The 72,089-nt window shown below is 34.0% G+C and overlaps 5 protein-coding genes and 2 long non-coding RNA genes across 9 annotated transcripts; 6 read left to right on the top strand and 1 right to left on the bottom strand.

Annotated features, from left to right (window-relative positions):
- The first annotated feature begins 13,289 nt into the window (after positions 1-13,289).
- Positions 13,290-14,429, top strand: LOC144569655 (uncharacterized). The gene is made up of 2 exons (XR_013516119.1): positions 13,290-13,347; positions 14,210-14,429. It is a non-coding gene; the product is annotated as an uncharacterized LOC144569655 (long non-coding RNA).
- Positions 14,430-17,927: 3,498 nt separating this feature from the next.
- TIM50 (Haloacid dehalogenase-like hydrolase (HAD) superfamily protein) lies at positions 17,928-22,357 on the top strand. The gene is made up of 10 exons (XM_078319266.1): positions 17,928-18,392; positions 18,786-18,880; positions 19,094-19,130; positions 19,273-19,334; positions 19,447-19,560; positions 19,659-19,763; positions 19,842-19,940; positions 20,915-21,074; positions 21,438-21,540; positions 21,927-22,357. The coding sequence occupies exons 1-10, from the start codon at positions 18,101-18,103 to the stop codon at positions 21,970-21,972; spliced, it is 1,113 nt and encodes a 370-aa protein (XP_078175392.1). The 5' UTR covers positions 17,928-18,100; the 3' UTR covers positions 21,973-22,357.
- Positions 22,358-24,250: 1,893 nt separating this feature from the next.
- On the top strand, positions 24,251-26,082 carry LOC144569083 (uncharacterized). The gene is made up of 5 exons (XM_078319265.1): positions 24,251-24,382; positions 24,482-24,696; positions 24,806-24,855; positions 25,046-25,127; positions 25,752-26,082. Exons 2-5 carry the CDS (start codon positions 24,501-24,503, stop codon positions 25,796-25,798), a joined length of 375 nt encoding a protein of 124 aa, XP_078175391.1. The 5' UTR covers positions 24,251-24,382; positions 24,482-24,500; the 3' UTR covers positions 25,799-26,082.
- A 1,048-nt stretch (positions 26,083-27,130) lies between these two features.
- Positions 27,131-31,828, top strand: LOC144569471 (uncharacterized). Its single transcript, XR_013516065.1, has 4 exons — positions 27,131-27,302; positions 28,704-28,774; positions 29,108-29,185; positions 31,598-31,828. It is a non-coding gene; the product is annotated as an uncharacterized LOC144569471 (long non-coding RNA).
- Positions 31,829-33,894: 2,066 nt separating this feature from the next.
- Positions 33,895-39,929, bottom strand: LOC144569081 (EH domain-containing protein 1-like). Of its 2 annotated transcripts, XM_078319263.1 has the most exons (16): positions 39,701-39,929; positions 39,527-39,606; positions 38,756-38,824; positions 38,394-38,451; positions 38,250-38,302; positions 38,119-38,161; positions 37,976-38,043; positions 37,684-37,797; positions 37,230-37,332; positions 37,084-37,133; positions 36,750-36,878; positions 36,038-36,289; positions 35,416-35,495; positions 35,123-35,249; positions 34,604-34,747; positions 33,895-34,313 (listed from the first exon to the last, which is right to left on the bottom strand). In XM_078319263.1, exons 1-16 carry the CDS (start codon positions 39,777-39,779, stop codon positions 34,128-34,130), a joined length of 1,635 nt encoding a protein of 544 aa, XP_078175389.1. In that variant the 5' UTR covers positions 39,780-39,929; the 3' UTR covers positions 33,895-34,127. The 2 variants fall into 2 exon arrangements, with proteins under 2 accessions (XP_078175389.1, XP_078175390.1); XM_078319264.1 differs by lacking the exons at positions 38,119-38,161; positions 38,250-38,302 and having other exon boundaries at positions 39,701-39,897.
- A 4,666-nt stretch (positions 39,930-44,595) lies between these two features.
- On the top strand, positions 44,596-50,970 carry LPXB (lipid-A-disaccharide synthase B). Of its 2 annotated transcripts, XM_078320375.1 has the most exons (9): positions 44,596-44,901; positions 45,453-45,552; positions 45,794-45,899; positions 46,435-46,655; positions 46,810-46,918; positions 49,318-49,556; positions 49,930-50,156; positions 50,321-50,513; positions 50,841-50,970. In XM_078320375.1, the coding sequence occupies exons 1-8, from the start codon at positions 44,645-44,647 to the stop codon at positions 50,496-50,498; spliced, it is 1,437 nt and encodes a 478-aa protein (XP_078176501.1). In that variant the 5' UTR covers positions 44,596-44,644; the 3' UTR covers positions 50,499-50,513; positions 50,841-50,970. The 2 variants fall into 2 exon arrangements, with proteins under 2 accessions (XP_078176501.1, XP_078176500.1); XM_078320374.1 differs by lacking the exon at positions 50,841-50,970 and having other exon boundaries at positions 50,321-50,786.
- A 4,160-nt stretch (positions 50,971-55,130) lies between these two features.
- Positions 55,131-55,691, top strand: LOC144569802 (ethylene-responsive transcription factor 3-like). Its single transcript, XM_078320277.1, has one exon. The coding sequence runs from the start codon at positions 55,131-55,133 to the stop codon at positions 55,689-55,691; it is 561 nt and encodes a 186-aa protein (XP_078176403.1).
- Positions 55,692-72,089: the final 16,398 nt, after the last annotated feature.

The following is a 72,089-nucleotide window of genomic DNA, read 5'->3' as shown; positions in this document are numbered from 1 at the left end:
CCACTAAGACCATCAGAGTCCCAGAAGAGCCTCCTTGGCAATGATGTGGAGTGCCTCCTCGTCCTCGGAAAAGAGCATCCTGCATTTCATTCAAGGATTCTGCATTCAGGTGCTACGGCTTGCTTTTTGGTCTCCAGGAATAAGCACATCTATACCATTGACGATGAGTGTGGGAAGTGCGAACACTATCACTATGTGCTCTTGCAGGACCTACTGGTAGGTAGATCTCAGATACTATTTTTTGAACAAAGTACCTTTTTTTTTTTTTGAGGAAAAGCCCGTACCACCCCACATGGTCCCATGGACCACTCACTACATTAATTAAAAATTCTGCAAAATAAATAAATAAAGGAAGATCTTAATTTTGATTATTGCATTGATTAACTAATGCCAGTTTGTAAGCATGCAAATTAATTCTCACTATTTCATCTTATCGTTTCCTTAAATATAACATAAATGTTAAGCAGCTCCAATACTCATCCCCGTACGGGTCCGGTATGTATAAACATTATTGATACTTATTAGTTACCCAATTCTCTCTCATCCCCATCCTTCAACCTCACCCCCTCACTCTTCAACACCTTTTACAACCCGAATCGAGAAGGATCCGACTTTGTTTGTGGGTACCCACTTAGCCTCGGGGAAGGCATTCATACGGCAGTTTTTTCGCAGCCTCTGAGCTCAAGATCATATCATCTATAAAATGAACTCATCTGATTTATAAACTCAAGGTAAATAATTATTTACTAATCATAACCTTTAAAAAAATATTTTCACTTCCTTAAGTTTATGACTCTTGTCGTTTATAAAAAATTATTTTTTTAGCAAACTCTATTTTCCAAAAATCAAGCCTAGATCTTAATTTCTTGTTAAGCAAACTCATCTTATTTGGTCAACATGTTAGATTAAATTATCTTCATAAAATAAATCAAGTACCTTACACATGATTTATCAATGATCTAATAACATATCCTAATACATTCTCCAATTTCCATAGATTGAAGAAACACTCATGCTAAATTCTAGCTCAACATTCCCGACTCCAATGCTCCTACACGACTTGTCAAGCCTCAGGAAAGAAACACTAGGTACAATTGCTGCTGGAGTAGTAAAAGAAAATCACTCTGAATTCATAACTTTTTAGCTAATTATGATTTGAATTGTTTAATAGAACTGTGATTGATACATAGGTACATAATTTAAAGATGTAATGTGGGTTGTTTGTCATGAAATTACTCAAACAAAGTTATTTTAAATACTTTAGGCGAAAGGTTTCCTTCCAAAATTATATATATACTTTTTTTAAATCTCGGATGTAATTTTTTTTTTTTGTGTTTGGTACCAGATGCCTTTATTCTACCTGATATCTTAATAAATCGAGGCTTTACTTTTTTTTTAATTCTTTAATTAATTTATCAGGTATGTTGATGCTGTGATGACTGTGTCAAAGGGAACACTGTTCTGCGTGGGCCATGAACATCCTTTTTTTGATAGGGAGCTTAAAGACCATTTCACCCTCTTCATTTCTTGCAATTTATAGTAATGAACGACGCTATGAATCACTTGCTTGCCTTGAATACCTATAATTTTTAATTTTTTTTATATAATAAATGCTAATGGTTTGATATTTTTAATAATAATTTATTAAACTACGGGTAATATGTAGCCACCAGAACCCTTCTATGGGTGAAAACCGTCTCTTTCAGTTGGTCGTCCTCCCAAGGAGTACATTATTGTACAAAAATGCTATCTTGCTCTCGCCGAGCACGCAAAGGAGACGCTGGACACAATTGATCCTACTTTACTAAACTTGCCGATCGATGCGGTGGTTACATGGATCAAGGTGTGGCACACACGCGCGCGCACTTGTCTTTGGGCGGCTATGGGAAGTCTCACTGATGGCTTTGGCCATGTGAATTTGGGTAAATGAGGGGATTCATGGGGAAGACTTATCTTTGTTTTGCTATATATATAGTATATATATGAGGTGGGCTACGGTGAGTTGTGAAGTAAAACGCGTTTCTACTTCACGCTGTATTTTTATTTTGAAAGTCCAAACGATCGATCCGAACCGTTAGATGTTTAATCCATATTGAAATGTGCTTGGAGACCAAATTTTATATTTTTTAGAATTTGTTTACTATTTATTAAGCATTTTTGAAAATTGCTGTTTTGCTGTGAACAGTAAAAACAGTAAAATTTTCTGGACCATCAGATCAGCGACTTTCAAAATTGCTTAATAAATAGTAAAAAAATTCCAAAAAATGTAAAATTTGGTCTCCAAGCACATTTCAATATGGAGAACAAGATGAACGGTTCGGATCGACGTTTTGAACTTGAAAATCGCAAAATATGAGCGTGAAGTAAAATAGTCACTTTACTTCGCAACTCACCGTAGCCTAGCTCGTATATATATACTGATTATAAGTAGTCATATCTTTGTTATATTGAACTTGAGTAAAGCTAGCGTGTGACATGCTCACCAAAAAAGTTTGGTGAGCATAACTCCAAAAGTATATCGGATCGACGTCAAATGCCAAATCCAAACCGTTGAAATCCATGTACTTCATGAGTGATACATATATATGCAAAATTTTGAAAGTTTCGAGTTTATTTGCTACACGGTCAAGTGGTCAAAGAAATAATAAAAATTGAATATATAAAATAACTTATAATAAAATGTTCATTTCTTTGACCACTTGACCGTGTAGCAAATAAACTCGAAACTTTCAAAATTTTGCATGTATATGCATCACTCATGAAGTACATGGATTTCAACAGTTTGGATTTGACATTTGATGTCGATCCGATATACTTTTGGAGTTATGCTCACCAAATTTTCTTGGTGGGCATGTCACACGCTAGCTTTACTCATTGAACTTTGCCCTACTTCCAATATTGTCATGCATGAAGGCAATTAACTAGGTATCTTTGATTTGTTGCGGTCATGTTGAACAAAGTAATGTTCAGTTAAATTTTGCTCTTGTCATAGTTGGGTGTTGTACATACGAGGGTTTTTTATATGAATATAACTTTAATCGTTGTTAACAGAGGCGAATACACACACATCAAATGGGGTCAATTCATCCATTCATTTTCAAAAAATAATTATTATGCATACTACTTTTATATATTTTATAGTTAAATGTTAAAGGTACTTAAAAAATGATCTTCATAGATTTTCTGAAAAATTTACATAGTTAACCTCATTCATTTTTCAAGAAAATAAATAAATTATTAAATGTGTACAGATTGAGGACTTATAATATTTTATATTATTTTTTTCCCAAAAGATGAGAAGCTTCACATGTCTCTCTCCAATCCAACACTCTTCATCTCTGAATTCGTATCCTCTGCGTTAACTCAAAAGGAAATTTTTTGAGTTAATGAATCTAAACTATCCGATTTGTTTTAAGATTCATGCGAATTAGATCCACACTAATATTAAAGACTTCTATGTTTTAGGCAGGACCGGATGAGCTCCGTTTACCATAAGACGGCCTATATGTATTAACTCAAAAGATGCTCTTTTGAGTTAATGCAGACGATGCGGACTCCTTCATCTCCCCATCTCCCACCACATATTACCCCCAAAATCAAAATGTCTAATTTCAATTCCCTTGCTTTAATGATTTTTTTTAAGAAGCAATCTCTCATCTTTGAAGGGCACCGAAAGATAGATATTTTCTCCATTCTCCAACTCGAACTTTCATTTAGAGTGGTTAGGATTCAAATTGCAATTAGAATTTATATCACGGTAAGAATTTCTAAGAAATAACATATTGCTTTTGCACATTGTACCAAATCAAGAAGTATTCTAGTTCAGAAATAAAAAATTTTAGCACTAAATAACTTTACCTATTGAATAAAAATTCAAATATTGATTTTTAACAAGCAAATAAAATTTAACACTCATGTCCCCAAATTGGTCCTGAATTTGCAATAACATATGTAATCCAAGTATTGCTTTCGTTTGTATAAATTGTTATAATATTATTTTATTTTTCTGGTAAGAAAAAATTTCATTGCTATTATTTTTGTACCAGTAAGATTTAAAAGTAATTATATGAACTCCATTTCTTGTTGCTAATGATCTGATTAATATTAAAAGGTCAAAGACACATTTGTTTTATTTTTTGAGCATATAAACTAATTAGCAAAAAAATGAACTTGCCTCTGGCTCAAACACACATTTGTATAAATTGGGACACTTCGGGCTATCAAAACTTTTATACTTTAAGTATGCAAATGTTGACTTTTTTTAATATTTACTTCATTAAAAAAATTATGTTATTGATTTTTTTTTTATGTTTTTGACCTCCATTAGTCAAAATTCTGCCTCCGCCCCCTGATTGTTAACTTTGATTTCGGATATATATGTACTGATAATTTAGTTACATGATTAACATGGATTGCTCAAGTGGCATATATTTTGTCTTATCAATTTTTCATACTAAATTTTCACAAAAAGAAAGAAAAGCATTGTTTAGTGTTTATTAAAAAAATTAATAATGAATGAAACTTTAGTCGATGTTATATAACTTTGCTTTTAGATCTCTAGGATTGAAATTTGTCATGACTACTACATTAATTTAGTAACTTAGTTGACATTGAGGAAACTCAGCATGCATTGCTCAAGTGAAATATTTCGTCTTATCAACTTAATTTTCTTCCCGCCGAATTTTTCCCAAAAAAAAATAAGAAAATGATTGTTCGGTGTACACATTTTGTAAATGAAAAATATGGAGATGGGTGCTAACTTGCTATGCTTTGCACAGACAGGTGCGCAACAACGCTTAGCTACTTGTTGGAGATGATGATCGTTTCTCAAACTTAAATTTGTTCCCTGATCTGCTCTCCCCGTATCAAATCTGCTACCAAACAAGCACAAAGCACACCTTCGACCGAAAGAAACCAAAAGACATGTCTGCTACGCACACAGAGAATATTCTTTGACCTCATGATTCTAGATGTGTATCCCCGTTGTCGAAGCGGGTCAATTAGCCACATAAAACCCTAATCAGTGATCCGCCATACGGACAAGACGAACAAATTATATGAAAAATCTTAATTCTTTGCCACCTTTAGCGCCCCTCCTTTCTCCGAAGGCTCCTTAGTCCTTCCCATTATATAACTCTCTTCCTCTTGATTCGCTTTCTAGTCTCTTCTCTCTTTAAAGCTACAAGCTAAATTCTAATTAGATTCAGAATAGTTTTCCAACCTCGAACCCTTCAATGGCTATCCACGAAAGAATCACATCTCTGCGGCCAGAGCTACGTTTCCGCCTCTTCACCGGAGCAGCGATCGCCGGAGCACTGCTCTCTGTCCTCACAGCAGGGCCCACTTTCTCTAACGTGATCTCCTACTTCTGGCCGCTGCTTGTCTCCACGGCTTGCTTCCTTGTTTCTGTGGCGTTGGTAATGTGGCTCTCGCCGTTGCCAACCTCCAGCGAGTCGGCAGCTGGAGAGGAGATACTGGAGTTCGTCACCAGGCGGCCCCCAGGCATCACACCTGAGCAGGAGCTCTAGAACAAGATGGGTTTGTTATAGCTTTCCTGTTGCTACCAGTGTAACTGGTACAGGGACAATTGATGCTGTCACATTGGACCTGAAATGGGAGATATGTAGTAGTCATGCCTACTCCCGGAGCACAAGCACAATTGGGTATAAAACGAGTTGGACTGATTGTTTGTTAATTGTTATTGGGGTTGTAGTGCTGGTATTCTGGGAGCAGCCAGCCAGCAATTACTCTGTTATTAGTCAGATTTCAAAGCATTTCGTTTCCTAATTTCTTCATTTCGTTCTTTTGTTCTCATTTCTCAATAATATAGCCATTGCTAGCTCTCCGAGATGATTTATGTTTATTAATATTTAATAAGAATAAATATCGGAACCACCAATCTGGAATTCTGGACCACTAGTTGATAGAAATAGAACATTTAGAAAAAAACACGCCATGCAGCATGCTTCCACAGCACGAACGCATCTTTGCGGCAACATGCCCCATGATAGCACGAATCCGAATCCTTCAGTACCTGAGTCCGCATCTTTTGAGTTAACGCATTTTGATTATCTGATTTTAAAAAGAGTTAACGCAGCCACAACCTATATAATTCAGAAAGCTCTTTAATATTAGTGTAGATCTAATCTGTATAGATCTTACTTACTGCAGATTATATGGTTCAGATATATTAACTCAATAGATTATTTTTTGAGTTAATGCAGAGGATACGAATTCTCAGTACCTGACTCAAGCAAATTGAAACGGACGGTTCACTTAAAACGGTGCCTATTCGGAATGGCGCAGAGGCAGTATTATATGTGCTTTGAGATTCGTGCTAAATTAAAATAACGATTCTGAGCCGTCCGTTTCCAATTTGCTTGAATCAGATACCTGGGGTGATGCGAATTCGGGCTGGCACATCTCAGACATGCCGTGCTAGTATGCTACCTGGATGGGTGGTGTTAAAATATAGACTGATACCACACACGCATGACGTACTGAAAAAACTATGAACATAACACATAACATGCGCGCAAAAACATGTATGATGTAATATGCTATCCGTTTCGGGAAGCACATCTCCTGCCCCCAGAGTCACTGCGAGGTGGGCCCGGTTACTGTTAAAGTGATTTTGAATTTAGAGCTATATGGGGACCCACTCTACAGTGACTCTGGGGGCAGACGATTCGGTTCCTCCGTTTCGTGTGCCCATTTACATGTTGATATATACAACACGAAACATCGTTATTGCATGATTAAGGCGTCACATTGCAAACAAATTATAATATTTGTTGTGATATAAAAATATAAATTCAGAATATTTGATAAATAAAATAAGTTTCAGTATTTTAAAATTATTAAAAAAATACATATTTGTAATTTCAAACAAATTAAAAATCATTAATTATCAATTTGTTAATTTAACTTTTAACTTTATTTTTTCGGTAATTAAATAACAAGTTTATGCACAAAACATCATTATGAAATAATAATTAATAAGTATTTAATGTTATGATTTAATTATTTTATTTACTTACATATTAATAATTATTAATAAAAATAATTGTATTGATATCAAGTATTTTAGAAGAACAAAATAGAATTTTTCATCACTGTCCTCACAGTACAATTTAACACACATAAGCACAATCTCATAACTTTTTTCGCATATCAATGAGTGCGGGTTCACGTAAATTAAATTGTGGGTTTGCAAACCTAAAAAATCTCATTCTGCACAATCTTGTGGCAAACCAAACTGACTACCTGTTCAGATGCTTAGGAATTTATGAAATTTTAGGGCATGTTTGGACGAATCACTGTTCACATGGGAAAAAAAAAATCAGTTCAACTGATTTTTTTTTTTCACGGGAACAGTGTTTTTCAGTTCAATTCCCGATTTTCCGTGTCCATGTCCATTCCCATTTGTCGGCCGAACAAGCCCTAAATGGAATTGGATTAAATTTTCCATTATTTCTCCAAATCTATTCAGATGATCTAGTTCTTAGTGGGCCTATTCGGCAGGTAGAGAATAGAGGAATTGAGCAGAATTTATATCCTATCCCTGCCGAACATGATCTCAATGAATTGGAATAGAGAAGCAAGAATAGGCCACTTTTTTACTTTTCTCAATTCCAGGGGTGAGTTGGAATTGAGAATTGAGCCGGAATAGAAAATAAAAAAAAATACTACTTTTATCTTCATTTTGATGATGTGGTAGCCCCATTCTAATTTAAGACTCCCAACACTTCTTCTCTCCCACCCTTCTTCGTGCACAATTCCAGAGGAAAGATTAACTTTTTTCTTCATTAACTCCAACTAAAATTAATGACAATCTATTGGGAGATTTGAGAAATTAAAACTACAAGATTGATAAACTCAAAATGCTCTTTCAAATGAGATCCCTTTTGATGTTTTTGCTCTTCCATCTTGCTTCCCCTTTTGCTTTTTATTAGTTTGGTTATTCATCTATAGCCATATTTCTCCATTATTTATGTCAATCGCGGGTTCGAGGAGGCTATCGGGTATCAGGTTGAAGAGGTTCTTGAAAGAAATTGACCAGTCTATGTTTTTACTCTAGTTTAAGACGGTTGATGAGCTAAGTTGAAATAAAAATATTCTGATGGCGTGTCTGAAAAATGAGAAATGAGGTTTGTTTTCCTCATTGCCCAATCAATTTTGTTAGGTTTATGATTTACTAATTATTTATTTGGTTGATTTTCGGACATGTATCAACGGAAGAAGACATCAAAGCCTATCTACTTAAATGGATGCATGAAGAAGGGTTTTATGGAATATCTTTGCAATATCTCTCTCCAGTTCAAGATATTCAGATGACCTATCGAGATCCTCTAGTACCATGGTACAATCGTTGATCACATAATAGTAGCATGAAGAAATTATAATTTTAGTGTTTTTTAAGGACTCTAGAGGTTTTTTAGAATTTTTAGAAGAGTGGGGTTGTAATAACAAAAATGAAGGTTCCAAATTGGTACAGTACATGATACCAGAATCAAGTTTTTTTCCAAGGTGCAGTTTATTTCTTGTAAATTTATATATTTTTTTTCAAATATGTTAGTACCAAATTTTTTTTACTGTATTATCATTTTTATTTTATCATTTTATTATCGCAATTTGTATTTAACATTTTATTGAATATGTAATTCATTCATGTGTTAATATTCATCACTTTATGTTGCATTCCTCAAAATTCAACAAGGTTATAAAAATCATTTGTACTAATTTTATATTTTAGTGAAAAGTTACTTTTGTTATTTCAAATATTAAGTTTGCCGGACACAATTGGAATAGAGAGAAAGAGTGATAAATTCTCAATTTCACAATTTCTCTGTTCCTCCACTATTCTACCTGTTGCTGAACAGGAATTTTTTCGCTCTAAATAACTATTTTACTCCTTTACTCTGTCTCTTCCTTATTTGTCTCAGTTAATATAAATGTTAATGAACGAAATAGTAGTGAATATTGAGAAGAATGATTGTAACAATTTTTTGATTAAATGTAGGCCGAGTACATTACTATATATAGTACACATGTACTCTAATTTATTATTGCCACTAGCTATTATATACATATATGGTTGAGAACTTGAGATGCATAGTTTGATAATTATAGATATATATTACATTTATCTGTCTTATTAAATAAAAACAATACTGATAGCGGAACGTCACATTTTTTAATTTGTCTTCTATACTTGAAAATACTTTCCTTTTATTATTATTTTTTTTTTGTTAACTTTTGTATTATTTGTGACATAAGATAGAGAGTATGTGAAGAGTAAAATAGATTCAGAGAGAGAAGTTTCTTTCAATAGTTGAGCTGAAAATAATACCCTTTTTTCATATGGGCTTCCCAACCTTTTCCATTTAAGTATTATTTTTTGGAAACAAAAATTCGGTCTAGCTCAATTGTTTTTCGTCTTCTCTCTCATCCCCTCTCTCCCTTTTTAATAACTCTCTCTCCACCAAAGATTTAAATAACATTTATCGTATCATAGCGGATTGATTAAAAAAACAACGCTATATCCAAAAAGCGCCGCTATAGTGCTGATAGCGCCATAGCTTTTATGGTCTAAAAACGCTATAGCGCACTATTTATAACTTTGCTCTCCACAAAGGAGAAATGAGATGTAATTTACTATACATTATTAACGTTTTTTTTAGTAATTCTCTCCCTATCATTTCCTCACATCTTCTTGCGAGACAAATAATAGTTCATGTTCAAATATGACCTTTTTTTTACGAATTACATCTCATTTTTTTTTCAAATTATTAAAATTTAAATATATGAAATTTTTTTACTACACATTATTAGTTGAATTATTTTACAATGTTTTTATTTTAAATAGATGACAAAATTTAAATAGAAATATATATTTTTAAAATAAATTAAAATTTTCCACAACTAATTTCAATATATAACCAAATACTCATTTCATCACATTCTTATAATTAATTTTGTGCATATTCATACTCAGAGATTTTCATTTTGTACACAAATATATTTTCATGACCGTCTGTAACATTATGCAAAATATAATTTTGAAAATTAATAACAGAAAGTATTATATGAAATGTTATGAGATATAATATATAGGAATTAGAATATTATAAAAATAATAGTTCGAGAATTTGAAACATTCAGAGTTTCATGAAATTTAAAATGACAAATTTAAGAGATTTTTAAGTGCACCAATCTTTCAATTGGAATAGATATGTATTATGCATAATAAATAATGGAAAATTAATAGTTGATAATATTTATAATGTTATTTTTAAGTTTGGCAAATGCTTCTGTGCATACAAGGACCTATTTGTAAAATGAACATATTTTTATTTTCAAAGTTCAAACAGTCGATCCGAACCGTTCAACCTGTTCTCCATATTAATATGTGCTTGGAGACCAAATTTTACATTTTTCTGAATTTTTTTACTATTTATTAAGATGGGTACAAAATTCAATGGTCTGAATTTTGATATTTTTTGTACTCATCTTAATAAATAGTAAAAAAATTCAGAAAAATGTAAAATTTGGTTTCCAAGCACATATTAATATGGAGAACAAGATGAACGGTTCGGATCGACTGTTTGAACTTTGAAAATAAAAATATGTTCATTTTACAAATAGGTCCTTGTATGCACAGAAGCATCACTCTTTAAGTTTTTGGACTGATTTATAAAACTTGACAAGTTTAAGGTCAAATTATGAAGATGCAAACTTTAAATAAAAAAAAATAAAAATAAAAGAGTGACCAAATGGCACAAGGCCACGAGGCCTATGCTGGGTGAAACACCCACCTACTTAATTACTCTTTAGGCCCTGTTCGGTAGGTCATTTTTCTGTAGAAATTAGATGGGGAATGGGTAAGTAGGATTAGAATCCCTTGAGGGTGTTCGGTTGGCTCAATTATTTCCCTTCTGTTCCCATTATTTTTCCCCAGCTCTTCTCTACACAGTTCAAAATTATGGGAAATAAATTATTCAGTTGGACTGCATTTTTTATTTCTCACTCTCTCTCACTCTACTGCTCTGACTCTCTCTCCTCTCTCACTTTTCGTTAATGTTGATCATGAGTTTCGACTATATAAAGAGTTCTCTTTATATTATCTTTTTCTTTGTGGGACTAAACAACTTGTCTGGATTCGGATATCACAATTCCCCTTAAAATAACGGATTTGACCTATAAAAAGAAATAATTAAATGTAAAGTCAGAACAAGCTATAATTATCTGATAATTCAAAACGATAAAAAGAAATAAAATGATCGATCAAAAATTAAGGCATGCTTTTTAGGTAACTTAAAGTCGCAACAAGCTATAATTATCTCGGTTAATTTACTATTCAGTAAAACCATATATTGTTAATGAGCTAGGCTACGGTGAGTTGCGAAGTAAAGCGACTATTTTACTTCACGCTCATATTTTGCAATTTTAAAGTTCAAAATATCGATCCGAACCGTTCATCTTGTTCTTCATATTGAAATGTGCTTGGAGACCAAATTTTATATTTTTTTGAAATTTTTTTACTATTTATTAAGCAATTTTGAAAGTCGCTGATCTGATGGTCCAGAAAATTTTACTGTTTTTTACTGTTCACAGCAAAACAGCAATTTTAAAAAATGCTTAATAAATAGTACAAAAATTCCAAAAAATGTAAAATTTGGTCTCCAAGCACATTTCAATATGGATTAAATATCTAACGGTTCAGATCGGTAATTTGGACTTTCAAAATAAAAATACGGCGTGAAGTAGAAATGCGTTTTACTTCGCAACTCACCGTAGACTACCTCATTGTTAATTATATTAATATATTATTATTATTATTTTTACAAAGTACATCAAATTTTTTACAATTCATTAAAATTTAAAAATATGAGAAAATTTAAATAGAAAATATATTTTATAAATGTTTATTTTTTGTAAATGTTTATAAATATTTATTTTTTGTAAATGTTTTTAATTGTTGTTTTCTTATTTTTTAATTTATTTATAAATATTTTCTTATTTTATTTGTACTATTTTAGTAATATTTTATTATTAGAAATGGTTCATCTTTTTAATATTATAATTTAATCAATTTTATTTTATTTTATTATTAATAAAATATTCACCAAATGTTACATATTTAAAAAAAATTATGTTTACCATTGGTTAACATGAATACAAAAACAGAACGCTATACTATTCAAAAACGATAATTAAATAAAAAATTATTTATAACTAAATTAAACTAAACCAATTAAATAAATATACATATTTTAAAATAAATAAAACTTTCCCACAATTAATTCCATAATACAAACGAACACTCATTTTCTCATATTCCCATAATTAATCCCGTGCATTCCGTACCCGTGGGTTCCCACTTTTTCAAAAGTGAATTCCTATTCCCATTTCCATTCCCATTCCGTAATCCCGTGACATCCGAACACGCCCTAATTAAGAGTATTCCTTCTCTCTCCCGTAGAGAGCAAAAGAACAAGAAAGAGAAATAAAAACGTAACTGAGGGTCCACTTCTCTTATTCTTATTTGAATTAAGATTTTTGGTGATAAATTTCTTGAGCTTGATTGAGCATGATATATGCTGCTATTGAACTAAGCAAGAAAGCAAGTGATTAATGGCAACAAGAGAATCCATATTGGTATTCATCTTTTATCTCGTTCTTTTCTTAATCTGATTTAAAGATTTGGAATTGTTAAACAACTTGAGTGAGTAGCTATAATTTATGTAGTGATTGAAATAGAAATAAAACTTGTTTAATATTTGAAAGTATATTTGTTAAATCCTCATGAAATGAATAGGTTTCCATGTCAGTGGGATTGAGTTGCAAAATGATTGAACCTTGATCCTTGAACTCCGTTAGGAAAGGATTTAATGATTAGGATATAAAAATGACTTGTATATTATGGGAAACTCTTCAATTTGAGCTTGAGTCAGTTAGACTCGTCCGTACACAAAAAGGAAAAATACAAAGGTTGTTGCTTTGGACTAAATTAAATGTTGAATTGAACATAGATGTTGGAATTTTGAACCTTGATTATGTAAGGTTGTAAACTCTTTGACTGGTGGACAATTTATTGAAACCAAAAATTAGATTTAATTATAGAAGGATTTAAATAATGAAGAATTTATTAGTATAATGCTGTTAACACTAAAAGTAAATAACTGATGCACATATATTGATTACTAGTAATAATAATGATGTAAGTTATAATAAAGAAAATGTTATTATGCTACAGGCATTGTTACTGTGGAGTGAAACTTGACGGAACTGTCTGAAACAATCGATGTGTAATGATTGATCGCTCTAATTGCCCTACGATATCAGGTGCGAGGTTATTGGATTAGTCTGAGATTCATAACTAGGAATTAAATCGTAACTCGCTATGCATTTTGAATATTTAATTGACTGCATTGATTGAACTGTTGCATCATATGCATAGCCCAATACAATTGAAACTGAATTACAGGTAAGTCTGTTGACTGTCATGTTGATATTGTTTATCGATTGACTGTTCTTAGTGAAAATGATTGATTGAAACCACAGTGACTGAATTGATTGAATATTGAATACTGTAATCCTTGAACCTCCGTATAGTGGAGAAAAATGATTAATATATCGTAAAGTTTAGCTAGCTACTAGACTTTACTCCAGGACCCTTATGCGCATATGGTGAATGGCCCCAACTGAATCCAGTACCGGTTGGATAGGGGATACTGAATAAATGTAAATTGCGACTGTGAGATTAATGAACTGTGGTAACTGTCTTATCACTGATTTTCTTTCCGATAATGACAGTATTGTGATATTGATTTCATATTGTTTCCGTTAATCAGGTGTCAGGATAGTTAGAACGGTATAAACTCTGACACGACAGATACATGTTATAGTATCTATCAGTGTTACCAGACTAGAAAGTGTAAAGTTAAGCAACTAAACGTTACCAGACTTAGTGGTTATAAAGATTAGGTCCCAAACGTTACCTGACTTTATGGTTATATAATTTTTGTTGTTCAATTGGATACTGTTATTGAGCATTTGCACTCGTCATTATAGAACTGAACTGATAATTTCTCGTGCGGTGATTTCATTCTGAATATGGATTTCCTTCGAATCCAATAATCTGAGTGGCAATCAGCACTGAGAAATAATTTATTATTTCTCACTCGTTTCCCCTTGTGGATTACAGGTTTATTATACGAAGATAAAGAGCGCTTCTGGGTAATTGACAATAAGGTCACCTAAAGGTATGGGATTTGGGTTTATTATATCTGACAGGGTGCAGAGAATATATCTCTAGCATCATCCACTATAAAATGTCAGATAATTATTGTAAATAAATTGGGATGTGGCAAAAATAATGGATGCTATTGGCAATGCATAAAAAGATCCATGCCTTATGTTACGTATATTGTTATGGTAAATAGACGCGGTAATAATCGTCGCACCTCCGGATCGGGGGTGTGACACCGTCAAATTTTATCAAGTATAATCCCATGACGAATGGGTATGTGCTAAATGTGTGGAATACTTCTAAGTACGCTTATGGGGTTGTTAAATATTCACTACTACAAAATAAGTGATTGTACACGGACATAAACATGGGAGCTACACGGATTTCCTGCTGTGTGGAATGCGAGGGTGTAGAAATCCCTGAATATTTACACACGGATATTTACCCGTGTGCGATTATCGAGAGCTACACGGATTATTACATAACTAACCGTGTACAAACACTTGCCAGCGTCTCTCTCAAAATAATCGAGCTACACGGATTATTACATAAACAGCCGTGTACGATTACTCTTTCTACACTGACATTTAGCTAAATGTCCGTGTACAATTACTTTTTCTACACGAATATTTAGCTAAATGTCTGTGTAGCTCTCTTATTATTAATTTTTTTATGTTTAAATACCTTTCTACACGGACTTTAGTTAAATGTCCGTGTAGAATTGTTTTTTTTTCCAACTTTTTTTAAATGTTTAAATACCTTTCTACACGGACTTTAGTTAAATGTCCATGTAGAATTGTCTCTTTTTTTCATTTTTTTGTGTGAATAGCCTCCAATTTTGCTAGCCATTTAAAATTATAATTCCAAAACAGAGAAACATTAAATAGAGGCCTTTTAAACTCAGAATTCCAAAACTATACAACAGTATAAATAATTCATGTACACTAAATCATACAAAATTATACAAATCCATATTGAGCATTACAAAATTTAAATTGAAACCACTTTGCCCACATACATTTGACATCATCGATCTGCTCCTTGGTGTAACACTTTTGCTTTGTTCCATACTACAATTATAATTTGGTATTAGTTAGTAACAAAAAAAGGTAGAAGCTTACAATTCATGCAACATATATATATACAAAGCCTTTTGTGCATACAATCCCATGTGATAAAACATAACATATACTCCTCAGGATCTAATACAATGTTTGTATAAAAGTTATATCCTTACCACTTAGTAACCACATGATCAAGCTTTGGCCCAAAATTCAGCAAGTTGGGCCCAAATTGTCAAAATGCTTGGTTATGATCTAGTTTGGACCGAAATTTCATACAAACTAAGGCGTATTAGATCCAACATATCAAAAAAGAGTATGCATGTGATCCATGACATGATGTCTCTTGGTTAAAGATCTCCAACATATTGCATCTCCAAATGACATTCATCAACATATATGTGCATACATAATAGAGAATAAAAATTCTCAGTTAAAATTTTCGTCCAAAATTATAGGAAAATATTTATACATAAAACTAATTGAATCTGTATAGCTTTTATACGAACCACTGAAAATCAATTTCATAAAAAAAAATTATTACATATTATATGAATTTACGATTACTTTGATATCAAATGATAGTCTTAATAATTCATGACGTGTTTTGTAGTTCAAAAATACAAGTAATCCATAATTCGTAAATCCAAAATAAAATAACAAAGTAATTTAAATCTTACAGTTCTGAAGTGCAGACATCTTTAGGCGAAAGCGTTAGTACTGATCTTCAACGGTTTTCCTCAGATCTGATGATGGAGACCTTAGGCGTTTTCTTTACTTCTCACTTTCAAAGATCTCAGATCCGGTCTCCTTATGCATAGAAATCAGACCAACATTCAATACAGAGAGAGAGAGTATTAATTGATCAAAACGACGCTAGAAGGAGAAGGCATTTTATATAACCAAAACCCTAAAATAACATTTCTACACGACTCTTTATTAAACGTCCGTGTAGCTCTCTCAAGGCTTTCTACACTGTTATTTAAACATAAAACTGTGTACAATTTTTACCTTTCTACATGGCTCTTTATATAAAGGTCCGTGTAGCTCTATTAAGCTTTCTACACTGTTATTTAAAAAAACATCCGTGTACAATTCCTACCTTTCTACATAGTTTTTTAATAAATATCCGTGTAGCTCTCTCAAGGCTTTCTACACTGTTATTTAAACAAACATCCGTGTACAATTCCTACCTTTCTACACGGTTTTTTAATAAATATCCATGTAGCTCTCTCAAGGCTTTCTACATTGTTATTTAAACAATAATCTGTGTACAATTCCTAATAAACGTCTGTGTAGCTCTCTCAAGGCTTTCTACACTGATTCTTTAATCAATATTCGTGTAGAGATCTCACAGATATTTCGGGCTTCCAAAAAATTACAATTTCTACACGATTTTTATATAAAATTGTCAAATCCGTGTACTATGTGCAGTGTACAATGACCATTTTTGTAGTAGTGATTGTATGCACCTGCGTTAGTTAGAATTGAGTGCGCATCCTTACCTCAACTTTTGCGTGACCGACGTTCCCGGTGCCTATTTGGGGGTGATGTAGGGGTTAGTATTATGTGTGCTTTGAGATTCGTGCAGAACGTACTTAAATGGTTGGGATTTTCCATAAAGTCACGCAAAGTTTGAGATATCTCAGAGGATATGAATTCGTAAGAATCAGATATGAAGATTTTATTCGAGGACAAGAGACTTCTCAGACATAAGGATAAATACTTTATGATATATGGATAAATACTATATGTTACATGGATAAATACTTCTCAGACATAATTGCAACTTACAGTAAAACATCTGTGACAATGATAAATACTTTCCATATATAATCGTAAATACTTGTCAGAACAACGATAAATATTTTCTTGAACTTTGTTCTTGAACTTGTCAATAAGTAATGTTTAATCAAATCAAAGTATTATCATGTCAGGGACAATGATAAATACTTCTCAGACATAAGGATAAATACTTGTCAGAACAATGATAAATACTTTCTTGAACATCAATAAACAGATTAATATTTATTAGCGGGAATTGTTATTAAAGGATAGTATAGTTAATGCGTGGATTGTTATTAGAGGACAGTATAATTAATGTGGGGATTGTTAATTAATGCGGGGATTGTTATTAATGGGCAGTAATTAATGCGGGGATAAATGGAAATTCTTAGAGGAATTAATGCGGGGATAAAAGACAATTAAGGGAGTTAATTTGGAGAGAGAGAGTGCGGGGTTAAATGGGGGGACAGAGTTGAGGGGATTGTTATAATTATTCTTAATTTTTTACCCAAGAAGGCAATAGCCGGGATTGATGGCATGCCAAAAGAAAAACGGGTAAAAGGAATTAACAGCGACGGGTTATTTTGGAAGTAACCGAACTAGAGTTCCATGACCCTAGTCAACGGGAATTCGTATCCTCTGCATTAACTCAAAAAAAAAATCTTTTGAGTTAATACATCTGTACCGTCCAATTAACTTTAAGATCCGTGCAGAATAGATCTACACTAATATTAAAGATCCTTAAATTATGGTCTGTGGCCGGATTGGCTCCGTTTAAAATCAGACGATCGAGATGCGGACTCAGTCAACTGTTATAATACGGATCCGGACTCGAGATTCTCATATATTTTCTTTATTTTTTATTTTTTCATTTTGTTTGCCCTTCTTCCCGACGACTCGACGCCGACATTGGTTCTTGCCTTAAACCCTCTTTTCTTGTCCCAAAACCCTCTCTACTCGTTCACTAACAAATTTCACTGTTTCAATTTACAAAAGAGAGATGAGCCATCTCATGAGTCGGATCACGCGAGCTCGCGCTCTTTCTTCCCTCCTCTTTGCTAACCCTCGCACCACTAGAGCCTTCGCCGACGCCGCCGCAAAGGATCCGGCTGCGGCGGCTGCCTTAGGTGCTGTATCCTCTGAAGCTAACGCATCTGGTGAGAAGGCTGCTGAAGCTCAGACACCTGTACTGGAGGAACCGGCTGGAGGGAAGAGGTCTTTCGGATGGTTAAAATTTGGTGCTTTCACGACTTTGATCGGAGCTACTGGTGCTGTCGGTTACTATTCATATGGTTCTCTATCCTCCTTTTTCTAACTGGTTGCGATTACTGATTTTTATTTGAGATAATCCATATACCTCATATTGAATTCTGCAATTATTAGTGCAGAGATCAGTGCGAATGCAGAGAGTAATAAAAGACTGATAATTTCTGCCTATTATGAACTGGATAAACTTCTTCATCCTAAATTACTATATGCTATCCATTTTCCAATGTTAAGATCAACCCGAAGATTTCTATCTTTTTCAGTATATGCTTTTCTGACCTTACTAGTGTGGTATTAGCTCGTTTGTTCATGCATTTAATTTTACCTAATCAAGTTGTAATCATGCAATGAAGCCTTAGTTTCACACAATTTGGACTCCATCTATCCTTTGACTGTGCAATAATCTTTTTATTTTCCAGCTTATTCTCTTGATGAATTGGAGCGCATGACAAAAGATTTCAGGAAGAAAGCTGTTTTATCAGCGCAGGATAATTCCTCCTCATCCTCCCTTGAGGTACTCTATTTGTTATCCCATAGTTATTGTACTTGTATAGACTGTAGAGCTCTGGATGGGATATGACTCTTAACGCCCATTTATTTAGAAATTGAACACCAATAACCAAAAATGAACTCAAAAAGTTCGAAAGGCAGGAACTGAAATTATCCGAACAGCACACAATGTAACATCATTACAGCTTGGTGAATAATTTGGTTTTCATCCATGCAGAAAGCAAAGGTTTTCCTCAAGTCCGGAGCTTGGTCAAGTAAGTACATTACAATATCAACATTAGTTGCACCTTTTGAAGCACACACCGCCGATAAAGCATAAAAGTAATGATGTTTTTTTAAATAATTTATCACTATTTCTGATAGTAAGATATGCCTTGTGTCTTTCTTTTTCTCCAGTTGCAGTTAAGCCAATAGACTTTTATCTAAATACAAGAGCTAAAATTGAGGAGGAAGTTCGGGTTTGTGTCTTTTCCCTTGCAGTTATATTTTGAATACATGTATGTGCACGCACAGGTGCTTTTTTTGGACAATTTAATAAGTGCAACCACTGTTCTTGTTTCCTTTTTTTAGGGCTTTACAGAACCATTATCAGAGAAGCTTCTCCCAGATTTACACCCACAAGAACAACACGTTTTCACACTGGTTCTCGATCTACAAGAGACCCTTATCTACTCGGACTGGAGGGTACACACACACTCTCTCTCTCTCTCTCACACACTCACTCACTCATTCATTCTATTTCTACCTAGATTAATTTAATTAAAGAATGGTTTTTATTTTAGCGTGAGAGAGGATGGAGGACATTCAAAAGGCCCGGATTGGAAGCATTTTTGGAACGCCTTGCAAAATTTTATGAGATTGTTGTGTACTCCGATCAATTACCCATGGTAATGTTTTAAAAGAGGTGGAATTAGTCTAAATCATTTTAAAGGTATCAGTTTAATATGTGTTGTGTCTTCTTTAAGTTTGTTGATCCAGTAATTGATCGGATGGACCAAAAAGGCTGCATCAGATATAGACTTTCAAGGCCAGCTACCAAGTACATTGATGGAAAACATTTTCGGGTATGTCATATTTGCATCCTTTTTTATTTTTGTAAAATTGCAGTTCTTATAAGTTGTCAATGTGATGACTCAGAAAATTTATTATATTCGTAATTTGTAAATAGGTATTGTACTTGTTAAATTAATCGGTTAAATAAATAATGCAGAGAAATTGTTTCATATGACACTGTTGTTAAAATTTAAATTTGGCTTGTATTGTGGTATGTCTAGTACATGCATCACCCTTTCCCTATGGAAGAGGAAGGTTTCAGCTTTCAGTATTGTTTTCTATATGATTCCTGTCTATGCATGTAGTTTTCCTTCTTCAGAGGATTCTTATCAGATCTTTTAAATTGTATGGAGTGATCTTATGTACATTTTAAATGCTTTTGTTGTCTGGAGGGATCTTACATACTAAGTTAGGCTAATGTACTAACATTAGCATATCGGCCTATATGCAAATTGGTCAAATCATGTTTTTTCATTCCCGTATGGTTGATCCAAACCACTTAATGTAATATATGTATCAGTCTTGTAGAATACCAAATTTTACTATATTTATAGATATTTTTACTCTTTTTTTCTGATTTTTGAAAGGTGGCTCTAAAAATAATGAAGATGAAAATGTTTGCATATCAAATAAGGGCATCTTTCAAAATCTGAAATTATATTAAAAATTCAACAATAGTAATATTTGGTATTCTACATCATTTATATGCGCAAGTTATAATCCAACCATTCCAATATGTAAAAGCGTGACATGACCAGTTAGCATATTATCCGAAATGATAACATTAGTACATTAGCCTAACTCCTTGCATACCCCTCAAATAATAACTATTTTAACTGTCCCCAAAAATCTCTTCCTAAAGCAAAAAAGATCTGTGAAAAGTATCATTTGGAGGTTGTTTCTCAAAACACATTGCTGCACAGAGACCCTTCAAGGATTTATCAAAAAAGATCTGTGAAAAGTATCTTTGTTATATGCTCTATAGGATTTATCAAAGCTGAACAGAGACCCTTCAAGGATAATATATATAAGCGGACATGCATTGGAATCATGCCTCCAGCCTGAAAATGCTGTACCGATCAAGCCTTGGAAGATGGATGATAATCTCGACACTGAACTCTTGGATTTGCTTCCATTTCTTGAATGTAAAGTTATTTGATCTAGTGTTATTTCCATTTATTTTTTTATATGTTTATTGTTCTTTAACAGTTGCCCTTTCCAGCCACTTATTATGTCAACTCTTGGATTGCCAATTTAGTTCTTGTTTTATTGTCACTTCTTTTCCCTGTTTTACCTTTGTAACTAAGGTTGAACTAATTAATTTGAGGCTTAAATCGAGTCAGGGCCAAAGTGATTTAGAGTGAAAGTACTGGTGCTGGTATGCATTGGTTGTAATTATGGCTCTCTTTCTTGACTCTTGAGTTGCCTTCTATTGTCTGCTTCCCTTTATTTTTGCTTGAAAAATTAATTGATGCTAATCAGATTTCTTATATTCATATGTAATACAGATGTGGCTTTACACAGACCAGCAGACATAAGGGCTGTTCTGCAATCATACCAGGGCCATGATATTCCCAAAGAGTTCCTCGAGCGTTCAAAGGAACATCAGAGGTACTGTACATCTTTATTTTTTTATTTATAAAATGAACCATATTTATTGCCTCCAGTAAACCTTTAACATAATTATAAAACCCAAAGTAACACAAATACAGCGAGAACATCATTTAGTAAAAATAATTTACATTGGTTTTAAAGAGTACTGATTATTTTTATAAGAGTTTGTTCCATGGGATCTTTAGCAAACCACTTACTACCGCTGTAATTAGAATCTGCCTTGATCGGGAGCCTGCAGTGTGCACATTAGGCATCTGTTTGCATATTGTAATTTCATGTCATTTTTTTTTTGTTATTTAATTTTATGATTATTTCGAACCTCTTCATTCAAATAGTCTTGATGATTTTTCTTTTGCTTTCTTTAATTGTTGTGGTTTGGGAAGACGCATGCAAGGGCAGAAGAAACCAGGATTGTTGGGCAAGTGGTAATTTGCATATTAACCCTTGTGAAAATGCATTTATTCATGTGGAATTTTGTGAGAAAAGAGTTGTTGTTTGAGGAGCTCTTTCTTGTTTGAAGTAATAGAGTATTTTTTTTTTTTTTTTTTTAAACTTTGACAAATCCATCAAAACATGTATTTAGGAGATGGGATTTTCCACGCTGATGATTATCAAAATCAGTGTAATATCTTGCAATTTTGACAGCTTAGAATTTTCCTAGTATCATCATTTTTTGTCTGCCCTGATTCAATGTGTTTGTCATTTGTGCTGTCTGAGCACCTCTGTTAAAGTATGCTGTTTAGAGGGGAAAACCGAATAAATTATAGGTCTTTTGGCTTCTTTAATTAAAAGCTGAATTTATTTGGATAAACAACAACACTGTTAAATTATGGAGAAATGAATATATATATATATTAATAGGTCTTTTGGCTTCTTGAATATAAAAGCTGAAAAATATTTGGATCTAGGGCGTCGCTTGGCTTGGTATGTTTGTTTTAATATTTGGATTTATCTTGGTTTTCTTGCTGATTGTCGTACTCTGTTACTTTCTTTTGTTACATAATTAGACATTTGAAGTTGGAAGAATTTGTCTAGATTACCAGTATTTGAAGTTCGAGTAGAACTAGGGTGTTCTTAAGTTCAGTGTGAACTCAATTCTAAAACATATCTTATTAGCTTCAAACAACGAAATATGTGGTCAGATAATCCGTCTGTCAATAAATCTTACCTTAAATGTAATGGTCTGCATATAGTAAGGTCGTAAAATGACAACAATTTTGCCATGTGGGAAAATCAGATTTGATCCATTAATTTGGTAAGTCTATTCTTTTCCTAAAATCTAAAAAAAAGACACAGATGGTAGTTGCGGAAATAGTTGAACAGTGTGGCACAAGATGCTACTACGAGTCTACGACTGAGGGTACATACCAAAACGGGAAATAACATGATGGAATAGTGCGAAAAGTCGGCCCTTTTATGCCATCAAAATAACTGAATAGCGGAAGGACAGTAAATTTCACGCCAGATTCCGACCCATGAGGCCATGCCCGGATCTATTTCAACTCACTGTCGTGGATTTTTCGCCTGCCTTGAAAATTATCACCAACAATTAAAGAAGTGATCAAAATAAATGAAACTAAAATATGTTTTTTTTACCCACACTTTTTCTTACGAATCTTTCAGAATTCCTTTTGAATTCGATGAAAAATTTAAAAAGCAAAGTGCATCCCTGGAATTATATCTCAGTTTGCCCCCTTTATTTTTATTTTTTATTTTTGGTCAACCTGTGTCCTTGAATCGCTGTTTAAAAAGATGCTAGAGTTTTTCTTTTTATTTACTCATTTTCATTTTTTTAAAGACAAATGATTGAATATATTATAGGAGGTTAATTTGTACTTTATTTTAGTTAACATTAGAGGCTAATGTAAATACTATTTTATCAATGAAAATTCTTAAGATGACACGTTGCCCTCTTATTCTGAAAAAAAATGCATAAAAACATACCCATGTTTAATAACAAAATTATATATATATATAGAGAGAGAGAGAGAGAGAGAGTTAGGCTGAGTGCTATGGATAGCATAGAGGCCTCTATGCTACGGCTCAATATTCGAGTTTTTAAAATCCAAATGGTCGATCCGAACCGTTCATCTTATTCTCCATATTAATATCTGCTTGGAGACCAAATTTTATATTTTTCTGAATTTTTTTACTATTTATTAAGTATTTTACAAAATTGTTGATCCAACGGTGACTGTACAAAACAGTAAAACCGTTGGATTAGCGATTTTCAAAGTGGCTTAATAAATAGTAAAAAAATTCAGAAAATTATAAAATTTGGTCTCCAAGCAGATATTAATATGGAGAATAAGATGAACGGTTCGGATCGACTGTTTGAATTTTGAAAACTCGAATATTGAGCCGTAGCATAGAGGCCTCTATGCTATCCATAGCACCCAGCCTAACTCTATATATATATATTTTCCAAATTTTCATCTTATTATGTATATAAATATAATGGTCCATCTTAATTATTTAATATTTATCTATTGTTTTTAACTAAAGCACTAAAAAGATTCTATTTAGAAAAAAAAAAAAACACACACACACATCTTATCACATATGCATTCACACATTCTTATGTACCATCCACTAACTACATGCATAATATAAACAACATTTTTAAACATTAAAGATGACAATTGATTAAAGAAGAATAAAATTGTCTGTGGAGTTAGAAATGTCAGAAATATTGTGTTGTTCATAACAAAACTGTGTGGAAGAGGTGACGAGTTGTGTCCGAAACTAGCAAAATGATACGTAAACATAAACATATATGTGGCTGGATGTTGCTGAATGTACCTGTGATCCAAATTCCAAAGCAATTTAACAACAGCAGGTAAATATTTCTGTATTTACATTTCGACTTTAATTAGTGTGTATTTTTGTTTCTTTTTTCAATTTACAAAAAGCTTCCTCCTCTCCGCTTCACTGACAGGTAGAAGAGATCAAGAGAGATGGAGAGCGCCTCGCTTGCGCTATCTGTTCCCCGTCTCCAGAAACCCTACCTCCTTAGACGTGGGGCCCATAGACTCCATCTGACTGGTGGGGCCAGGTCTGTCAGAGCACGGACGAGAACTCAGGCAATTGAAGGAGCAGCAACCGACCTCGCGGCCGTGCCTATAACGTGGCAAATAACCGTCGGCGCACTAGGTTCTTCCATTTCATATGTATTTTTTCATCTTGGTCCATAAAATTTGCTTTAATTTCACATCAGTAATTAGCTTTTGTGCTCGACTCCTCCATCTTTGTGCAATTGCAGCTGGGGTTATTCCATTTGTGGTGGCAGGATTTGAGTTCGGCAAGAGGATTGTAAGTCAGGATTGAAATTCAAATCTTGTCTTTTCTCAATTCAGTAAATTTTAACCAATAAAAGTTGTGTTTTTTTTTTTAACTACTTTTTCTATGCAGCTGTAAATTGGGAGGCAAACACTTGGTATATATTACTCTATTAGTACTGTTAAGGAACTTCTTAGGCTAAAATCTATAAAGTGTGGTGCAGATTGCGCAAAAGAACTGTGAAGAGTGTGGAGGTTCGGGTCTGGTGCTCAGAGACAAAATTTATGTTCGATGCCAAGGCTGTGGTAAAGAAAGTCTCAATTTCTTCTCATTCTCTCTCAATTGGCCTGCCTTTTGACAATTTAAGATTAAGGATAAATTTAGGATTAAAATTATAATAAATTCTTTGGATTGGTAATTATAATTAGAAGTTAAAGCATTAGAAATTTGAAATTAGAGTATTAAAAATTTGAAATTAGAGTATTAAAAATTATAAGTTAGAGCATTGTTCTTCTATTAACAGCCTCTGCCAATCTCTCAAAAAAACTAATAATAAGTTCGAGCATTGTTTTTTTATCTAGTACCCGATTAGCTAACGGGTTTGAACCTTATTAGATATTAAATCCGATTCGCTATTTTTTTTCCTCCTGGCCCTCATAATGAAAATCTTGAATCCACCCCTACAGTCAGCACTGGTATAAGTTCGCATCCTATGCATTAACACACTGTTTGAGTTTAACTCCGGCCAGTCCAATTAGAATCCGGACCAATCCGGCCCTTGCCTGTAATGCATGGGGCTCCTTTAAGATTTGTGCTAGTGTTATCTATTAATGCAAACCACAAAGGCATACCATCTGATTTTTTTGACATGAGCATTTGGGAAATGAAGTTGAATACCTTTTCTATTTCTATTCAATTTTTGTGCGCAGGTGGCTTTCTACCGTGGCAATCATGGAAAAGATTCTTCTCTGGTTAAGGTTTCAGAGTTATGGAAGCGAGGATGGATTGTGTATAACACACGTAATAATAGCAAAGAGATCTGTCACACTATCACAAAATTATTTATTAGGCAATCATGACAAATTAATATTTATCAACACAAAAGATATAGTTATAGACATCTTTTTTTTAATGGTTTGAAAAAGGTTGTATATTGAATTTGATGTAATTTCAAATCGGTAATCTATTGACTTGAAATATTGAGGTTGTAATTTTATGGACATTTGTTTGATAATTAAAAGATTTTTAAATCGTGCTGCATTCGATAAATTTTTTATTTGAATACTAATGGACATCTATACTTATATTTTATTTGATAAAATACTTTTCTAATAGTAAATAATGCAACCAATACATGTTTTTTTTAGTAACAAACCTTTTTATATTATAAGTTGTCACAATTTTATCGTTTATATTATTTACGACTATTTTTTTTAAGGAAGTAATTTTCTGTTCAGAAAGTTTAAAAGATCAATGCACACTTCTTTTTTTTAAATATTAAAGTCATGTACAAGGGTAAATAATACGATAAATCAATAATTATTCAGTAAAATAACACAAAATTGTATTGCTTCAATAATTATTTCGTACTTAAGACTCATCAAACACATTTTTAAATGAGAGAGAAGTCTGATATAAGACGAGAGATTGAATCGAATTCGAACATAACAAATAACGATGATTTGGTACAGATAAAACATTTGAAGACTTAATATTTTCTTTACAGAGAATCAATATTTAAGATGCATGAATATGAACGATTGTGTTCTTTCTTATAAGATGCATGCACTTCATCAAAAAGTAACTCAAAACTAGCTGATAAATAATATGAATTTGATCAAATCTTCAACAACGCTTAGAATATGATGACGCAGCCCAATTGAAAGCAGTTCAAATTTTTGTTTAGCGGAAGGAAGCCATCTGTTTTCTGTAATTCGTTATGTAGGCCGAGAACATGGCAAAGCCCAAATCCACAACCTGCGGCTGCCTTCCGAAGTGGACCTTCATATTTTATTAGTGAATATTTTAACTTTTCAGGACCATTATGCAAAATCGTCCTGGCCTGGGTGACCAGTCCACGAGTGCGTATCCTCTGCATTAACTCAAAAGGGAATTTTTTGAGTTAATGAATATCAACCGTCTTATTTGTTTTAAGATTCGTGCGAACTAAATCCGCACTAATGTTGAAAGGCCCCTATGTTATAGACAGGAGCCGGATTGGCTCCGTTTAAAATCAGACGGTTGATATTTATTAACTCAAAAGATTCCCTTTTGAGTTAATGCAGAGGATACGAATTCCCAGTCCACTGAACTTACCGGTGATCCAAAGAGAACAAAGGCGATCAATTTTCATTTTAGCAGAGGGATCAATCCAACAACCATGGCAGCTCGCATGGCCATCTCTTCTTCTCTCTCTCGTATCTCCTCTTCTTCTTTCTCCGCTAGATTGGTGCCCCGTCGCTCTCTCGCCGGCACCGCAGGTACGCCGAATTCTCCTCTCTCCGTATATCTGCTATTTCTGTTTCTCGGGGCAATCTCAGTGTAGCGAAATGTTTTTCGAATCATTGGATTACGGCAGTGATTTTAGGTACTAGGGACATGCTTTGTGGCTCTTACGGGTTCGTGCAGGACTTGGAGTTGATAGATTGCTGAAATTCCTCATTTTATTGGAAAGAAACAAGACCAATTAAAAAATATTTTGTTTCTTCCCTATCTTCTTGAGGTCAGGGTTTTAAGTTAATTTTGAAAAATATGATTTTAGGGAATATTTCTTAATTGTGAGCTCAATCAAAAGGAAACTACTTTAGTTGGATGTGTTCTCTCGTTAGCTCGGTGGTTAGAGTCCTAAACATTATGCGCACCTGAAAATTGAAATTGTAATTCAATTAGTCTTTGATCCAATTCATCATAATCATTCGAGTTTATAATTTTCATATTTGGGTACAGCAGCCTCTATTTCTTGCACCTCCATCATGCCACCACTTTAAAAAAGTATCTACAATAAGATGTCTGAAACTCAAATGACAAAATACAACTGCCTATGTGATCTGTATAACATTATCTGCATGCACATGAAAGATTATAAGATTCCCACTTTGTTTAATTAGCATCGAGAATATGCACTGAAATTATCAACATTACTAAAATTTTATAAAAACTCTTATCTCTCCTGAATATAAAACTGAATATCTTATCTTAGTTATGTTTCATATTTCTCTTTTTAACTATAATTTTGTAAAAGTATTGAGGGAGGGTGGAGGCTGTTGAAACCTCAACATTTGATATTATTTAGTCACTAAACCTGGTTAAGGTATGTTTTCCTTGTGGATTAATCAGAATCTGATCTGATACAAATCCATTTTTACTTGTCAAATTAATTCGTAGGAGTTTTTCGTATGATTGTGATGTTTATAGAAAAGAAAAAAAGAATATTATTGCTTTCCTGGTTATATTTTTATTTTCAATATTTTTTTTCTATTTCAAGATTGGGGACTTATCAGGTAACACAGTTCGCTTATTTGCTTGGTACATGTAAAACACTAGGCATGATTCATGCAAGACTATTTGAAATTATTTAAGCTTAAGTTCATTTTATCTCAGTTTTGTAACTAATTGCTAACAAGTCAGCTATAGGACTCTTTTTCTACACTGATTATTCTTCAACACTGTAGAAAAGTATGTTTGCTGTCTACAGCTTTTACGTACTTTGTTTGATAATTCTTGAATATTTTGATAATTGGTTTATGTTGGAAAAATTCATCTTGTAGATGGTTATCTTCCATACAAATATTTTGTTTACCCAATTATTTTGAACTATACAATAATTATCTTTTAGCTGTGTCAAATTTTAAACAATTTTGCTAACTAATCTTGTTTCATAGATCATCATGGTCCCACTAAGGTGAATATCTGGGAAGATCCATTGAGCCCGTCTAAATGGAAAGAAGAGCAGGTAAGGTTCATCATGTGTATTGATATTTCATCTCTTAACTAGGATGAAATACAACAGATAATCATATGCTTTCTTTATATTCAACTATTGTAGTTTAATTCAGTTCGAGCCTTTTGATAATGTTTTTAGAAGAATCAGACACTACCTTGGTTAAATTAGCTTGTTATGCTTCATGTGCATGTATAAAAACACAAAAGTAGGATCTTTATGAGAGGAATGTGTCTTGATTCTCTATCTCTATGCAATTGGTCCTACAACTCTATCTCTATGTGTCTTGATTCTCTTGAATGCTCTGATGTTAATATTTTAATTTATTAATTTGTTGAAATGCAGTTCGTACTAGCCAGCTTGAGTGGTTGGTTCTTGCTAGGCTATGGAGCTTCCAAGATCTTTGGTGGAAAGAAAGAAGAGGTAGTATTTTGTTACTACTATAACATGATCACACTATTATTATGATGCTATTATAATATGACCACACTATTAAAATGCTCTCAACCTTATGACATATGTTCATTTGTGCTAGATTATTTATGAGCAAATACTGCAACAAAAGCAGAAAGAACGAGAAAAATGGTCCAAAATCATAATAGAAGGGAAAATATCATGTGCCCTCATGAAATGCCAAAAAATGGTGGAGGTGACCCCATGAAAGGAGAATTATAATGTATCCCTGGAGCATAATATCTTGATAGAATTAGAAATTTAATGTCTAGTCTATAAACATTCAATATTTGTCTACTTTCAACTCAAAAAAAAAATTTGTCTACTTTATTTTTTGGAAGATAGTCGGGTATGCCCACCAATTTTTATTGAAACCATATCAGTCTTACAACTCCAAACAGCCGGAGCACTTACAAGCAATATTAAAAAACAAAAAACATAAATGTTTGTAGCAGCAGCATCAGCACTAACCCTAAAAGCACCCAAAACGCACCAACATAGTCATGTACCAGTAAAGCACAGTAAACTGGGAGACACTGTAAAACTTGAAAATAATAAGTTTGCAATACCAAAACAAGAGAGATAGCTAAAGTTCACACAACAACAACATGACAAGGGAGGTTAGTAGTATCCAAAGGCATCAGTAATGATAATTTTAAAAATAAGTTATTTCCTAATGTCTTACACCAAAAAGAAGCCAAGGCTGCGATTCTAGCACCCACTGACTGCAAAGTAGGAATTGAACAATCCTGAAAACATAACTTGTTTCTTTCTAACCAAATTATCCAAAGTACTATTACTAGTTCAACCATGAGTCTATCTTTTAAGGGAATTGAGGCATAAAAAAACCATAGGTCTTCAATAGTTGCACAATCAAAAGTAAAGTTATTATGTTCGGCAATCCAAATCCAAAGCTGTCTAGTATATGGACATTGTAAAAACAAGTGAACTGATGTTTCGAAAGAACCACAAAAAGGACAAACAGGGTCTCCTGGCCAACCTCTTATACAAAGATTGTCCTTAGTAAGCCGTCTATTTCTTTTTAATAACCATAAAAAAAAAATAACCTTCAAGGGAATTTTTAACCCCAAAATGGAGTCAAAGTCATGATTGACCATGCCTCCATATTCCAACCAATTGTAATATGAGTACACTGAAAATTTGCCAGTTTTGGCCCATCTCCAATGAAGGGTATCAAGAGAAGAAGGGTTAGGTCTAAAGTCTGTAATTTTGGTTTGTAAATCCTGCCATTCTGTAAAACAAATACCGGTAAGCTGTCTGACAAAGTCCACATGCAAACCATCTGGTGTTAATGCCTCAATAACTAGCAAATCAGGGTCTTGGGCATTCTTAAGGAAGTTAGGATAAAATGTGCTAAGATTATTAGTTCCAATCCACCTATCCTTCCAAAAAAGAATAGTGGAGCCATTACCAAGTTGTTTACTAAAACATACAGCTACAATGTCTGCTTTTTTTAAAATCCCTTTCCAAAAAGGAGAACATTTTGGAGAGTACCCAGAGTCCCCATACTTGGCTAATAAAATCTTCTTCCCCAAACCATCAATGTGCGGGTCACCATTTGTCTAATAGAGCTTTATTCATCCTATCTAGGTCCACAACACCTAAACCACCTTGAGATCTATGTCACGATAAAATGGGGTGTTAGTCCATCTTTTGCAAAAAAGAAGGCACCTTGGTCCTTGAAATTTTATTTGCAGAAGGCTAGTCCTTGAAGTTGCAAAAAAAAGTAAGTTCCAAATTGGTCAGCAAACTCTTGAAAATAGACACTGGTCCCTGAACTTTCACATTTGCACAAAATTGGTCCTTGAATTTTTATTTAAAAATATGTTAATCACTAAACTTTCAAGAAAAAATAGTTGGTCGTTAAAATTCTCAGAAAATAACCAAATTAATCTTTTGAGTCAGCATCAACTGCTGCAAAAGTGACGGTGACTCACCACCATAATTGTAGTGAGCCATCTGATGCTTACCATGTTTTAGAACAGTGTTTGATATATCCTGTTGTTTGCAAGGATTCTACACAATGGCAGTATGCATCAAATATGAATGCTTTATAGGGGTAACGCGCGAAGATATTTCTATCTCTGGTTGTTTCAATTCAAGAGCACAACAATTTAGGAATTCTAATTGACCAACACATATTTTATCTCAAATTTGAAACTGTTAGCTCTGGCATTGTTTTTCTTTTTATCTTCTTGCATCAAAATTAAAAAATAGAAATTCCAAATTAAATCAAAATTTTATCTGATGAAAGATGTAAGAATTGATGGGATGTCATGTCCTTCAGTATATTGTTATGCATTAATACTAGAAAGTTTCTACTCATTTCTCAACTTTTGTTCTATTTATCAATTGTTTCAGGCTATTGTTGCACCAGCAAGCTAGATGACTTCATTAAAGTGCTCAATCATCCTTTGAATTATGATTTTCGTTAATAAATCATACAACTGCATCGTTCTTCTCTCATCAATCTGGAGATATTTTTGTATTTTGAATTTCGCCTCTTGGTACATGGTTCCATGAGCTGTTTCATCATGTGATGCTTTCTCTTTTACTTCATGTTTCGAAAATGCAACTTTCTGTCTATACATACGGATTGTATCATTTCCTTGTTTTTACTTTCTGTTGAGCATATCCGAGTTTCTACATCTCGTCTGTCTATACATCACAAAGTCCTAACACAATTAGCCTTCCAGCTTTAACTTATATTTTTGTTGTGCGGATCTAGTATCAGTTGATTTACATGTTCGTGCTATTCATGCCAAGGACTTGCCATCCAGATCTTACCTGTTCAATTTTTAAATGATCAGGTTGAATTTAAGCACCCCCTGGTTATATGGGGTTGAGAAGCCGGTTATGGAAATCCGATCACCGTCATACGATCAAATTGGAAGTTGTGAAGTTTCCTGAGGTATGAACATTGGAGAAAGAAAAATTATAAGTAACTAGCAGTGACTAGTGAGTATTGAATTGTTTCTTACAGAAAAGAACGACGTCTGTACTTCGTTACATGAGCGTGGGCTGTTTCTATGTTTTAAAAATTGTTTATCTCGCTTTCAAGTTTCAAATGATCCATGCATCTGGATTGCACACTAAATCAATTCTGGGCCGAGCTCTTCAAACTCAAATAATGAAGAAAAAAAAAAAACTTTTTTAGTATGACTGTACAAAAATAGTTGCAGTCCGTCTAACCTATTTAACTCATCTAAACAAATCCATTTTTTAACGAGATAGAATGTAGTCTGGTCCGGTACGGATTTGAACTTCGGCAAAACTATTAGTTCAGATATAGTTATGAATTCGATCTTGAAAATTCGTCTTAATCCGATCCGTTTGTTTTAAATATGGTACCATATTTCTTAATATTTATCTTTACTTATTAGTCAAAACAATAAAATACTCGTACATAAAATCAATCAATGAAAATTGTATTGCTAATTTATCTTCATTATAGATCATTTCATATTATTTTATGGATAACATGACCATGGATATACTGCAGGCATCAAACTTATTGAAATTTAAACTCTGAAAACGATTTGAGAGAAATAGTAGAAATCGAACTTCAAATTTTTTTCACTATTATCAAATTATTTTTGTTTGACTTGCTTTGTGAATGTCATTTGTTGTTATTTTAATCTTTAATATGAAGTTAATATTAGAATCGTTATCTTAGCTGATTAAATAAATTAACTAGTTATTTTGTATCCATTTATAATGCTCAATTATTATTATTTTGATAAAAGAGGGTGTTTTCCCCCGATATCATTCATAATGAAACCAAATATTAATGTTCAATTATTTTATTTATCATTTATCTTATTCTATAATTGTAGCAATTTTAATCTGTTAAATATAAATAAAAGGGAAAGGCTGGGGTGTTAAAATTAGCATAGTGACATGCGGTGCTATTCTCTCAAAAACTTATTGAACAGATTTTAAACGATGAATCTAAATTGCTGAACTGATCTTTTTCATGAGTGATGCATTTATATATATAATCTATAAATTTTTGATGCATTTAGTATAAAGTCAAGCAGTCAAAAAATAATGAAAAATGAATTCATTAAAATTAACTTGTAAATCTTCATTTTTTTACTGCTTGACTTTATACTAAATAAATTTAAAAATTTATAATATTTGGATGTAAATGTATCAATCGCGAAGTAGTTAAGTTTCAACGATTTGAATACGCCGTGGAAGTATATCTAATATATTTTTAATGGAATAACACGGCATGTTAATCTTATCATGGAGAGTTTAATTAGAAATTACATCTCATTAACCCATTAATGCGTATTAGTCGCATGTAAAAAAATTGATGGGTTGTTTGGGTGGACTTGAAAACTCTTCAACCCACCAAGCTTTTAAAAAAAAAAAAAACGATATAGTCAGATTGGATTCAAAAGTTTGACAAAATTCATTTATCCGACCGTCGGACACTCCCACTTAGTAAAGGAGGTGTGTGTTTGTAAAAATTATTACTTTGATAGGTGCTTAGTTACAATAAAAAAACTTTTAATGCTGCTAATCAGGAAGCCTTTGGACATGTTTACACGGGCAAATAGAGCTCTTAAATGAGCTAGAACTTCTGAGAAAAATAATGAGAGCTACACCATATAGTATTTTAAGATCTTATATTTAGAAAAACAGCAATATTAGATGTAAATATATGAGCAGACAATAGGCAATCTTTCATCATTAGGTACCAAACATGTACCGATAGTTCAAAAATACGGAGGACATTACAATATACTTAATTTCACAAAACCACATAATAAAGCCCTCAGCAGCTCTTAGCTCAATCTCAAGAGCCAGTGAGCCACACAGTTGCACTTCCTGGTTTCTTCACAAGAAAGCTATGATGTTTTAATTTGAGAGCTATATTTCATCACTCATAAGGGTTTCTGAAATTCTTCAATAGCTCCGGTATGTCATAGCCAAGCATGTCATCAATGGCTTGTATCATCTTCGGTTTCAACTTCTCAAATTTGTCTATGCTATAACCGCTCAATACATCTCTGAAGTGATCTACATTTGGAAAATCACCAGGCGGGAGATGGTGTTCTCTCTGAATCTGTTTATTAAAGGTCCAACATGCAATTCAACCATCAGGGTAGGCAAACAAAGTGTAGAATTAAAGAAGGAAATAAATTTAAATATGATCTACGAAAAATGAACACTTGAATAATTGTTGGGATATGTTCGTGTATTATCAAAAGGACATTAAAATCATTAATGTTTCTACAGAGATCATGAAAGGGGCAAATATGTCCAAAAATAAGCAGCTATACACACTAATGTTGTGATGGATTTCCTTATCCATTAAAAATGGGTGACATAACAAAAACTGGCAGGTGGTATTACCTTTGCAAATTCTCCTTCAAGGTTATCAATGAGGCGTTGCTGAGCCTTAGCCTTGCCCATCATAGCCGGCATCTCCTTCTTAAGGTGACTCACTATGTATGCATGTATCTTAGCAGCTCTGGCACGTTTCACAAACTCATTGATCTACATTTTATTATTGTATTCCATTAGGCAAGAGAGACTGACTGTCTTTTTTTGAAAAGCATAGTAGAAGCTACCATCATAACAAAGACTGACTGTCAATAGACAGTCTTATCGAGTATACAAGAACCATGAATATATCATAAATCCAAATCTGCAGTGATGTTAAGTTTGTGCCACGTGTTTTTTTATTTTCCAACATAGGACCTTTCCTGGTTTCAGTTGTTCTTTACATGCCTGTCTTAACAAAATGACTGCACTAACACCAGAAGCATTAATATGAAAGTTCCATCAACCCTTTCAAAGCACAATTAAATATTAAAATTATTTTCCTGAAACCATACATTTGTCTATGATAAAGTAGATATAAATGATTACCCGGCGGTCACAAGCCTTTTTAGGGATATCCTTCAGATCAGCAAGGAGGTCATCTTGCTCCCTCTCAAAAAGTTCCTTACCAAGGGGGCCCACAGCCGATTCATTTACCGGCTTATCATTGAATGATCTGTTAATTACAAATCCCACAAGAGCATTAAGTAGGTATAATTACAGAACTGATCTTCAGTTTAAAGACTAGAATAAAATGAGTACAAAAGATCAAGCCAAATATACATCATTAATATTAAAATAATATTAAAAGAAAAGTTCATAAGTGAGCTTGCAAATGTTACCCAATATAGACCCGCATAACCTCTGGAGTGTTTAAAACTTTGCCCATAGACCACATCAATGCACCATAAACCCTCATGAGCTGTACGGCAGAAGAGCAAGATGAATTAGTATTGATAGAGGTGGAAAGGAAAAGAATTTATAGAAACATTTCTGACAAGGTTGACTGTCAAAACCAGGTATTTACAGAATCTGGAAAGGGAAATAATTTGATAATAATAGGCATGACAAGCTTGACTAAGTAAATATCTAGTACTTGAAGGTCCAAATATAAATACTCAAGTTACACAAGGTAGGTGTGCTGAAATTTATGAACATTAATATATTTTATGACAAACATAAATAAACTGAGCTGGTCCTGATATCTTAAGAAAAAAAAAAAAATTGTATATTACTTTTCAATGACTACTGGATAACATGTTCAGATATCCATAACAATACTGAAAGAATAAATAAATTTCCACATGCCAAATACTTCACGAATCAAAGTCACTAGCATACATACAAAAAACAATTTCAAGCCAAATTGGTTTCTCAAACTAACCAAACTCAACTGAACATAACAGTAACTCGAAAAAAAAAAAAAATTCTACATTAGAAGTTTAAGGCATGGATTGCTGTTACCTGTTGTGTATCAATTTGATCGGCCTTATTTAGCACAACTCGGATTTTATCATCATGTCCACGAAGTGAGCTGATAACCCGCTTGAACTCATCACTGATATCCAGCTTGTGGGGGTCAAACAGGAGAAGGATGAGATCGCATTTGGCAGCAAACCAGGATGTGACGCCAGTAAAGTCGTAGCTGCGTTGGGTCCTTTGCTTCTCACCAGAGAGAACTCCAGGTGTATCCACAAATGTTATGTGCTCTAATAGCTTTGCAAAAGAAAGAGAAAATAATGGAATCAGTTTTGGGATAAGGATTCAATGCAGTACAGTTTGCTTAGGCTTCGGATAAATAAGAACAAGTTTAATTGCTTTTAATCAATGATTTTTATCACTGTACTGTATATTATTCTTGGATTCAACGATTTGTAGAAGTAGTTGAGAACAAGAGCAGATTTGGGTGTATCAGTGGAATCTCTTCTTGATTATTTTTAGTCCCCTCATCTTCTTCTCTGGTTATTGGGGGAATTTAAGTTTTCTAGACCTGTTATCAGTCTACATTCACTAATCTTAACATCAAGGTTTGTCAATCAAGGGAACTATGACGTCTAATCAGTACTGTTATGTAAATTTGCACAGTGAGACAGTGCCAGGTTATAGGAATAATCACCAATAGTGAATAAATAATGGTAATTTATAGAAGAAAAAAATCGCAACAGAAATATCTTACAGGATGAGGCATTTGAGAGCATTCAAATTTTGATAGAAATGCAGTGCCAAATGATGTCAGACCACTATAGGGCATGTCAGCTTGAACTGCAATGGTGTTACCCGGAACTGTTCTTTCATCTGTGCCTGACTGCAAAATAAATTAAAACAAAATAACTCATTTTTTTCAAAAATATATTGTCACCTACATCATTGGAAAAAACAAGAGCAGGTATCATTTTCTTGAAACTCCTAACAAAGAAAATTTGACAGGGATAGGGATATAGTCAATAGCATTTGTCTTGCAAGTTATGAATGAAGCGGCAATTAAGCAAATACTTCAAATTATGGTGTACCATGACAACAACAAATCTGTCCGTTGTAGGCTCTGGTCCAATATGTGCACCTGCAATTTGACAAGTGACATTTAGTCTGATGTATTCATTGAAGGAAAGAAAAATAAGCATCAGAAATTGAAGTTGAAAAGAAAAAAAAAAATAACCTGGATAGCTACTTCTAAGAAGATGCTTGATGAAGGTCGTTTTCCCAGTAGAATATTGGCCGAGAAGCATTACCATTGGTTTTGCATCAAAATCGCTATTTGTCTGTTAAAATTAATAAAATTAGCAACATGACAAGGAAGTTGAGAAAAAAAAAGTTGTTGACCGCTAATCAACCTGGACAAACAACAGACGTTCATTGCCAAAGACAACTAGTAGATCTCGTATGAATCACTCTTATTATGTGATCCAGAATAAATGCAAACTCCGCTCCTTAAAGCCTTCTATTTTTGTAAACAAATACACAGAAACAATAATTTTGCATTTCTCTTGGGATGTCATGAATGCAGCTTTATGAAGAACAAAATGATATTTCTTTAACACAAGGAGACTTCACCAAAAGGCTCTAGGAATAAATAACTAGAAGGTACTTGTATAGGGGAAAAGGTTTCATACCAACAAGGGAGAAACAAAATCGTTGAAGTGGTATGTAACCTCCAATGGCTTCAACTTCTCGATATATAACCTCTTTAAGCCGTCTACTACTGAAGTAACCGCAGTGAGAGGTATCTTTGCATTAAAAGAAAAGATTAAAGCTCCAGTGAAGTATGTCCATAAACATACAAATAATGAATACAAAACAATCTTGATTAAACTTTTAACAAAAGACTTTTAGGAAATAGAATAAAATGTCAGAAACCTGTTGATTTTTATTCATCAATCAGCTTGTACAAAACTTTGGAGATACCTTTTTTTGCGATTTTGAGCTGAACCACTGACTTGATGCTGGTGAGGCAGGTTGAATTTGAACCCCACCTATACAAAATAAGAAAATAACTTAGCTCCTAGTTTTTAACTAATCTTCTAACAAAACAAAAGTTGTCTACTTACCATTAAACTCCAAACTGGTTCTCTTTGCCAAAGGCTTAGATTTCTGCAAGTGCACTTATTCAAACAAGTTAGCCCAATTTCAATAAATCTTGACCATTTACACTATTAAATGTGCAGGGAGATAGACTTACCGCTATTAGAACATCCAAACCATCCAACTGTGGTGGACTTAAGCTAGTCAAATCTGTGAAAATGTGGTTAAGTGATGTCTGCACTTGTAATTCAATTTATCAAGAATAACATTAGAGAACAAACTTGCAAGAACTTGCAATTACCTGAATTTTTAATAGCATCTTGTGAAAGTTCATTTCCTGCTTGTGCTAGTGCAACAAGCTACAATGTGCAAAATAATAAATAAGAAGTTACTTTCTTGCCAAATAAGAATATAAGTTTAAGCTAATCGAACCCTTATATAGCTCATTTTCATTGGTCTTAGCTGTAAATTTGGGTGATTAATATCTTACTGAAACCATACTTGTAAGGAACTGTACCGCAAGTCTCAGCAGAAGTTGAAACCCTAGATTTTAACCTTATACTGCCTCTAAAGTACTGCTTGGTTCTCATTACAGAAAAATTGCACGCTTACATCTCGTTGGTTTAAGATTTACAGAAGTATCGAATGGAAAGAAGGCTTCACCTGCATTGATGTCACAAATTCACCAAAACCAAGGAAACCTTGTCTCTTTGAGTCAGCAAGTGCCCATACCTTCAAAATGTATAGAAAAGCTATATCATTGCAAAATTGATTCACATTTGACCAGAAATTAAGAATATGGTATCCATAATACCAAGTCAAGAACATAATTTGTTCAGAACTACATTAGTATCTCATCCTGATGTCTACGAGAAACAATAAGCCTTTCAATGGAACTCAATTCGGAAAATATATCTTTGTATTGACCAGACTTGCAATCACGCATTACTATAGAGTAATGTCCGCGTGCAACATGAATTGAAACAAAAAAAAAGGAAACTTCATTCCTGGAATGTTCAAGTTTGACAGTTAAATAATCATTACACGACCAAAACCTAAGAAATTAAGAAGCACATACAAGTAATGGAATAGCAATAGGCATCATGACATCAAAGTACTTGTAAAGGTTGATTTACCAAAAAAAAAATAATAGAGAGAAGAAATTACTAAATGGCACAGATATACAAGGCTCTACTAGCACAGTAGAGATCATGCATGGTAACTTTCTATTTCAAGCTTGAGATAGTCACTAAAATTGTAGTGCCCTCTTCTCCAGCAAGACCTAGTGACTCACAACTTTACCAAAGTATTTCACTTGTGGCTTTTTGATGGATTTGATAGCAGAAATGGCACTAATAAGTTCCTGATAGATCGTACCAAACGAAAGATCACCATCTTAGGCACCAACCTAAAGCAAGATAGGAAAACAAATACCTGCTTAAGCTCGGCACGGGATAGCTTCGACAGAGAGAAAAACTTTATCGCATCTGGCCCCGTGATGCGTCCATCTCCGTCTAATATATCAAAGAAAGATTTAAAATCAATAATGGCGACAAAAATAAGGCGAAAATAAAATCAAATCGATAGAGAATGGAAAGGCAAAGGAACCTGAATCAGCGTACGAGAACCATTCTTGGTAGATCTTTTGATGCTCCTTGGAGCACGAACTAGTAGATCCGATTTCCATTAGATGAAATCGATACAATCAATCAAGAGCTTAATTGAGAGAGGGAGAGGGAGAGCGCTGTAGAGGTGGAGGTGGGAGGGTTTAACTTCACAAGGGGGTCAGCGCGTTTTGAAAATGCAGCGATTCAAGATTTGGAAAGAATCTCGGACCAGTTCTGTAGTTTGAACTTGCAAGTTATTACTGAATTTTTTTATCATACCGATTTTTACACGAGGACGGTTCAAAAGCTTTTTTTTTGTGTGTTTTTATTATGCTTTTATTTCTAAAAAAATCAATACCTCAAAATTTAAATCTTAAAAGTTAAAATAAAACCATATACATCATTTTATCTATGTACATGAAAAAAATTATCATATTTTAATTTTGTTTTGATTCAAGTGCTTGTAAAAAACTTATTAATGTCGATAATTTTTAGACTTGATTTTTCAACTTATAGTTCACATAAAAAAATTGGGATGTAATATTTTTTTGTGAGCACAGAGAGAATAGCATAGATCATATTCAACGATTTTATTTTAACTTTGAAATTTTAAATTTTGAGTTATTAAAGTTTTTAAAAATAGAGACATAATGGATGCAAAAAAAAAAATAAAGACATTTGAATCCTGCTCTTTTTTATTAAATTTGATAATAATATTCTTCTATCATACTAAATTTCTTATAGTTTTTACAGTCTGTTCCAAACTGAAAAAAAAGGAGGATTGTGACTCTCTGTAGAAATGAAACTCTCTTAAGTTTTGTATCTCCGACTGGATTTCATTTCTAACTTATTCAATTTGTTTGAGACTAAAGATTAGTTGGTTCGTTGTAATGTGCTTAGTTTTTGGTGCTTTTTGAAACGCTCACAATTTGTTGTGCACTAATGCGTACAAACGATTAGAAACTTAAAAAAAAAAAAAAAAATGTATATCAAAACAAATCGTCTGATAGCATAATGAAAGGATACGATCAACGCATGCGTTAAGATTGTTTATATTTAGCCAGCTGTTCGATATTGATTATGAATGCGTATGTATAAAGGGGAGACCGACACGACTCACGAGTCCGCATCTTCGGCATTAACTAAAAGATTTAGTAATGCATCTCGACCGTCTGATCAGAATCGAAGTCAATTCGATCCACTCCTATAATGCACCGAGCCCATCAATATTAGTGCGAATCTCAATCAGATGGTGCAAATCTATTAACGCACGTTCCGTTAATACAGAGGATACGAATTGCATAGACACAGTGTTCTTAAATTTAGTTTGAAAACTGGTACTGAAAAAAAAAAACACAGAAAACAAAAGTGTCAATTACTCGGATGTCACGTACTCACGTGATTTAAAAGGGGAACTTGTCGGATCAGTGACTGTGAGGACCCACGCTCAGTGACCCTTTTGTTTGTTATTGTACAGAAGTGAGTCCAAACTCCAAAGCATGGCTATATGGGACCGATATTAATAAAAAAAAAAAAGGAGCGTCCTTTGCAAGGAGTTCAAATTATGCTTTTCTTGCTGCAAAAGCAAAAAAATTATGCCTTTCTTTTTTGTTGTGGAGTCTTCAGTTATCCCTTCAATCGAATTAGAGCAGATACTAGAGTAGAACTAGGGTGCTCTTAAGCTCACCAAAGTGTTTGGTGAGCTTGACTCTAAAATCCATCAAATCGATTTCAAATGACGAATCCGAACCGTTGAAACCCACCTACCTTACATGTGATGCGTCTACATGTGAAATTTTTAAACATTCAAATTAGTTTAGTATAAAGTAAATTGGTCGAAATTAGAAGGTTAATAAATTAATTTTAGTGCATTCATTTTTTTAATGTTTTTTGACCGCTTGACTTTATACTAAATTAATTCGAATGTTTAAAAATTTTACATGTAGACGCATCACATGTAAGGTAGGCGGGTTTCAACGGTTCGGATTTGTCATTTGAAATCGATTTGATGGATTTTAGAGTCAAGCTCACCAAACACTTTGGTGAGCTTAAGAGCACCCTAGTTCTACTCCAGATACTATACTGATAAGCAAGTCAAAAATTCGCTGAGACTATGAAGTGGTGAGAGAAATTCGAACCCTCGACCTTTAGATATTCAGTAGTCTTAGGGTTTTTTTCATAGTGAATTGTGCCTTCAAATTATACGCTTTTGCTGAGGCTATGAAGTGATGAGAGATATTCAAACTATCCATCTTTGGATATCAAGTAGTCTTAGGTCTTTTTTTTTAGCGAATTGAGAATCAAATTTGCTGAAATTCTTGGAGATTACATGATTCAAAATCCAACCGTCTAAGTTTTTTTATACACAAATTTCAAAGCATATCTCTCCTCCTTATTAAGGAGCTTAATGTCTAGATTCTACAAGAGTCCTGATTTTTTTTTTTTTTTTTTAATGATGCTCAGCCGTTGAATTTTCAGATCGCACATATATGAATTTTTCAAATTATGAGCTTCAACACTTAAGTATGCATTGGTCGCGCCGCATATGATCTCAGTGCCCGTAGACCGCGCGCTGCACCCGTGGACCGCGCCTCTGAACCACGCACGGCACCTGCGGACCGAGCCTGTGCACCGTGCACCCTTTTTCTGCTGAAGGCGGGATTCGAACCTAGTTGGGTTCTGTTGGTGCTAAAATTCTTACCACTACACTAGAGTTCACATGTGTTATCTTGTAGATAAATGTAGTATTTAACTATTTTTCTTTACAAATTTAATGTAAATTATATCTCCTCCTTATTAAGGAGCTTAATGTTTTCTACTATATAATTTGCTTCCGTTGCTGTGCACGGGCACGATTTCTAGTAGTTTTATATGTACGAATTTTGAAATTTATAACCGATTGAATTGAGAATTTGAGATCCCTGTCAGTATATTTGTTTCCAGCGAATTGTGCCTCCAAATTATACGCTTTCACTGATCTAGGTAGCCCTGTCAACTTTGTTAGACGCCCCCAGCTTGATACTATAATAAATTCCTGATTTATTCGAAAAATTATGAGAAAATTGGCGGATCCAAATTGTTTCATCAAACCACGGGCCGGTGTAAATGGAGATCATATCACCTGCGGTGCTTCATGTTTGAATTTGAATTCAATTAGTTTGTTATGTATTGGCACGGATTTTAAATGCATATAGATATCATATTAATCGCACAATACTAAAGTTATACAAATTTACCACTCTATGGTTTAAAATGAAGTTATTAGCTAGCTGTCATAGTGTTTTATAAAACCACACAATCAAAAGTACAGAATTAAATAAAAAGACTTGCATAGCTTAAGAAATCAATGGCCAACGCCATAAAGGAATCACCAAGAAGATTAGGTGGGACTATAAGAAATGATAACCAATATAAAAAAACATTTTTAATCGTTTCGATAATAGTATATACAAAATTGGTATAATTTAAATATTTTTTTAAATATTACTCAAATGACAATAGAAATTGAATGGTTGATATATTTAATCACTTGCAAAAATTAAAAAGCAACCAATCCTCGTATTTTAAATTGATTGCCTGTTTATAAATTATATTTATGTTCCATTTTATAAAGAGTAGAACTAGAATGTTTCATTATTTTTGTGCTCCAATCATATTTCAAATTATTATATTTATTTTTAAAATTTAAATAGTTAATTTGAATAGCTCAACATGATCTCTATATTAAAATATAGTTTGAGAATAAATTTTATATTTTTTCACTATTTTTTTTAAGATAGAAACTAAATGTGAGACACGACAAATACAAAAACAACATGCTTATTCTTTTATCGATGATAAAGATTAAAATGCACTATTAATTATGTGCTTCCAAATCATTTTATTTGTTTTTAAAATTCAAACAGTCAATCCAAACAAATCAACATAATCTTCACATCAAAAATATGCTCAGAGCCCAAATATAATATTTTTTATAATAATTGATTACTTTGTTTATAAATACAAAATCACTCTTTTAAATGGTCCAGAATTTTCTAAAAATAATTATTTTATACTCAACTAAAAAAGTAATAAATTATTTTCAAAATATATAAAATTTAATCTTTAAATACATTTTAATCTTATTAAACCGTTAGAATCAAACTGTTCAGAGTTTTAAAACGAAACAAAAAGGGGGAATTTCACGTATACCCCTCAAAAACTTCAAAATTACGTATTTCCCCCTCTAAAGTTTCAAATTACGTATTTCCCCCTCTAAACTTCAAAAAATCACAAATTTACCCATTTTGTTGTATTTTATATTAAAACTCATTCTAAAATCTTAAAATACCCATTTTACCCTTTATTAAAAGCATATAAAGCCCATCAAACTCAAAATTGAATATGAACAATTTTTCTACCGTCCAAACTGCTTTTAAATATGCGTGCGCAAGATCAGCACAAATCTTGATGTGACCTGTACAGATCTTAATGCGATGCGCACCAATCAATATTGCTTTAAGATCCGTGCATGCTAGATCAACACAAAATTGAAGCACTATGCACTGATCTTAATGCGATGCACACGGATCAAACAGTAGATGAACCCTTTAGATTTAAATTTGAGTTTGATGGGCTTTATATGCTTTTAATAAAGGGTAAAATGGGTATTTTAAGATTTTAGAATGAGTTTTAATATAAAATACAATAAAATGGGTAAATTTGTGAGTTTTTGAAGTTTAGAGGGGGAAATACGTAATTTCAAACTTTAGAGGGGGAAATACGTAATTTTGAAGTTTTTGAGGGGTATACGTGAAATTCCCCCAAACAAAAATAGCGCGGAGCATTATCGAAGCACATTGTGCATTTTAAGTTTTTAACCCTACCTGTCAGTATAACGACTTAACGAGTAGTTACGAAGCTCCGCTAAAACCCAAAACCCAATCGCATTTGGCGCCTCGCAGTGATGTTTTCGCCGCTCCGAGCGATCGCATCGCACTCCCCTACTCGTAGAGCCTTCGTCTCCCTTCTCAGCGATGCGATCGCAACGCAGTTGCGGCCGTACTCCCTTCCGTCGAGGCTCGTGGACGTGGCAGAGCGAGACGGCGAGCTGAGAGTGTTTCTCGTCGCCGGAGAGGTCTCCGGCGACACCATAGCTTCTCAACTGATGCGGGGGCTTAAAGATCTCTCTCCAGTGCCCGTCAAGTTCACCGGAGTTGGTGGGTTAGTCCCTTATCTCTCTTTCTCTCGAGTCATAATTAATGTATATGTTTATCTAATTATCTTGTTTATGTTTTTTTTTTTTTTAAAAGAGACATTAGCCCATTTCATATTACTGAAATTGAATAATTACAAAAACATTAGTCTCATCATCCACCAGAAAAGCACCAGAATATATCAAAACCACCAGAAAAAGTAGTAAAGGCATACTACTAAGCCACTCATAAGGGCTACCACTAAGTCAGAAGTAAGCTAGATTATCTCCAAAAGGAATATATATTGTCTACTACTAAGCCACTCATAAGGGCTAGGATATACTAGGCAGTCAGAGCAAAAAAGTGAGCCTGTCTTCATCATCCATCAAGGGGCCTCAGATCCCTCAGCTGGGTCAGTGTGCTGGTGTATCACCATATGTAACGGCATGAATTATCTTGTTTATGTAACAGCATTCTAAATGTATCCTCTCGAATTTCTATATATTTTTTCTCCATATTATTTGTTATTAACTCTGGCTATCTCCTTTTTCTGTTTTTGCTACGTCGGTTCCTGTTCAGTGAATCAATGAGAAAGATCGGCTTCGAGTCCATCTTTTCCATGGAAGAAATCTCAGTAATGGGTTTATGGGAACTGTTGCCGCATATAGTTAACATCAGGGTACGAGCATTTTTACCACATAAAGAATACAGTAACTCCCTGCAATTACAATCAGCACCTCCTACTTGCGAATGATAAACCAATACTTGAATGACAAAAGCCTTGATTAGTTTGGTCAACTAAATTTGCACAATTCAAGGTCTTTTTTTCACAATGTCAGAATAAGTGATGTAGCTTTTATCAAATTTTATATTATATTTATCAGATATAAATGCCTCTTACTGGTGAAAATCACATGCAGAGTAGGATAAACCACACTGTGGAGGCTGCATTTTTGTTTCAACCCCATGTCGTAGTCACAGTTGACTCCAAGGGGTTTTCGTTTCGCTTGCTCAAGCTATTAAGAAGTAAGTGAGGACTGAGGAGGTGTTGAGGTAAATTTATTTTTGCATGTACCAGTAGCATCAGTGCTGGTTCTGATACTGATAAGCCTCAGTATATTGATGAGTAGCTCACATTTTTAGACTTGGCTGCTGTGTCAATATTTCAACCAGCAGATGTGTCTGATAATATGGATTAGACAATATACTAGTCTAGGATCTTCAGTGGTCTAATTAAGTCCAGCTGAGCTCTCAACTACCATGACTTAACTAAGGGTAACCTAAGCATCTTAAAAAGAAAATGGAATTGAAAGAACCAACAAAATAACTCGAGATCAATTGGCATACAACTGTTATGGACTGACATTCTCAACATGCCTGTGTGCATTTGTGTTTCTTTTTCTAATGTATCAGTCATATTGAAAGGTTAAATTTATTGTATACAGTGTGGATCTTCTCTGCAAAATTGCTTTGCCTGGGACCAGTCAATTGGGATCTCCAGGGTAATAAGATTTTGAAGGGGTGCATTTTTAGATAGCTAACTTTCCTGTCAAATCTTCAGGTAAATATGCAAAAAGTACTCATGGTCCTCTTCACATTCACTATGTTGCACCGTCATTTTGGGCTTGGAAAGGCGGCGAAGAAAGGCTTAAGGATCTTCGTTGTTTTGTTGACCACATTTTGTGCATACTCCCCTTTGAGGCCCAAATTTGCAATTTGAATGGTTTGCCTGCTACATACGTGGGCCACCCCATTTTAGACGATTCTTCTTCATTAAGTCCGGTACGAAATCTATCATACTGATTGAAAAACCAATTCAGTGTCTTAATACACTGTTAAATTTAAGTATAACCAGGGTAGTTTGGTAAATTGTAAGCCTAGAACCACAGTTAAAATCTATAACGATTGATTTATTTTCATTATTTGCATGGAGAAGCTGCTAACTGTGCACCGCAGAAGCTCTTCTGTCCTGGTATCTGAGTCTGAAAAGCAAGATCAACAAAGAAAGGCAGAGTCCTTTTTAAAGAACAATGGATTTTCTCCAGGTCAGTGATTTACCTTTTTATTGCTCCTGCTCCCAATTTTTTCCTTTGGCTTGCTATTGTATGATAGTTTTTTGAAGAATCAAGCATCAAACTGTCATTCTTTTCTGCAGAAATAACTTATAATATTCTGAACACACTTTTTCAAATAAACAAGTAGTGATGTTTCACAACTGCTGTTGTTATGGTGATCGTGTGCCATACATTCAAAATGAGCTGTTGGATTAAATTAGCAATCGAGCTTAAAATTCTCTCATCACCCTTCTACCCATAGCTCCCTTCTTCCCTTTGTGCACCTCAGATTTGAAATTTTAGTATTTTTTTTTCCTTTCTTACTCTCAAGTATCAACTCACAGTATATTTCTATTGCTCCTGTTGAAACTGTCTTCTAAATACTACTCTCTCCGCCCTGTCTTCTCCCGTCTCTTGTCTGATTTCTTTCCCTCTTATGCTCTACTGTTCACAAATGTGCTCATCTCATTTCTTTCTGGTTAACTTTCAATTCAGAGGAAGAAAAGAAAATCTAAATGCTTTCCTGTACTGAAACATTTTCACATAGTTGGTTTAATTGTTAGGTTAATGATTTCTGATTTATAATCAGGAATATTGTGTTGAGTTATGCTTCAGGAGTTTGGTATGTGAATTTCTAATTTAAAATGTTTTCTCTTCAAATTGGTCTCAATTTGTACATATCAAAGTAAATGTATTTAAACAGCAATTAATAACTACTGGAACCAAATTTCATTTCTTATGGCTTTCTATTCGAGCTTTGAAACTCACTTTCTTCCAAAATAGTTGACACCATTTTTACTTTGATGTTTGGAAAAAAAGGTAGTCCGTAAACAACATTCCAAATGAGCGCAACAAAATAAGTTTCCTCTGTGCAGTAGAATTTTCAATTCGCCTTTCAAAAGAAAGTTGTCTTGAAATATCACCCCTGTTAAATCTAAATGGTTATTCTCTTGGAAATAGTTTTGGAGGAGTTTAGTTTTTCTCTCCAATTGTTGTTTAAGGATGTTGGATCGGCCGACTGCATATATATGTACGGAGGGCTAATATTGAGGGGGGTAGAGAGATAGAGAACAATAGGGTTGAATGGGCAAGAGTTGGATAGCTCGAAGAGGAGACTAGAGCCATGGTTCTGAAACTCGGAATTGGAATCGGATACTCAATCGTGGAATCGGAACTGGATGAATCGGCCAGAATTGGACGAATCGGATCGGAAACTCGGATTTTTTTTGGCAGAAGCTTTTTTTGTAGCCAAAATATAGGAAAAAAATATTAAAAAAATATTTTGTAAGAAAACTATGTAGACAAAATATTATACTTAAATAATCCACTAATTATATAACATAATATAAGCATTACAAAGAGGACACACCTTATACAAGCTAGCTATAATTTATGCAGAGAAAAGCAATATTAAATTGACAACATAAATTTAGTGCATGATTATCTTGACAAGGTATGTGTTAAGTTTTTCTTCTAATTCAAATTTGTTTGCATAATTTCATTTTCTTTTTTCTTTTTTTGTGATTTGAAATCATAGATTAATATCTTTCATGAAAAAAACATAAAATAACTGAAGGACTCTGTCTTGACTCGGCATGACTCAGACTAACTAGGCCTGAAAATCGGATAACTCGACCGAGTCAAACACTGTTCAACCGAGTTTTGATGAAAAAATCGCATGGGCACGAGACTCGGGTGAAACTCGGATCGGTCCCGACCGATACCGAGTTGACTCGGCCGAGTTTCCAAACCATGACTAGAGCAACGGAGGGAGACATAATAAAAGCAGCGTGGGAAGAGAGAAGAAGGCAACTGGACAAGCTAGGACGAGAATTATGTGAGAGAAAACTACTCACCGAGTAACGGTGGGGCAGTGTGTAGTAGTTCAAGGAAGCATTTCATTCCTAACCATCAGTTTGATGCAGTGGCTAAGATTTAGCCTATGGCGTACTCCTGTCATCACCAAAATGGCTGCAGATGCAAGCTCATAAGATTAGTTATGTGTTTTCTGTAGAATTATCTTTCTCAGACAAGGTCGTCTCTCCCGTTACCTGTGCAAACAATTATTGTTTGTTAATTGTTTCTATAATCTTGGTAAGTGATTAGAGCTAGTGTATCAGAAATTGAAAGTAATTAGCAAGTGGATAAGTTCATTTAATGGAAAAATGATTTACTTGACCCAGGTATGGGTTAATGTTTTGGATCTTTAAAGGTGGTTTTTTTTTCCTTTCCTTTTTTTATTCAAGGACCAGCCCATAGCATTGTATTATTTTAAAGTTCTACCGCTAACGCACTGTTTATTTTACTTTCTGTTTTTTACGAGTACAACTGACAATTTTTTTTTTTTATTTGTGTAGTTGTTCAAATATAATTAGTTATGTATTTTGTAGGATCCAACATTGTGGCTTTATTACCTGGGAGCCGGTTACAAGAGGTCAGGCGCATGCTTCCTATTTATGCAGAATCAATGCAATTACTGAAGGAGTCGTTCCCTGATTTATCATGTGTTGTTCCAATTGCGCCTAATCAACAAGTACAGGCTTACATTGACAAAGCTACTCGTTCTTTTCCAGTTCCTACTGGTCTAATACATAGTGCTTCACTTGAAACAAAATATGTTGCATTCAATGTGAGCATGTTGTTCTATTACATTAGTCTACTTCCTTGTTTTGTTCCTAAGGAAAATATGAAGAGTAATCACTAGTGAGTTCTTCTTTGAAGGTTTTTCACCTCCTTAATGGTTCCAAACAGTTTGATATGGTAATGGTCTCGACATTTTGCTTAATTACACCGTATATTGAAATCATGCCTATTTGTAGCTGCTAAACGTGCTTGATTGAGTCTCTCATTCTCTTTGGATCCAAGAACATGTGCTGTACCTGTTTGATTTAATTTAGCAGAGCTGGCCGGAACAATACCCCTGTGCTCAACCTTCCCCATTTTTCCAAAGTAAATATGTAATTTGTTTCTTTTTGTTTCTGAACTGTTATCATCTGATGCAGGTAAGTAAAGCAGCTTTATGTACTTCGGGTTCGGCTGTGATGGAACTAATGCTGGCCGGCCTACCTTGTGTGGTTACTTATCAGGCTCATCTAATCACTGAATGGCTGATCCATTTCAAGAAAAAGATAAACTTTATCTCTTTACCCAACATTCTTTTAAATTCTGAAGTAATACCAGAAGTCCTATTCCGGGATTGTACACCTGAGAATTTAGTCAAAACACTCAGGTCAGTTTTTTTCAATTAGTATTACTTTTTAGCAACTTTTTTTTAGAGAACTGATACATCCTAAAATTATTTTTGCAATAGAATGCATATCAGCAACTTGAGTTTTGTCTTTCCTTGTCCTATTCCTTTTTGCTGAAAATTCTTGTTTGAGTTTGATCACACAGAGTAGTGCTTTTGGATAAGAAGGCTCGAGAAAATCAAATCGAATCTGCTAAAAAATTGGTTTGGATGCTCGATCAATCCATGGAACAAAAAAAGGAGCATGCTGACTTTTGCTGCATTAGATCTCCAGGCTATATTGCTGCTTGGACAATTCTTCATGCAGAGAAAAACTTCCACTGAACTTTTATCCCTCGGGTGCGTTTGGATGGCAAAGGTTTGGGTAAGCGAAAAAGTAGATCGCTATTTCGTGTTTGGGTGAAAAAGTAGCTATTTCGAACTGTTGGGTTAGCGGGAGTTAGCTCGCTATTCTACTATTCCATTAAAATGATGGATTAGCGACTGTTACAAATTTGGGTTAGGTCGCTATCCTCGCTAACCCCACTCCCAGTGGCAAAACATCGTTTTATTTTCAGTTTATTGGTCTTGCTCTGGTTACATACAAAACAGTTCAATCAATTACATACAAAACAGTAATAGTTTGTGGAGCAGATGTATAATTAAGTTTTGTTTGTATTATTTAAGATGTACAATCAAATCACACAAGCGTCTGATTGATTATGAGTACAAAGGTGTAACCAACCATACATCCGTTCCAATTAATTGAAGGAAAAACATGCGGAGGAAGAAGTGAGATCAAGGACAAATTGTGATGTCTAAGTTGTTGCCAAATTTGACAAAAATTATTTATCTCTGTTATTTTAAATCAAGAAATTTGTTGGCAATAATTTAGTAGCTTTTGGAAACATAATTACTTCCGATAACAGTTTGATGTAAAATTCGAACTTCATTGTCTGTCTTATTCTCGACCAAACGCACAAACACTGACCAAAATCCTGGAGAACCAGGGCTACCAAATAGGAGTGCGTATCCTCTGAGATATCTCAACTTTTGCGTGACCGACGTGTCCGGTGCTTTGAGATTCGTGCAGAACGTAGTTAAACGGTTGGGATTTTCCATAAAGTCACGGGCTACCAAATAGTTGGTTCCGTCCAGCTGGTATTTTAGGATGGATGGGGTAGTAAGGCACTGAGACGCACCGACTCTTTGGCTCTTTGCATCTTTGAGCTTGGAGCACCACAAAGTCACAAACTATAGAGTTCATTGAAAATAATAGTACCGGAGTTTTTCATTTATACTTTATGTACAGAATTTATTTTCATGGACAGTATAATTTTTGTTGATACTAAGCTTCACACAACCAAAACAGAATAAAAAAAATGGAAATACACCTTTATTTTGTTTATAATTATTTAAAAATAATAAACGGAAAATTATATTCTATTTACAAATTTTCGGTTCCATCCTAATTTATAACCCGACTTCGTCATACTTGGTCATTGATATTGTTCTTTTTCGCTCCAAAAGGAAACATGACTGGACGAGTAAATGGACATTTCGCGCTGTCCGAGTAAATTCTCAATGAATCCTTGAAATCCCCTGTGGCAGGTATATTAGAGCCAAAATGTGTGTAGATGATGAGAGATAGTACTAATGGACTAATAGGTTATGGTGTTAGTGAAATTATTTTATCCGTATTGCATTTGATAAGTTGAGTATAGATAAGACTTTTGTAGTTATGTTTGGTTAACTCAGCGGAGAAGGATACACTAAGATTTTTTTTTTTTTGTTAACTTAATAAAGAAACAATATGAACTATTTCATACTCAATATTTTATAGGATAATTTATATAAATATAAAATTATATATGATATTTTTTATTTGTACTAAAAAATATATAATTTATATTACAATGACAAGATTGATTCATGCAACGTTTTATATGGTATTTTAATTAGCAATTTATAATTTTTAAAATAATGAAATCAATAATTATAATTTCTATACGTTTGTAACATCCCGAAAATTTGAGTTATTATTATTATTGCTAAGAAGATTTTTTCTATAATATAATAAAGATATTATGGTGTAAATAAAATTTAAAATTTGAATATATATAATTTCATTTGACCCATTTTATTATTTTATGTAAAAATTTAATTTGATTACGTAAAATATTGTTTGGTTATTTTTTTAAATCTTATTACAGTTTGAGTTTGAGAAAATACAGTGTTACCCGTTTATTCTTATCGATTAATATTAATTTACACTTTCGCTGATGACACTTATATACTCTTTTTCTGATAACCGTTCCAACATTAAGTCATATCTACAAAATTAAAATTATTAATTTGCAATTAGATATAAATTAACTGATACCCTTTCGCTGCAATTAGATATGCATTAAGATCATAATGAACCGCTCTTTTTTAATAAATTCCCTGCCGTAACCCCTTTGTTTTGCTCCAAACCAAATATCTACTTAAATCATTTCACTTCTCTGCCACGCCTCTCTCTTTCTCTCACCCTAAAAGAAAAAGAAAAAGAAAACCGAAGATAAAAGAAAGGAAGAAAGAAAGCAAGTGCACGTGACAAATATATTGATATTCGATTTCAATTAATGCCCGGTTTGAATTCAAATAGGTCGCAGTGATTCTGAGTGTTATTTACACAATCCGATTTAAAAGTTTTGAACATCTAGCTATCAGATAATCAGATTTCTCTATAATTTCTATTTTCATTTTGTATGATTGATTTGAATATTAATATTACATATTATATTATGATGACATATTTAACAGGATAGTGGATCTGAAGTTGGAATTTGATATGTGATTGTAGCATTCCACTATTGGTTGGACTTTCCAATGAGTTTACGACCTTTCAATGTTGGATGAATTTCCCATTAGATTGGCGGTTTAAGGAATTGTGTTATGACAATGTGGGAATCGCCTGTAACAGGGATCACACATGTGTGAATATGATGTGACTTGTTTTATGGATAACCTAGACCGACGTGTTATTGCTGGTTAAATATGTATGCATGATTTGATGTGTATTTGTATGGATTGATCCAATTTGTTTGAATGTTTGTTAAATTAGGCCAATTATAGAGAAGCGCATCGTTAAATAACCGGTTACTGAACTTTGTAGCACTATGTTTTGTTATTTTGTTTTTATTTTTGTTGGCGACGTAGGTTGACGGATCAAGGAAAATTACGGTGAAGATGCTTATATAATCACGCTCCGAATGACAAAAATCTGGGTGTGACAACGTTCTTCTAAAAAAAATCTTCATATTTTAATATTACCTACATCCATGATGCGTGTACTATGTTTATTCGTTTGTTACATTTTTGGGTGAAATCATATAAATTATTGATATTTATTCACAATTCATTTGTTATATATTAATCTTAAAAGACAAGAGTATGGTAAGGATGAAATTAATATTTACGAGCAAGATTAGTGTACGGATAAAGGCTAATTTTAAATAGATACATATACGAAAATGTCTCAAACCAATCCATAAACGTTTGTATAGCTCCACCAATTGCGTCACAGTGTTTGTTATCGGCAATTCCAACACTTTCAAAAATAATAGTTATTATCAATTGATAATGTCAACTTACTCAAAATAATAAATTATTATTAAAGATATTTTAATATTTTGCAATTATTAACATCAATCCACGATTGCTAGAGAATAAGTTTTTTTTTTCTATTATACGACACATTGATTTTTTTAACTCAACTGAAGAATCCTTTCTAAGTACACCAAATAAATCAAATACTACACCAAATAAATCAAATAATACATCACTTCTATACAATCATACATGGGAATGAGAGAGTGTAATTTCATTTATAGTAATAACGTTTCCGAATAATACCTATGTCATATATAAATATTTTTTTGAGCACCTCTCTGAATTATTTATTAGACCTGACAAATTGTATGAACGAAACGACATTTATCTCATATTATTCAATTTATTAATTATTTTAGTTTACTTTATATTTTATAATAAACAAATATTGTTAATATATTATTGTACAAAATGACCAACTATGTGCAAAGGGTTCAAATGGCTCATATCTTTCATGTCACATTCGTGCCTGACATTTTTGTATTAATTTTCAAAGTCCAAACGGTCGATTCGATCCATCAAACATGATCTACATATTAAAATGTGTTTGGAGACCGAATTATATATTTTTTTGGAACTTTTTATTATTTTTCTAGATAGGTACAAAGTTAATATTTTTTCAGAAAATTTTGGCCCATCTAATAACAATCATTTTGTAACTATCTAATAAAATAAGTTAAAAATGTAAAATTAAATATTCAAGTATATTTTAATATAGACTTCACGTTGACTATTTAAATTTTAGAAGTAAATACAAAATATCAGCTATAAATGAGATTTGAAATGAGCGAGACATTTGAATTATGCTCATTATGTTCATATTATAATGAAATTTAAACCGAACTCAAACTCAATTATTTTCCTATAACGAACTCGGCTTAGCCCGGCATAGTGACAAGATTCGCATATTATATATGAATAATTTGTTTTTTTGGTGATGTCGAACTGAACGTCGAATTATTCGGTTGACCGAATCTAAATAATTCATTTGTCAATTGTCACTGTGTAGCCTGGCATGGTGTTGCACACAACACGCCTCAGAGAATCTGCATATGTATTAATTTACTCCAAGTGGGCACAGAGAGGGTGCTGGTGGAGGTGGTAGTGGTAGATGCATGCAATGAGAAATGAGAGGAACAAAACAAATAAACAAGGATCAGATCAATCCCCAAACCACCCCAGAAAAATAATTTACAATAATTATATCAAAATGTAACAAATACCAAAACAGGGCAACAACCATTAGTCGATCAGCCTCCCGACCCAAACCCTTTCACCCTCCCTCCTCCCCTCTCCCCTCTCCCCTCTCTAAGCGCTAAACTGATGCGTAAATCCAAACACTCTGTACCATCACCCGCACCGACACCGCCACCACCGCTACCAGAGATCCGGTACAGAGGAGTTCGCAAACGTCCATCGGGCAGGTACGCCGCGGAGATCCGCGACCCAACACGAAAAACTCCTCTCTGGCTCGGTACTTTTGACTCGGCGGAGGCCGCAGCACGTGCGTACGACTCCGCCGCACGAGCCTTGAGGGGAGTGCACGCACGTACCAACTTCCCATCCGGATCCGGTTCCGGATCGGGATCCGATAACAAGATCCGCGCCGCTACCAGCAGCCATAGTAGCACAGTCGAGTCTTTTATTGGGGCTGCGGTTCCCAGGCCACCACGTGCCGGAGTCCTGTTGGAAGATCAACGCGAAGAGAGGCGGGTCAGTGGGAGCTGTTGTGGCTCGTCTGAATCGGTGGTGTATGATCGGGATGGTGACGTGGCGTCATCTAGGCCTTTTGATCTGAACTTTCCGCCTCCACCAGATGATGATGGAGGTGATGATGGGGATTGCATGGGTTCCAATAATTGGAGAGGGTTTATATTTCTCTGAGGAAAGATAAGTGGTTCTTTCTTGAGATTTGATAATTAGGATTTCTAATTATTGTGTCATGCACTGGCATTTGATGATGATCAATATTGATATCATATCATATCATATGTTATCTTGCAGTATTTTCTTTCCGATTCTCCTTTTGTGTAAATAGGAAGGAATTTGGATTAATGGGATCATATCAAAGTGCAATTTTCTGATTTTTAGTTTGATGATGAGAAAATAAATTGTTCTCTGAAATAGATGCAAATTTGAAATGTAAAGTAGATATTAGACAAGAATACATAGTAGATCCTTAAGACTCCAACTAATCCTTGCTGCCTTGAATTCTTTAACCATCATTAACTTTGACTTAATTTAAGAAATAGCTCGCAACTATGTTGTAGAAAAAACTGTGAAGGTTCCTTTTTCTTCCAATTATTTCTTAAATCAGTTTCATGATGTGAAAGGAACTGCATGAAAACCACAACTTTAGTGCATAATTTGTACTTCCATTTTTTTTTTTTTATAATTGTAGTATTAACCTTTTCTGTTAAGGAGAAAAAAAGAATGAGGATTGAGCTGCTCAATCTGTAAGTGTTTGCACAAAGCTGAATTTGCGTAGTCATGATATCTCGTATCTATGACTATTTTCTGATTCCCTACTATTTGTTCACACCATATTCATTTTTACTATTTGTTATCCTCATTTTTGTGCATTGCCTTCATGTTTCTTTAATATGAGCTAGTGGAGAGCTTTCTTTGTTGTGCATGCATTGTCAGCTTTTGTACAGTGGTAACAAGTGGCCTTCTCTCACTTTGGTCATACTAGTGATATATGCAAGGTATTCTTTTTATTTGGTATGGTAGATATTTGCTAGGGAACTTCAAGAAGAACAAAGTGCAAATTATATTTGTATAATAAAGTTCCTTGAAAGTGCAACTGCTACTTTGCTCCACTGCAAATAGAGATCAATTTGTTTTGTCCGGACAAAGCATGGTTCGACTGGTAAGAGGGAACAAATGGCATGAACCCTGGCCCCAGGGGGCAGGAGGTTGGTAGATGTATTTATGGCAATAACTGTCTGCCCTGGAAGTAACTGGTAAGATACAAAATCTCTGAATACAACAATTGTGAAATGAAAATCTCTGAATACAACAATTGTGAAATGAGTCTCAGTTATTAGAAAATTGTTACCAGGTGATTATATACCAAATGTACAGTTTTATGTGCTCCTCTCCAATAGTAGAGACTAGAGACGGGGGAGTATTGGATTGTCTCGGCTAGACGAGGGTCTTCCATTTCAGGTGTATGGTTTTATATTGCACCTGATGAGATAGCTGCCAACATATCTAAATTTGAATAATAATGGCCGGAGTTAGGCTATTTTAAAAATATTTGTTTGTATTTCAGTCCTCCAATAATTGCCTTTCTTGTTTGAATGGTCGATCTAAAAGCTTTCGTTGTGATCTAATTATGAAAATATTCAAAAAAAATCTAGGTAATTTTTTAAATTGTTATTGTTTTTACGGATTTTGAAAAATGGTCAAATTTGATATCTAAATTTGGCCATTTGTGAAACAGTATTTGAATTCCTACAGAGTTTAGAATTTTGATACATATATCACGTGAAACATGTTAGATTTATATTTCAAGCAAGAAATATAAATGTCTTTACAATAGCCTAACTTATAATTATAGTCCGATACAGTATGAACCTTTTGATCTAAACTTATCGTGCACCGTCCAATACTGCTTTTAATAATGAAGAGATGTGAAACCTCTGTAACAATTAATTGTCAGTGGCAGAGGGGAATTGACAAGTTTAATGTCTGACAGACTGTCTTTATTTAAGAAGGTTGAGGTGCTCAAGAATTTATTGGCGAAGAGCGTGCAAGGTAAATGTAATTATAGATGATTAATTGAAGGGCATACTGACAATCATTCATAAAATTAACTCTTGTTGTTATTTAAGCTATTGAGTATCCAACTTACAATTTCTATTTCAACTCTTCGATAACTTCATAAATGAAAATCTCCATAATGGAAGTATTTGTTTTAAATTGTCGCAAACAGGGACAAACAAACAACAAGAAAAAGAACAATTCAATATAAATTAGTGATTGTTGTTATTTACGAATTAGGTTAATTATTTGATTTATTGCTGAAATTTATAGGAACTTTCGTATTTATCCAATTCTTTATTAAACGAACTGAAAAATATCATTAAATTAGAAAGAAAAAATTATTGGAGTCTTCTTCATCTAATGAAACATTACAAATTCGGATGAAAACGAGATAAAAAGGTGTGCTTTAAGATTGTCCAAAAACTTTTACAATTTCAAAATTACTATTCTCCAAGAGTTAATGAAGGTATAGTATTAGAGATCGACTAGATTGTAGGTGTCTAATTTAAAAAAAAATAATTCTTATCCGAATTAAGTGATTTATGTGTAAATTAGATCTAAAATGTCTATTGCTATGTGTAGAGAAACAACATAACATAAAAGTGTCTCCGTCTCATGTCTATGAATGTGTAACATTTCTTTCTCCTCGTCTTGTTTCTATACTTATATATGAATTTCTATATATTTTACAGTAAAATATTATGGATATTTTAAAATCGACATCAATACTCCACATAAAAAAAAGTATATAATTGATATCTAATATGTTTTTGACCCCTATCCCCTTGTTTATAAATTGAAAGTCTGCTTCCACAATGTTTACCAATATACATCCACATGATTGATTTGATATCATATATCCATGATTCATTAAACACGGCGATCAGTTAGTTCACATGTTAGTCCATAAGAATATTTGTGTCCCGATTAATAATAGAAGTCTAAAGATCATTTAGAATAAGCACGCATCTAACTATTAGAGTTTCACGCACAAATGATGCTTTATTTAAAAATATAAATTAACATTTTATTTGTAAAGAACTGCATACTTTGTCTCTCTATGAAGAGCTACATGTTAATTCTCGTAAAAACATATTATTTGTAAATTATAGGTATAGACATAATTTCTTAATAGACAAATGGAGGGCTATATGAGCCTATAACGGGATGTTCGGTAATGGGTGCGTACCAGTGTAAACATGGAGATTGTATCCCCTAATTGAGTAATTGTCGGCTGCTTTTTAATGATTTGACTTTTTTTTATTTTACTTAAAAGCTTGAAATAAAGTTGCTTCTCTCTCATATACCAGTCAAGTTGCGTGCATTATTCAGCTTGAGACGCACCAAGTCACCAATTGAACGTCGTAAAATTTGTCCTTTTTATTTGTCTTGGCGGGTGCGCTATTCATACTTTATTCCATCCTCTATGCTCTTCTTTCTTGCCAGTTACAAAGAAATTATAGTTGCATGTCAAAATGGAAAAACAAGTTGCTCGAGAATATTTGAGCCTAAAAACCAAAATAAAATGTGAAAACAAATTAAAGGAAAAGAAAAAACAATTCAAAGATGTAAAAAAACATATTAAAGTAAACTACTAAAAAGGAGAGATTATATTTATTAAAAATCTCCCGACTATCGAGTGTGGCTCTGCATGAGCTGCACTACTTCCTCTAGCAGGTCCCTTGATGTTTTTCTTGAATTTCTAAAATTCTGTGCACATCTCTCCCTCCATATGACAAACATTGTAATCAACAAAGTTCCTCTTGCTTTTTTATTGGCTGTCAGTTACATAATTACCTCAATTGGTTGTAGTCTCATTTGCGGATCTATGTCCATGATGCGGTACATATCCTTTGCAAACGAGCATTCGCCCATCATATGCCTAGTAGATTCCGCCTCGCGACAGCACATGAGACACATGTTTGTTATAGGCCATTTCCTTTTTCTCAGGTTGTCGATAGTGAATAGCTTGTTGTTGACTAGAAGCTAACCAAAGACTTTTATCCTCAACTTCCATAAGCGGTGAGCATTCGTCGCTATGTGTGGATCATTTTTGATTGCTTGATATGCACTTTTTATCGTGAACATACTTGTTTCCCCCGGTTCCATTGAATGTCATATTGACCTGGATTTTTTGTTTGCCTCCAACCCCACTAGGTAGCCTCTTAGTGAAAGAAGCCCCTCGTGTGCCTCTATCGTGAGGACCTGCTGAAAGAGAGACGTAGTTATTCCTCGTAGGGCCTCCTTCAGGTTGTATCTACATGGATGGCATGTGTGAATAGGGAAGGCAAATGATGTTTTAGAATTTCATGGCCCCATTGTGATTCCACAACGATATTTGATCCTCTTGGTCATAGATATGCGTCACTGCTATTTTTCAAAAAGTTTGACCAAATTGCAATGCACCGATAGTGGCGGAGCCACACTGTCCCACGGGCAGGCAGCTACCTACCCCCTAGATTTTTTTTTCTTTTGACTAGATTCTTCAATGGGTCTTGCCTACTCCTGGATTTGATTTTGCCTACCTCTGGATTCAATTCGGAGTAGCGATTATCAGTTCAGACTTTAGAGATGGTTTGTGAATCGTTTAATTTTATTAGGAAAGAAATGTATTTTTAAATCTTGGTTCAATTCAGAGTAGCGATTCCCCTCCTCTCAATTAATACCAATTGTTTTAGAAATTACAAGTAATTATATTAGTAGTTTTGGTATCAATTAGTAATTTATTAAAAATTACAATCGATTCGTTAGGCAGAGATGCAATTTGGTAGGCGGGTGGAGGTGGGAAGAGAATTATCGAGGCGATTCGAATCTGAACCAGATTTCTGCCCACCCCTGACTCAAATCCTGGCTACGCCACTGTGCACCGATGAATAGTGGGAATATCGGTAAGAGGTTGTTGTTGAGTCTTGTTCCTTGGAAGATTGTATCTACATGGATGACATGTGTGAATAGGGAATACAAATGATGTTTTAGAATTCCATGGCTCCAATTGTGATTCCACAGCGATATTTGATCCCCTTGGCCATAGATATTCGTCATTGCTATTTTCCAAAAAGTTTGACCAGATTGCAATGCACTGGTGAATAGTGGGGATTGTTAAGGTTTTACGGTGCTAACCAAAAATCTGTTTAGACTTAAGTTGCGGAATGACCGTAGAACAAAAATTTCTACAGCCAACTTAAGCTCAGGATTAAACGGGGTATGTCAGGAAACTTTCCAAGGCGGTCCACCTTCAGTATTCCTTTGGCATCAAAACCCAATTTAATCCTTTTACAGATCTACTCCATGATTGATTTCTAAAACTTTAATATACTTACCAATTAAATAGATTAATATAACATATTTATACCTTGTTTCCAAATCACAGTTGGAATGCAGATCGAGCGAGTAGAGCCTCACCAGGGAAGGAATCGACTCAGAGTATCACACGTGTGATACCTCTATCGGTTATCCACCAGGACTAACCGGAGAGCGGTTTATTTCTTCTGCCAGCAATACCGTAAACCGCGGAATTCTGCAAAACTGACATACCGCGAAATTCGGTAAAATACTATTCATCGATCCCGTAAATATACTTCACAACAACTTGCAAGATTATACGTCAACTACATATAACTTTCTTTTCTCAACCGAAACACTATTTGGGAGAGAAACCGAGAAAGAGAGAAAATACCGATCCGTTTCGACACGAAATGGTATGAGTGAATTAGCTATTTTCTCTCTACCCCTCCACCCCTATTTGTAGTGTTTAGGGTCGGTTGCAAAAGACCAAAATGCCCTCCAAGTTCGGCCTATTTACAAGGTATGCCATTGACACCTCATCCTTTTATATGTGAAATGACCAAAATACCCCTTCCACACCCTTCCACACTCTTCTCCATGTTTCTACACATGCAAGGTGGCATAGGTGTGAATGGACCATTTTGCCCTTGTGGATAGGTGTTCGCGTGAAAGCGCAACGCAAGTTTCGGTACGCTTGGGAGCGTACCTTTTAAAACCGCGGTTACACCTTCCGATTAGGGTTGCAAGTGCACAACCCTATCGAGGAGTATAATCGGGTATCGATCCACAGGGACGGTTTCTTTATCTAGAATCTACTTATCTTGACTAAAGACTAGAAGTGAGAAAGAGGGAGTTTTGGTATTTAATTTTCCTAAAGAATCAATTCAAACAATCAAACAATGCAATAGAATAGTGACTGTGCAAGGAAAGGTATAAACTGTGTTTTGATTTAGGATAAAAGATGTTTCAAGGGTTTCAGACTTCATCTCTGATTTGCCTCTAGTGGTACGGGTCTTACCAAGTTGGTACGGCTAGGCCGCACCAACCTGGCCCGACCAAGCCGTGTGGGCTTGGTACGGGTAGACCGCACCACTCTTGTAAGACCCGTACTGATTTACCAGAACAGAGCTTACAAGTTCAAGTTGATGCATTTCTTGCTGGTACCTTGTATTAAACTTTTGAGAAAGGTTCAATTGACCATACCTAAGGTTCCTAAACCTCAACTCTCGTTTGTTGGTTCAAGATCTAGGTTTTGGAGTCAATTCTTCACCTTCTAGGATTTCTAAACCTCAACTCTCGTGTTTTGGTCCAGATCCTCTAGTTGATTGATTGGAGATCTAAGGTATCCTCTAATCTGTCAATTAAGGGAGAATTCAACCTTTCGGCTTCAATTCGAACAAGTCTACCTAAAGGGATTGGTTTGGTTGAGAGAAGGCAATGGTCACATGACCTTGTTAGGGTTGATCTACCACTATAGGCACACCACATACAATCACAGCAAGACAAAGCAATCAAGACAAGCAAATACACAATCAATACAATCAAAAGAGTTCATATAAGATCCAAATCAAGAAAAGCAACACAAATCAAGAAAATCCATCTACAAACCCTAGAAACAATGATCAACTACTCACAAGTCATAGATCTGTCCAGAAATACAAATAAAGAGATAAAGAGAGGCATGATAGAACTAGATCGAAGATCGGGAGTGGAGAAGGGGTTGATCCGTCGATTTTCGCCTCTTCCTCTTCCTTCTTCTTCTCTCCTTGCTCCTTTGCTCTCTTTCTCTCTTTCTCTGAGCTCTCAATCTGGAATGAAATGTGAATCGAATGGGATCCCCGAAAATGGAGAGATCCCTCGCTTTAAATAGCCTCTGCCAAGATTTAAATTCTGTCAGGCGGCATCTATGTACGGCCCGTACCAAGGTGGTACGGCTAGGCCGTACAAGATGGGAAAGAGCTGGATCGGCTAAGTCTGGTACGGCCCGTACCAAGCTTGGTAAGGGTCGTACCAGGGAGTCCAAAAACGTCGTTTCTTCGTGTATTTTGCTCCAATCCTGCAGAAAACAAACAAACTCTCAACAGTACCAAATTCTAAGGATATATCAATGAAATGCACATGATTTTGACAATTTAGAACGTGAATTTGGTACGAAATCAAGTCAAATATAGGCTAAATATGCGAGGTATCAATAGGATTGATGACATGTCATCTGGATAGGATCAATGACATGTCATGTGGATAAGGACGAATCTGAAAAGACCCGAATGCCCTCGGCCCGAACACAAATAATATTCGTATAATTATTCTGAACAATTATATATATATTTTTCTTGCGGTTTGTTATTTCGGTAATTTATACAACGTGTCCTGCACATTTATAAATTAACCGGTTAACTTTTATACAACGTGTCACACACGTATATAAATTAACCAATGTTTTTGCTTGTTATTTTTACATAACATTTATAATTTAATTATAACACGTATAATTAATTATAACCATCTTAGTATTAATTATAATCAATTTATAATTAATCAGTAAGATTCTCCGAGTAGCTCCTATATGGTGTGACCCAATAGGATCTGTGTTATGTTGGTAAAAAGAGTTAAAACTGTTTTAACTTCTATAATCATGAGCGGAATCTGGCAACACATCATGACCATCCAATTACACAGATGATGCTGTACTGTACAATATCACGATCCAGTAAACAATTTACTTGTGTCTGTTCTTCTGTCTCATAGCTATCAGATCAGTTTCAAGGTAGATGTGTGTCATCCTTGCTAACTGAATCTTTTCTTGATCTTGAGCAAATTATCAAATATAATTACTCTTGTAATTATACCGCTAGCAGATAATCTAACTCTACCAAGGGGCCCAGTGATGCTATAGCTCGTATAGAGATACGAGGGACAAATAGTATTCTTGGTAAACTATCACTTCCTCAGCTAAGCTATACATATGGAAAAGCTACCGTTATGACTGCTTTTTACGGACAGTGGTGGATAACAATCACACATACATATTTCTTAGTGGGAATGATAAATACCTCATACTGTAGAACGTGACACTGAATGAAAACATAAATGACACGAACACAATTCTATTTAATGTTTCATTCGGAGTCTGTCAAATACCATGCTCCTAGAACATGTATCTATGTGATTAAAATGACATCTCGTGTCAGGTGGTTTGTAAAACTTAACCATCTTTTAATCCACATACTAACCTTATCGCGGTAATTAGTGTTCCTGCTAATTACCTTGGTCAGTGACTTTTTAAGAGTATATATCATCTATATTATGGAGTTTCACAATTTCAGTCATGAACTCGAAATGATCCATAAATTCAATAATACTCAAGGCAACAAAATGATATATAAATAAACATTCAATTTATGAACAAAGCTTTATGATAATTTATCGTATTATTGACTTCTAGATTATTACAAACTAACAGGGATATCGGTAAGAGGTTGTTGTTGAGTCTTGTTTCTTGGAAGATTGACTTCCACATTCTCTATTCCGATTTTTGGCATTACCATCACCACTTCATGAGTAATGCTTTGTTAAAAGCAACCAAATGTACTACTCTAAGACAACCATACTCCTTTGGTTTGCAAACCATGTCCCAGTTGGCCGTGTTCATTTTGCCCGAGTGTTCTCCTACTCCATGCCATAGGAACTTTCTCCTAATTTTATCAATCTTTTGGATCATCCATTTTGGCAAGCGTAGAACCATCAACATATTTTATTTTTTCTTTTAAGGTAAGTGACATTAAATGTACACTAATAATTTTGTTGATAAAAAATAAAATTATAATGAGTCAGATAGGGCCATATTTCTAAGGCCCTTTTAGTTTCAATCTGGGTCATGAACAAGGTTGGAATTAGGACCTCATTTTTAGAGGCCAACCCGGGTACAATGCAAAGCCTACGATTGAAGCCCCTTATGACAAAAGCCCAAAATAGACCAGGTCAAATAGGCCGAGATAGCCCGTATATCGCAACGCGGAGCACCGAGGTCGCTCCTGAATGAAAACCGCTTATAACCGGTCGCGATGGATCACATGATCTTAAAACTAACCCACGAACCGGCTTACCCTGGCATGGGTGAGGCGGTACGTAGGTCACACTATATAAACCCTCCCTTTGACAGGAAAAGGACGAACCACAAGCAATATACGCTTACACACATACACTTACACTAACATTTTCAGAGATATCAGATAGCAAAGACTTCGATATCTCCGAGATCAGCCCTTAGTCTTCGAGGCCACCTTTCGACTTCCGAGATCTGAGATACGAGATCATCCCTTGGTCTCCCCGACTTAGTCATCTCTCGGCCTGCGATCCCAAGCAGGGCAAGCCCAACCCAAGCCTTTATTAGCATACAGCCTCCTATCCCGAGATAGCCTGTATCAGAGTCAAATAACCCTCATTCCTAGATCTAAACTCATTTATTATCATGAAATCATGTAAACTACTATAATCAACTAATCATACTTATATACTCTAAAAAACACCCTATTATCTCTTTCTCCATCTCTATCTACGACCTGATCCGCTTTCGTCCGATAGCCACCGCGCTCCGATCAAGATAGAGGTAAAGACTCTACACTTCAAGCTATGACGATACTGTGCTTTCAGCTCCAATTGGCTCCGCTCGACTTAGCTCCCTCCCCTCTCCCTCATTCTCTTCTCTGCTTGAGAAGATAGAGACAAGAGAGAGGGAAGGATATCGCTATGCCAAAGAAGAAAATTAGAAGTGGAACGAGTGGAATGAAGAGAGGTAAAAAAAGAAAAAAGGAAGCTACAACGACTAGAATTTCTCCTCTTTTTTCTTCTAGAACGAAAAGAGCGAATCCACAATCCGACTCATTTGTCAATATATATTGAGTCATGTAACAATATTCTCTCTCTTCCCCTCCACTCAGCTCCACTTTTAGAATCCGGACTCCGGACTAATTTGATCGGAGAAAAAATTTACAGAATATCTTTAATATTCGTGTTGATTTTGATCTGACAGTTCAAATCCAAACTGAATTTTAGAGTACTATAGGGTATATAAATTCCTACTATCGTCTTCCGGATTAATAAAAAGGTCTTTCTACATCATTCTTGGAATAGTATAATTGTATTTGGTACCTTCTTGCACGGGATACTTTTGAAGAACATTTAAACCACAATTAAAATTTATGGACATCATTTATATCAGTACTCTTGTCAATCATCAAATAAAAAATTAAATTTTGTAGACATGATCTATATATACATGTTCTGTGTATAAAAATGTCTAGATATGATTTTTTTCAGACATTATTTTTTTTATACAAACTTCTTTGTTTTCAAAGATCTTCAAAATAAACTGAAAAATACTGTCAAAACTAAATGGTTTCATTTATTAAAATGTTGCACTGTCAAAACTAAATATACTCAAGGTATAACAATTCATGTTCCTACTTCCTTGATTTATTATAATAAGAAGAAATCAGAGATCGAACGAATCGACTGTCGAGTTGCCCTTCCAAAGGGGCAAAGCGTGCCTTCTAACATGTGGTCACATGGTGTGTGCCCTCTAGAATAAAAAGTGAGCCTCTGTACAAGTCTTATGCTCACTGAGTGGTCACTGGTCACATTAGTTTTAGTTTTCTTTTTGGTTTTGAAAGATAGCGAGACTTCGAGAGAGGAGAGCAGTTCGTCTGGTACAAGAAAATTGTAAAAGTATGCATAATTGCTAATCACATGCGGCCTTAACAGTACTTTGCCTGTTGAGTCAAATAAGCACAACTCGCGGGACAAAGAACTTGCATTTGCTTTTTACTGGATGTAATTTTACGCATCACAAATGTTCCCCTAAATGTGGTCCGACCTTTTTCCTTAAGTCAACCATACTTTTCTAAATTGTGTTTTTTAAAATTTAACCAGACATTTGATATTCGGTTTGTGTGCTTTGAGCCAGGGTATGTAAAGGAAGAAGAGGAGATAGTAGTATAAATGTGCACGAATTTTAAAGCAGGTCAAATGGTTTTTCAGCCTATTGAATCCAAAAGTAGATACGATGTTCATCGGACCGACTCTACTCAAAGAATTTATCTTATCAATTTCAATCTCAGAATTATGAAATTTGAATAGTTTGTATATAGAGTTCACTCTCACTCTCTTCCTCTCTTTTTTCCCCTCAAAAAAATTGAATTTCATATCTATGCAGATCTTGCTTTTTCTATTTTTTTTTTCTTTTTCTTTTTCATGTGCATAGATTTTAAAGCAGATTGAACAGTTTCCGAGCCTATTGAATCCAAAAGTAGATATGATGTTCATCGGACCGACTCTACTCAAAGAATTTACCTTATCAATTTCAATCTTAGAATTATGAAATTTGAATAGTTTGTATATAGAGTTCACTCTCACTCTCTTCCTCTCTTTTTTCCCCTCAAAAAAATTGAATTTCATATCTATGCAGATCTTGCTTTTTCTATTTTTTTTTCTTTTTCTTTTTCTTTTTCATGTGCATAGATTTTAAAGCAGATTGAACAGTTTCTGAGCCTATTGAATCCAAAAGTAGATATGATGTTCATCGGACCAACTCTACTCAAAGAATTTACTTTATCAATTTCAATCTCGTAATTATGAAATTTGAATAATTTGTATATAGAGTTCACTCTCACTCTCTTCCTCTCTTTTTTCCCCTCAAAAAAAATTGAATTTCATATCTATGCAGATCTTGCTTTTTCTGCTCTTTTATTATTATTTTTTTCTGTTACAAGTCTAGAGACACGCCTCACAAACCTTTCTCATTTTAAAGCTAATTCAGTTTTTACTAAAAAAATGAGGATTCCACTTCAAACATAATGTCACAAATCAGCAACCATCATACCAGTTTTGATAACTGGTAAGCGATTATCAATTTTTTTTTTTTTTTATTAAAAACACACCCTTTGCAATCTTGCATAACTTAATTCTCCGAGGCTCCATCCACTTTATTGAATTTGAAACACTCGGGAAAATCAAATTAATGGAATAAAATAACATCATGTCTCCCATGTGATGAGCACCTTAAAGAACTTTTGCTCAACATACCTCTTTTCATACAAATCCTATCTCTTCAAGTTTCGATTTCACATCCGAACTAATTTAATCCGAGATAAAATGTACGGGATCCCTTTAATATTTGTTCTAGAACATATTGGAAGATCTGGATCTAAACTCAAAATTTGAGTTACTTCAGGTGACATGAATTTATCATTTGGATACCAAAAAAAGAAACAGCAAATCCTCTGTTTTCTTTGTAATAAGACTATAAGAGAGATGTAATACCAAAGAGTGTTTTTTCATTGACTTTTATTTATCTGAGTATTCTCAGAAATGAAAACATTTTTTTTCATCATTAAAGATTCTGATTTAAATACACACGATCAATAATTAGATGTTAGATGTCCAATTTCTTATCACGGAGAAAAAATAATTTGAGAATAATACATTATTAGGAACATTAATTGATTATGCCATGCATTTATCGGGGCATGGGCAGGACAGAATGGACAACCAGGTTCATTTGTTGTGCATGGCACATTTGGAAGAATCGCAATGAGATCATCTTTAACCAAAAGGGCATGGAGCCGAAGGCAGTGGCGTACAAGGCGCTGCAAGAAATGGAGTTGTGGCTTAAATATTGCTAATTGTAAATAGTTTTACTTTAGTTTATTTGTCTCTCTCTGTTATGTGTAATATGGTCTTCCATCCACTACAGGCCATGTCAAATACTCTTTAAATTTCAATACATTATACATGGCAGCTCCTGCCAGGTTCTAAAAAAAAATTGATTATGCCATGCATTTATCGGGAAAATAAAATTAATGGAATCAAACTTATTAGCCAGCTGATACGAGATAAAAACAATGATCTAACTTTTAATTTTAATTATCAATCATAATTCTAAAAATTTATCTTAATTTTAAGTTAATTATAATTGCAAATTAGTATTTGAGAGAGACAAATAAAATTTCAGGAGAGGGAAAACTCTGTACTACGTGGCCTCCTGTGTGTTGTTGTGGTGGGGAGTGTACGAAACAAATTTTCAGTATATCGAGGTGATGATAAAAAATTTGTATTGGTAACTTGTTGTTTTTTGGAAGAAAAATTTAATCAACCCCTTTTATTAAAAATTAAGGGTTTTTTGATTAAAAAAAATCCATATATCCTTGTCCCAACCATGTTCAATAATAGAGCTTTCAAATTTCAAATTTAAATAAGAAACAAAATAGTACTTTATACAAAATATTTACTCAAAGTACCCGGTTTCTGTTTCATTGACAGAGGAATTAACTACACAAATCCAAAATGACGCCTAAACGTGCCATCTATTATAACAAGTAAACTAACATTTAGAAGAAAGAAAAGGAACCTCAGACTCAAAATATAATTTCTCGTACTACGCATTAACTAGTATTTAGATTTAAATCTTTCTTATATAACAAAAAATAAATTAAAAAAATATTCCAGGACCTGCATTGTCCCAACTCCCAAGAACACGCTCATTATCTGACAAATTTTAACAAATGGTCCACTGTGCACAACTTGTTGTGTTCTGGCTCATTTTCTTATTAGATATTTTCCAACCACATACCAGGGGTTTAATTTTTTTATCAGACAACGATGAAGTATCCGAAAGAATACTGAACAAAGGGTGGAATTTATAAGTATGTGTGTATTGTGTAGAAGACAAGGTGTAACCATCAAACATCTGTTTTTCAAATGCATAGTATTTTTGGAGCTATACGGCACACTTAGGCCCAGTTCGGCAGCAGCTCCATCTTTTACTGAATTTTTTTTTTCACGTGAATAATAAAATTCAGTTCAAAATTTTCATAGCCCATTTCTATTCTCATTCCTTTGAGCCTGCTGAACAGGGGCTTACTGGTAAATTTCAGTTACCGGGCCGAAATTGGCAGACTGACTGACATGAGGAAGGCGCAGATGGATGGATTGTCCAGAAAAAAAAGGAGACTCAAAGACAAAGGAAATTTTGTTGCTGGCTATGTTCATTTGTTGGAGAGAAAGATGCAATAGAATTTTTAGAGATGAATCAAAAAATGTTCAAAAATTGGCAGTGGAGGTTTGAGAGCAGTGGAATTATGCACACTGACATAAAATGAGTTTTTCATTTATTTTTGCAGTTTTGTTTTCTTTGCTGGTTTTTTTTTTATTTTTTTTATTTTTCTGCTTAGTTCACTAAGGTTCAACACTGTTGAACCATGGTCCCAGTTAATTTTCTTTAAACAGGTTTCATATTGTAACCTTTATTATTAATAAAGCAGACAGGGACTTGATCCCTGTTTTTCCTCAAAAAAAAAATATCCGAAATAATATGTACACACTCAAGTGGTGAAGTTAAATTTTTTGTCAGAGATAAGCAAACATGAGGAGGGATCAAGTTACAATAATTTTTGAGTTATAATAAGTTACCATAACTATTTTCTACATTTTCAAAGTCCAAACCGTTCATCCAAACCGTTAGATGTGATCTCTATAAAAAGATGTGCTTGGAGACCAAATTTTATATTTTTTGGAATTTTTTTACTATTTATTAAGATGGGTACAAAATTCAATGGTCTGAATTTGACTAGTTTTTGTACCCATCTTAATAAATAGTAAAAAAATTCCAAAAAATGTAAAATTTGGTCTCCAAGTACATTTTATTGTAGAGATCATATCTAACGGTTTGGATTGACAATTTGGACTTTGAAAATGTAGAAAATAGTTATGGTAACTTATTGTAACTTGATCCCTCCTCAGCGAACATATATAGTTGCAAAAAAATATTTAACATAACAAAAGTTACAACAACAGTGCTTTAAAATCTAATTTCTTGAAATTCGCAAAAATAGAATTTTGATTTCTTGAAAATAAAAACCATATAAATACAATTTTGGGTGCAATTTGGGTACAACCAAAGGGAAACTAGCCAGTGGGACCCAGAGAAAGAAGGAGGCGTCATGTCATTTAAATTTTCAAGAGAAATTTTCATTTTATATAAAACTAGATCACTTAGACCATGTGAATCTTGTTCAAATTTGTACACGATCCACATAAAACATCCTTACCCGAATTCAGGACATAAGCTAAAGAGATGGTCGTCAGGCCGACATATGGAGTCCCTTGGTCAGATCCGTCTCCCTCTTCTCCAACTCGCACAAGACCGGTTATAGGGCCAGAAAAACCAAAAAATTGAAAGAAATCAAGAAGAACACTCAATGATAATCAAAATGAAATATTTGTTTTCTGTAGGATGGAGGCTAGGGATAGGCAACCCAAAAAAAAATATTTCTAGGGGTAGGCAAATGCCTACCCCTATAACACACTAGCTTTGCCCCTGTACACACTTTATTATCTCCCGCCTAAATCTTTTTGAATATGTATACTCGCCGTTTTTTCTAATGAGTGTAACTTCAAAAATAGAGTAGAACTAGGGTGCTCTTAAGCTTACCAAAGTTTTGGTGAGCTTAACTCTAAAACTCATCAAATCGATTTCAAATGACGAATCCGAACCGTTGAAACCCGCCTACCTTACGTGTGATGCATCTACATGTGAAATTTTTAAACATTAGAATTAATTTAGTATAAAGTCAAGCGGTCAAAAAACATTCAAAAAATGAATGCACTAAAATTAATTTATTAACCTTCTAGTTTTGACCGCTTGACTTTATACTAAATTAATTCTAATGTTTAAAAATTTCACATGTAGATGCATCACACGTAAGGTAGGCGGGTTTCAACGGTTCGGATTTGTCATTTGAAATCGATTTGATGAGTTTTAGAGTTAAGCTCACCAAAACTTTGGTGAGCTTAAGAGCACCCTAGTTCTACTCTCAAAAATATATTATATTGGTTTCAAATAATAAATCCAAACTGTTTAAACAAATTTACTTCACAAATAACACATATATGTGCAAAATTTTAAAATTTATTTAGTACAAAGTCAATGAGCAAAAAAAATGATGAAAAATGCATAAAATAACTTATAAGGAAATCATTTTTAGTACGTAATTAAATATTTCTGTAATATAATAAGTGTAAAGGTTGATTCTTACCGTACATTATTATAAATGAAAATATATTTTATATAAATTGGATTATTATTGTCTTCCTTGGCTTTCATACTGTAGAAAAAAATGCTGAAAATGAAATCAAAAGCAAAGTTTGATAAATCGCGAAGTTGAACAA

This window comes from Carex rostrata, chromosome 18 (genome assembly GCF_964058835.1).
Source record: "Carex rostrata chromosome 18, lpCarRost1.2, whole genome shotgun sequence".
NCBI lineage: Eukaryota > Viridiplantae > Streptophyta > Magnoliopsida > Poales > Cyperaceae > Carex > Carex rostrata.
Note: the sequence above shows the minus strand (reverse complement) of the source record. Positions and strands in the feature narration are given on the sequence as shown.

Excerpts from the sequence above, each read along its gene's own strand:
- LOC144569083 (XM_078319265.1), top strand. The coding sequence starts at position 24,501 with ATGGAGAGCGCCTCGCTTGCGCTATCTGTTCCCCGTCTCCAGAAACCC. Across the intron at positions 24,697-24,805 it reads AATAACCGTCGGCGCACTAG|CTGGGGTTATTCCATTTGTG; the intron begins GTTCTTCCATTT and ends GTGCAATTGCAG. Across the intron at positions 25,128-25,751 it reads TGTTCGATGCCAAGGCTGTG|GTGGCTTTCTACCGTGGCAA; the intron begins GTAAAGAAAGTC and ends TTTTGTGCGCAG.
- LOC144569081 (XM_078319263.1), bottom strand. The coding sequence starts at position 39,779 with ATGGAAATCGGATCTACTAGTTCGTGCTCCAAGGAGCATCAAAAGATC. Across the intron at positions 38,303-38,393 it reads AGATGCTATTAAAAATTCAG|ATTTGACTAGCTTAAGTCCA; the intron begins GTAATTGCAAGT and ends ACATTTTCACAG. Across the intron at positions 37,333-37,683 it reads ATTTTGTTTCTCCCTTGTTG|ACAAATAGCGATTTTGATGC; the intron begins GTATGAAACCTT and ends TAATTTTAACAG.
- TIM50 (XM_078319266.1), top strand. The coding sequence starts at position 18,101 with ATGAGCCATCTCATGAGTCGGATCACGCGAGCTCGCGCTCTTTCTTCC. Across the intron at positions 18,881-19,093 it reads CCTCCTCATCCTCCCTTGAG|AAAGCAAAGGTTTTCCTCAA; the intron begins GTACTCTATTTG and ends TCATCCATGCAG. Across the intron at positions 19,941-20,914 it reads TTGATGGAAAACATTTTCGG|GATTTATCAAAGCTGAACAG; the intron begins GTATGTCATATT and ends TATGCTCTATAG.
- LPXB (XM_078320375.1), top strand. The coding sequence starts at position 44,645 with ATGTTTTCGCCGCTCCGAGCGATCGCATCGCACTCCCCTACTCGTAGA. Across the intron at positions 44,902-45,452 it reads AAGTTCACCGGAGTTGGTGG|TGAATCAATGAGAAAGATCG; the intron begins GTTAGTCCCTTA and ends GTTCCTGTTCAG. Across the intron at positions 49,557-49,929 it reads CAAAATATGTTGCATTCAAT|GTAAGTAAAGCAGCTTTATG; the intron begins GTGAGCATGTTG and ends CATCTGATGCAG.
- LOC144569802 (XM_078320277.1), top strand. The coding sequence starts at position 55,131 with ATGCGTAAATCCAAACACTCTGTACCATCACCCGCACCGACACCGCCA.